General features: G+C 40.4%; 3 protein-coding genes across 3 annotated transcripts; 1 reads left to right on the top strand and 2 right to left on the bottom strand.

Annotated features, from left to right (window-relative positions):
- Window positions 1-30,070: 30,070 nt before the first annotated feature.
- On the bottom strand, window positions 30,071-32,246 carry vrtn (vertebrae development associated). The gene is made up of 2 exons (XM_070849930.1): window positions 31,935-32,246; window positions 30,071-31,840 (listed from the first exon to the last, which is right to left on the bottom strand). The coding sequence occupies exons 1-2, from the start codon at window positions 32,244-32,246 to the stop codon at window positions 30,071-30,073; spliced, it is 2,082 nt and encodes a 693-aa protein (XP_070706031.1).
- Window positions 32,247-41,339: 9,093 nt separating this feature from the next.
- LOC139217675 (mitochondrial basic amino acids transporter-like) lies at window positions 41,340-46,949 on the bottom strand. Its single transcript, XM_070849066.1, has 4 exons — window positions 46,536-46,949; window positions 44,250-44,293; window positions 43,955-44,038; window positions 41,340-42,582 (listed from the first exon to the last, which is right to left on the bottom strand). Exons 1-4 carry the CDS (start codon window positions 46,561-46,563, stop codon window positions 41,812-41,814), a joined length of 927 nt encoding a protein of 308 aa, XP_070705167.1. The 5' UTR covers window positions 46,564-46,949; the 3' UTR covers window positions 41,340-41,811.
- Window positions 46,950-47,307: 358 nt separating this feature from the next.
- slc25a47a (solute carrier family 25 member 47a) lies at window positions 47,308-52,186 on the top strand. Its single transcript, XM_070849067.1, has 6 exons — window positions 47,308-47,686; window positions 48,205-48,248; window positions 48,326-48,397; window positions 49,164-49,343; window positions 49,556-49,820; window positions 50,384-52,186. The coding sequence occupies exons 1-6, from the start codon at window positions 47,650-47,652 to the stop codon at window positions 50,686-50,688; spliced, it is 903 nt and encodes a 300-aa protein (XP_070705168.1). The 5' UTR covers window positions 47,308-47,649; the 3' UTR covers window positions 50,689-52,186.
- Window positions 52,187-72,089: the final 19,903 nt, after the last annotated feature.

The raw sequence follows: 72,089 nt of genomic DNA, 5'->3' as shown, positions 1-72,089 counted from the left end.
ATGTTAATTGAGAGCAATTGAATATCCACAAGGCAAAAGTGACTTTCAAATGTCAAGGTTGCAAGAATACGACTCTCAACTGAGTGAATACAATTCAATTATTTCGTTCTCGCGCGACTTTCGCAGACCTGCACACGTATGTGGTCATTAAATGCCACTGTGTCGTGTGAACCAATTAGATAAGAAATTATGTTTGATTGTCTCACCTGTGTAATAAAGTAGTCATAAAATATCACTAAATGATAAGAATGATGACATACAAAGCTCTCAAATGATAAATCCATCCACTGCCCTTAACTCGAACCACTCAATCGTCACATTAATGATTCCTAAAAGATAACAGTGTTTTAGATGATTGACGTCTGGACCTGCTTGTCTTCTCTGTGCTCATGCTTGATTGAGCTAACAGCATCTCGGTGGGAGTTCTACTACAGTTTCTCTCTGCAGACTAGATGAGGCCTACAGTAGCATGCAGCTATGGGCAACATGAAATGGAAACAATAACACTTTGAATAATGCATCAGCCACCCACACACATTTGCTACTGTCATTATCTTTAACAATAAACCCGGCTGTGCAGGAACATCCCCTGCAGCCGCCTCTCGTAACCTCTCCTGTTCCTCTCCACTCCAATCTTAGTTTATTCTTTCAAACATGAGTCTCCCTGTAGTGTTGGCAAGCTTCACATGGCCGGCTCCATTGTCTCAGCCTCTGCTGGTGAAACAGAGTTTCTGAAGATAAGTTTCAGGTGAGAATTCTCCCTTTTATTAATATGATGATACACCTGTCATTCTCCCAGCTTAATTCTCAAAAAAACAGAGATTGTTTCCAGGAGGCTGCATTTAACACAGACAGTTTTTCCAGCTGGAATCAACAGTCTGATTATGAGCCTGGGTAATTGTGCTACAGTTTTTTTTGATTAGCAGCAGTACTCAATTCTAGACAAATGGAGATTCAATCAACACACAAAACCAAAGAATCTGTTGCCTTGGGCGCAAAATCAACTTCATTTCTGGTTAAGCTTCATTTTGGGGAGACATGCTGTACAGTGGGTGTATTACAGCTGAAGAGTGTAAACAGGTGTATTTGAATAGCTCTTAAATTTATTGACAGTCTCACAGCACACTGTTTGCCCTTATAAGTACAGACAAAAGCCAGCAACTCAATAGAACTTACCAGGACAAATGTCGCTTCAGTGACACACTTGCCTCAAAATGATAAGATAAAAGGGTGTTAGCTACATACATGGGTCAATGTGTATAACCTGAGGAATGTTACTGAGATGATTTGGCCTTTAAGCAAAGCAAGACGTGAGTGGCAACAATCAGCTGCTGGCAGGGGGAGACCTTTAAAATGGAGACCACTCACTCAGTTGTTTTGACATGGTGAATGGAGCGATCGCTCCTTGTAAAGGTCGCAAGGAGAAACAAAACGGCGTTGTACATAATGTAAATATCATCAGGACGAGCAGCATGAGAGAATACAAGAGAAAGTGAAAGAGCTGGATACTTGTGAGTGAACCATAAAGGAGAAACCGAGACACAGAGAGACGGGAATAAAGACGAGACCGGGACAGCCAAGGCCGTCTGACAGACAGGTAGTGATTTACTGCCTTCCTGCTGACTCTCACGTTGTTGTCTCTGTCCCTAATTGACAGTCAATTATCTCCCGATGACAGCCCCATCCAATGGCGAGCCAGCCTGCGTGAAGGCTTTGTTGACATCCCCAGGGCACGGCCAAGTTTACGAGGCTCGTCTCCGGTGACAAATCAATCCTGCTTGTTGTCATTCTTGCTTTCCCCTCGACAATCAGGAAAAAGGCCCATTGTAGACGTGTGTGAGTGATGTGCAGGTAACACACACTGCACCTACACTGCAGGAAGGAAATAAAGTGTTTTTAGATGAATAAAAAGGCTGATTACAGGATGGGTGATTGCGCTTGATTATTATGTTTCACCAGAATGGGTAATGATGATAGAACAAAATAGAGAATGGATGTGTTCTTTTGAAAAATATTAGGTCATGTCGAGGTGGACCATGCAGCTGTGTTTAGCGAGACTCTAAGTTGGACATAATGGATGTTAACATCTGTAGTACTTCTAAATACAAATATATACACTCTTAGCCTCTGTGGGCTTTGGGAGTTCTGAAATGGATGAAAAAAAACCACACAGATGGAGATCTGCTGAAAGCTCCTGATCCTGTGGTTTTGAGGGTGACGCATTAACAGACCAGTCAGCTGCTGATCAATTCTTAATTATACTGTGGGCTGAGGAATCCAGCTGTTAGGGTTATTGTAGAAAAACTCTTCACCCAGGTCAAAGGGTGCCTGTGAAGCACGGTGGCAGCAGAATCAATGTATTGATGATGTTGCAGCAGCAGGATCACAGCACTATAAAGCACAAAAAGCACACTTACACAACTAGCTATTAGAGAGCCTCGGAAATGTTAGCCAACCTTACTTTGCTGTGTGTGTAGTTTTTTATGTGCTCTGCATCTCTTTGTGGTCCTTGAGATGCAGCTCAGGTCCCAAGGTTCCCTTCAATCACAGCTGCTGTTGTAGATGGCTTTTTTATGTGAGGTCTTATTTCCCATCATCGTTGAAAACAGCTTGATAAGGGTGTGTACTTGGTTTGGAAATGAAAAGATGTGCTGTGCGCTGGCAGGCAAAGGGAGGGTTGCAAACACCACCCTACACCTGTACAATCAGCCCACGAGCCTTAAATGTTTTCCATCAGTGCCGCTGGTGTTCAGGAGCTCTGAGCTCACAGGGAAACACTAGTAATTGGCTTCTGTTTGTTCCTGGCCTTATCAGTGTATTACTTTCATGGATAGCTTGGAACTAATTAATCAGACTATGGCGGGAGGGATGGGATTTGCCTTTCTCTCTTGCTCTCTCACTTTCTTTTAATTTTCTTTCAAACATCAACTCCTCTCACAGTGTTCTGCAAGCCCGTTTGGAACAGTTGGAATACAGATATGGACTTAAAGAAGTGGTAGAGGAAAAGGCTTTGAGTATTTCTCAATTTAATACATTTTGTTTTTATGCCTAATCCTATGTTTTTCTCTCAACCTGTCGCGCTGTTTCCTTTTAATATTTACAATATATGTCTGCCAGCTGCCCCGCAGCATCTCACACCCATTTGAATGCAAAATAACTCAATTTCATTTTTTAAAAACATCATACTGTGTTCAAATAATTGCTTTGATACAATCTAGGAACTTCATCTATTAATGCCCCAGGAAGTTCTTTAATGGAAATGGACTGAGTGTTGTGGAACAATGATGCAAGAATCGGCTCAGAATGCATATATCTAATAAAGAGCACAGGGGAGATATGATCAACCTTGATGCTTCATTATAATTCGACAAGTATCAACAAGCAGATGTGACTCTCATTACGCTAATTATTTATTTTTATTATTATTATTTCTTGTGATGATAACTCAAATCAAAGGTATGTTCTTTTCCCACAGCGCTGACCTTCACTCTGCCTCCAGAAACTGAGGGCCTGTGATCATACAAAGAGAGTCACAATGGATAATACATTAAATTCTATATCGTTCACGCTCTCTAATTATGCACGTCTTTAAATCAGTGTATCAAGGTGTGAAGATAATTTACTCTAACAATTTAATAATTTTGTCTTTTTACAACAATGAAATGGAAGTTGTAGCCCCTTCAGGTCATGTACATGTATACACTCAGGAAATAATTAAATGGTGCATTTATTGAAATTATGTCTGGATGAGTGTAAACAGCAGCCAACGGATGGTGGTGACAATGTGGTCCTCATCTTCATATTAGAAGCTTGACATCTGTCCATCAACTTTGACTGTGTTTAAGCACCAAGCATAATTGATACAAACACAGAGTCAAATCAGCTCGGAACAAGATCTGCCCACTGAGCTCAATCTGAGCCTCCAAGATAATGCCAGGTTACTGCAAAGATGTGGGCACAACAGTCTCTGGTTTCCTGCTGCTCCCATTTTATCTCCTGCACTTTCTCATGGCTGGACATTAGTCAGGAGCTGAGTTAGCTTGATCGTCTCCCTCAGCAAGACCAGCCGCATCATTTGGTCTCGCTGGTATTCGTAAGATGCTGTGGGCATCGATCATCTGCTGCGCGTAATCCATACCCCAGGCCTCATCTCCACCATCTAAGGGGTCATGGGCCAAACATTTGCAGTAGCTACCAGCCGCTGCATTTACATGTGCCATGATTGCCATGGACCAAAAGTGACCCCATGTCAGATTAGGAATAAACCACTATATTTTACTATCTATCCACCAGCTAATTTGAGTAAAGCAGGGGCAATCTGGAATCTTAGAAATATCTGTTACTGTAACGTCTCCAGCTTCACAGCCGATCCTGTAACCTCAGAAAGAGCCTTTCGAACCTTTCAACTGATAGTAACACATTGCAGAGTAAGACAAAGACTAAGATGTTTCCACACAGATGTCTATTATCTGCAATAAGTGATTTGAGGGGGGGATGGCATCCCCCTTGTTAACAAAGTGACCAAAATGCACCCCCCTTGTTAGGGGTCATTCAGCTGTTTTCAGCATTCATCTTTTGCGCACAAAAAATGATTTTTTTTCAATGGAGACATGCAACAAGCTTTGACACACCAGGAGGGTGGCCTCTCATTTGGGGTGGGGTGGGGGGGTGGTCATTTGGCCATCCCCTTGGTCACATTTAATCCCCAACTGACTATTGCCGCCTCACTGAACAGAGCGCCTAAAGTTGCCAAACTCTTGGCAGAAAGCCCTCATTCCTGGCTCTGTAAAGCCCTCACATAGCCAATGTACGAGCTGTTGTTTGTATAGTGTCATGGCCACAAACCCCTTCTCCATAAAAGATGAACAGCTGCTGTGAGCTTCCGAGGGATGCTGTATGTTCCATATAACATGCCAAAGTATACACGAGACAAAGTAATGAATTTCCTGCAGCATGGGTTGGATAGAAAAAGCCACTAAGGTGCACAAACCATCTCCAGACAAGAATGTTGATGATGAAAATTTTCCACAAGCCTTTTTCAGTGCCAAGGTTTTTTACATCCACTGTCAAAGATCAGTGTCAGAACAAGGTTAAGGCTGGAAAACATTGTGGTTACAGTTTATGAAAATGATTAAGTTAAGGTTTGTGACAGGATGAAAACACCACAGGATGCCATTTATCAGGAATCCAAGGGCTCTGGCCAAAAGGTCTTGATCAGCCTGATCCTTTCTCTAGTTAATGGTAATAAACAGTATAGAAAATACAAAGCACATACAAATTTACTGCTCTAGTGGTGAATGTGTTACTGCCCAGTAAGAAAGCTTGCGCACAATCCATTAACTGGAGGGAATAGAGGGAACTTGCATCATTAAGCATGAGAAACATGTGAGTGGACTTTCAACATTTCCATAAAGGTAAATTCAGCTTAATTCACATCTGGCTTCATCCTGGTATCTGTGATGCCATATTGTTGCACCATGTCATTCTGAAGGACAACATCATTTTTCAATTGAAGCTGCCTCTCCTCTTTATTTGGCGAGCCATTTTTGTCATACCCCTCCATGCTTGACAACTCTTTTGGGCATACCACACTGCAATGAAGAAAGGTGTTATAGAATTTGATTCAATACCCACTTGGTTTGCAGGCAGTGTGAGATGACTGATTCATTTTTACCTGCAAATTGTGTTGACAGGTGGTCATTTCAAGGATTAAATATGCACTGTAAAAACATATACTTTACATAAGGTTGTGTATGTCCCCCTAAACCCCTAAATGCAGTGGTGGTGAATACTATTGGCAAAAAAGATTTTATGTTTTAAATCATTATGAATCTAAAGCCATTTTCCAATAATTGCATTTGAGTATTCTTTCATGCTTCATTATCAAGAGGGAATTCAAGCCGAACAGTGGCTTTCCATTATTTAAAAAAAGAGCAGGGATCATATTTGGGGTATAAAGGACTTTGACACATTTCTTTGGTGATGAAATGTATCCTTATGCTTATAGCATGAAGAGCTTTCTCTACAAATCTATCATTTGAGTAGCAGCCCATGGGAGTTCCGCCTTGTCATTTATTCCCCTTCTCTCTCTTCAGCCTTAGAGTGTGGGAGGAGTGTAGAAGGGCCTTGCATTAATGCCTCCTGCTTTCAAATGGAAGCCCATCGACTGGGGATGTGTGTTCATTTCATTGCTTGATATCTAACTCGGAAGGAGGGATGGAAGTGTGAGGATTAGCAGGCAGACAGACACACAGCATGGAGGTCTGTCTGGCTCTGTTGACTCTGTGGGATCCCAATAGACTCTGTGCATACATATACAGGGGCCAGAGGCTAGCGGCGAGGCGGCTGTTGATGTTTGAAAAACACATAGGGCCTTTACACACTCACACACAGATATTAATACATACTTGTATATATTTGCACAAACATTGCATTTCATTTGGATATACTTCTATTATAATGGGCTCCCTGAATTTTAGAAGTGGCCCAATGTCACAATTACATGCCCTCCCTGACAATAAATGGATTAAAACAGAAGCTTCTGGAAAGCAGATTGACTCCCACATACATAAAGCTCAGTAAAAAGTCTCAGCACACGGTGTGTGTGTCAGAATTAAACACACATTATCACAGCATCTGTATGACAAGTAGGAAGTCTTAATATATTCTTTACATTTAATCTTTGATGTGCTCGCCTTTATTTGGCTTGAGCTGAAATTATTAGTTTATTAATCAGTTTATCTATAGAAAATCAACTACTATTAAGTGACTATGTTTGTAATTGCTAAGTCATGTTTCAAGCAAAAACATGTGACCAAATATTTTATGGTACAAACGTCTTGATTGTGAGGACTTTCTTCGTTTCTTGGTCATATGTAGAAAGAAACTATTTCTATGTTTTAGACAGTTTTATAGACAACACAAATGATTTGAAGATCATATCTTGTCCTTTAGAAAAGTGTCATTATGAAGAATTGTTTTCTCACATCAAGAAATTCATTAACTGCCTAATTGAGAAAATATTCATCAATCATATATTCATCATCATGAACTGATAATAAAAATAAATGTTATTTGAAGTCCTATTTGCGATTCAAATGAATTGACCTAATGCATGAAAACATCCAGATTGGTATTTAAAGTGGCACAAATATAAACTATATAACAATGAATCAAATGACTAATGTGTAATGTGAAAGGTGTCGCTCATAATGACAAACCCACAGAGAATTATCTCTGACTGATTCGGCAGTTCCTCTCAGCTTTACAGAGCATCTTTCAGCTCATTGTTTTAATTATCCCACTTAACTGTTTTAGTTCACTTTCACAGCTCTCATTGTCTTGTTTTTTTCCGGCCACAGCAGGCAACTGTACACTACCCAACACAAAACAGCAGACAGACAAAGTTAACAACAAGCTGTTGAACATAGTGAAACATTTAGCTGCTGAAGACCCAGATATTTCCCTCAGGGGTTGGTGGAGACCAAAACAGAGCAAAAGGAGAATGAATGAAATGAATGCTAAAGTTGTTCCACATCCTAAGGATGTGTAATTAGGCAACTCCTTGCTAACATGTTAGCTACATATGAGCTTTAAAGGTTCTTATTTTGTGTTTACAGTTTGTTTCTGCTGTGTCCTAGTGGCCAGAAATAAAAAAAATATTAATGCAGGTTTAAAATCCATGAGGTCAAACTAAATGTTCCATTTAGCTATTTTTTGAATGACAACATGTTTGTGTCTGTTTGTATAAGTGGGCTTTAAATGTCTGAGTCGAAGCTGTTATGCATTGGTTAGTGTATGTCCATAACATTTAAGTAACCAGCATATAATTGTCAGCAACAAGTGCAGAAAATGGAAAAACATGAATGCAGATACATGCCAATATTCTTTTTCATTAGGTTATGCAAAAAGATATACCATGTTTATACGCTTTTCAGCAATGCTGCGACTTAAATGCAGAGAAAGAAAAAAGCTGGAATGTAATTTGCCTACTGGCACAGCCTACCTCAATTTACATAAATGTGTGTATTTGTATATGAGTGCAGCCATGTGTGAGCACTGAATGTGTGGGCTTCTGGCTATAAAGAGTGCAGCTGTGATGCTGTGCGATCCATGTGGATGCAGGTGGCACATATTGGCCAGCTTTGCAGATGTGTATGTATGTGTGAGCCTGTGATCTTGGGCACAGCTGTGATATGGCAATATACTCAGCATCAAGTTCAGCTCAGGCTGTTCATGCTGTACATCATCCTCACAGCTGAAAGATGCTACAGTCATTTGTGAAGATTCGCTTTAGTAACCAGCTCGTCTTCAGTGCTACTTGTCATCTGTACACTCCGCAACACTGAAATGATGCCCCTGGGGCCCTTGGAATTATAAGTGCGACCATTTTTGGCAACACCTTAACAAAAATTCAATCTTCAATCTCTTCATGGACGTGTAATTAGGTTTTACTTGCCCACTCCTTCAGTATTCTTCAATTTATTAAAAGTTCAATCGATAGCGTTCTTTCGAGCTGTGTCTATATGTGTGCTGATAGGGGTGTCCGTATACATGTGTGACTATGGATTTTGATTCTGTGCATGCAAGTATCTGCGCGTGCCAGTGCAACTGTATGATTGTGTGGGTGGCTTTCAGGGCTAAGATGAAAAGCTTTGAGATGAGAGGAACAAGCCCTGTATTATTTTCTCACAGAGATTTATGTGCAATCTTCCACTGTGGCTCAGCAGAGCCTGATATCGGAAGCCAGTAATCTCAGCCATGGATTTAGTGCCAGAGTTAAAGGGTCAACAACCTTTCCGTCCACACAAAACTCCACATGTGATGAATAACCCAGGTCGCAGCAGGACACCACAAATCTCAGCCATATTGTTCCTGTCTGCCAGTGCTGACAGCCGCTATGTAAGCACCTTATATGTCCATTTTCACTGAGATTTAAAGTGTTACGTCACAGCAGCTGACGACTTGACACTTTCTCAGAGGAGCTTGCATGTATTCCTCTTTGCACTTTCCTTTTGTTGACCCAAATGGACTAACAAAACTTCACTGAAAGCTATTTAAAGGAGTTATTTCACAGCTTTGTTGAATACTTGATTCTGAGCAGCCACATACTGTTAGTTTCAGACAATTGGATATCACTGACACACAAATTTTCCACTATTTCAAACTTTGTGAGAGCTCCTCTCAAAATAATAAAGGCAAGAAAAGGAATTTTGTCGATGATATTATAAAGGAAGACTTCACTTTCTCTACTCACATATCCTAACTCTGATTATTCACCGCTGCTCTCTCTGAATGCTCTTTCAGCCATATACTTTGTAAGCCACTGGGACAATTACTGAGACACATTAACATGAAAAAGTAATTATAATGTCATTAAATGATAATCAAAAATGCGGCCACCATAATCCCAGTGGGGCTGCTACCTCCACATTTGCCATCAGCATAGCCAGCTCAGTGGTCTACAGGGACATTGTGAACTGTTGCCAGCACTGGCATCATTTCTAGGAAAGAGAATTCCTTCACAAGATACAAATACCAAAAACCCACACATTCAGCATGGCATTAAATCATTTATGTGGGATAAAGCTGTCACATCTCTGCTAGTATAATAGTCTTATGATAAATGTCTTTAGTTTTAGTCTTTGTCAATTTGGTCAAATTTAACAACACAATTAGCATGAGGAGGCATTGGTGCATGTGTTTATTGAGACTGGGATGTCTACATGACTAGGAGTCAATTGATTTCACAAAGTGTTGTGCCAATTGTGAACTTCTTAAGTCTTTACGAGAAATGCTTCCCATATTATAATAAAAACAAACCTAAAACTAATACTGAAAGTGATAAAAGCTGAGCTCAAACTGAAACTAAACTGAACAGGAATTGAATATGAAATAAAAGTAAAAACCAATGAAAGATATAGAACGGTAGTAACTTGGGTCAAGGGAAACCAGAGAAACAAAACCCAGATAATTCAATTTCTCAGTTAGTTTCTTACTGTGAGAAATGGCCTCCTGCATGAATACAAAGCAAGAGCAGTTTTGGTGATTTCACATGTGAGGTTTCTGTTTTTGTGTTTTTTGTCGCTGCTCACTGATTTGAAGCTGGCGGGTCTCAGTTAGAAAAAACATCATGTCAATACTTCCATACACCATTAGAAAAACATCGACATTTGAATCAGAATCTGATGATAGTGGTGTGGTTGTGTGCTACTGATGCCAGGATTGTGAATCAAATTCGATCAAATAGCAGCCACACTGTGATGAGGAGGTAGCTTCATTGTGTTTAAAGCCTTGCTAACAGTGTGGCGATATGGACAGCAGCTCTCCTCCTGCAGCTTTCCCCTCTCTGGCCATCAGACAACATCAGGCATATGCGTGTGCCTCACACACACAGGAAAATGCTTCCATCATCCTAACTGTGGCTGTGATTCCAATGTCATTACACTGTACAGCAGCAGTTCTGTGAGAATTACAGTCCTGTCTTCTTTGCAAATGTATGGAGCTGTAAAGCCCTTTGAGATGATATACTGTGATTCAAGGCTCTAATGTTAGTTAGCTATATAAACATAAGTTGGAATGACCCCCTGCACAAACATATAGAAGTGCAATATCATATATGGCTATGGACACAACCACCACAAACCACCGTGATACATTTAGATATTAAAGGAGAATTAAGTTAGCAGCTTCAATAATCCCAATCGTGATTGTGATTCTGATGTTGCTGTATAACATTACGTAAACATGAATTTGAATTCAAATTCATACACTTAGCAGGAGGCTAAACTTTTAGCAGCATTTAACATAGCCACTCATGACCTGCTTTCATGGTAAACCTACATACAAGCCCCATGGATTTATTATAAGAGCTCTTGTAAACATCACCTCCAAACAGACCACTGCATTTTTTGTCAGCCTCTCTTTTAGACTCTGTTGCTTTGTAGTGTAAACAGTTGTCTGACAGTGCTGGAACTTTTTCTGCAGGATTCCTGCCCTTGAATCAGGCTTCACTAACATCTGAAGGGACCACAAAACAAAGGGACGTGCATGTGCATCTGCATTTGTAGAACAGCCAATAGGAGCACTCTGAGAGGACCTGTGATTGGCCAAATGAGCTAGATTTTATAAGTTTGAGATGATACAGAGGTCTAGTGTTCTCTCAGACCACTTCAATTACTATATGCTGAAAGGTTTTTATGGATTTTTTCCCAATTACACCAAAAACAAACACCCTTTCTAACTTTTACAACTACTTGATTGATTGATTCCACTGTTTAATGGAGACCAGTGGTCCCATTGCCTTATGTGGTTCATGGCAGTTCAGTGATGTTTGATTGATAGCAAGCTAGCTCAATCTGGCAGTCAGATAATGAGAACTCACCACTTCCTGGTTGTCTGTTTAGCAGGGGGCGGAAGCAAAAGGCTGAGGTGTGTCCAAGCACCTGCTAAAGAGCTCAAGGAGCAAACCACTACAATGGGAGGGGGGGTAGAAGCAAAAAGGGCTTGTATGTATGTGGTTATGTGAGTGTATGTGTTATTGGTTATGGTAGGGATGTGTATTTGTGCAAATATTTAATGTTCATTCTTTATATTCTATTTTTATCTTATGTTATGTAAATATTTAATGTGGCATGTGGTCATAGTCCCACCAAGTGAGTGAAATAATACGCACATCCATAATGTTTTTTAAACTTTAGCTTATACCTTTGTGCATTTTGTCTTAACTAAATGTTGTCACAAAAACTTTCAGAGGCTTTAACATATATCTCATCCTCCAAAACAACTGACGAATTTCTGCAATGGAGCACAGCCAAATTCATGCTTGTTAGGGCTACATGTTGCTGTTTAGTACTAGCAATCCTGGAATCAGCCTGTACTGTACATATAATAACTCTATTTTTATCAAAGAAAAACATGTTCAAACTTTTCTGTCAAAGACCCAGATTAAAGCGGCAGAGCTACACTGGATATTGGTTACTGACCCACTCATTGCCTTCCAACAAGGGTTCATCCCGGGTTATATCAGTTTTAGAAAGTGCATTATTGTTTACATTACATTGTTTGAATTCTTTTTTTCGTCAGCTGAGGCAAAATTGGTTGAGTTCCTGTGATTTATAAATACTGCATCGAACAGCAGCTTTAGGCCTCATCTACATTGTTCTCTTCTGCAGATGGACTTTGAACCTTCAACCTTCCAGCCAACAGAAGTGTACCAGATTGCCCATTCAGTGCAGCAGACAGTCATCCTGCTGTTAAGACCAAACCCTTTCTCCAGACACTGTGCTAGCGGGCTTTTTTATGTGCACTGGGTCCACTTGGACTGTCATAGAAATCTAACCTTAGATGTCCTCCTTCTTTGATGAAGATGAGAGAAAAACCAATTCAGCTAGGGAGGAGGCAATTCTCTGTCAGTGAGTCTCTCACACTGGTTCTCCAGCAGCAATTTGAAAGCTTGCCTAACAACTGTGTTGACAAAGATATGGAAGCACAAAGCAGTGGAATGGATATGAAGTATATGAGACACCAAACAATTCTGAGGGTCAAGTTGTTCTTGGTTTGAGTAACTCATAGAACAGACAGATCATCCCAGACGTTAGCTGATGATACAGAATACAAAGTGTAAAAAGGCACTTATAAGTACAGTATTAAAATCATTCCTTCCATAGTTACCCACACTGCTTGATCTCTCCAAAGACAAGTAATTTTACCAAAGGAGTCCCACATGTGTGCTAGTTAGCCAAAAGCCACCAGCTACGCGTCTCATTACAGCATTAAGTTTTACAAAACAAATGTTGGGGACACGCCATTTTGTCTTCTTGGCTCAATCATGGACATTTGTTGGACTCTGTGGGATGATGTGTCGTTGGCCAAGCCTTGAGTCATTGTAGAAAGTAATCCTTTCAACTCAGTTGTGAGCACATTTTTATCTGGGTAATGGCCAAATGAGTGTGCCACACATATGGGCAGAAGCTCAGCGAGGAGAAAAGTGTGTAGAGGATATTGGCCGTGGCGTAGCTCAGCTGGGATCGTGCGTGGCTTGTGCCACAACATCAAGTCACTGCCACTTACCTGCTCTATTGACTGTTACACAACAGACTGCAGTAACAGTGGACTTTGGGGAGGGTAAAGGCTCCTGATCTGCCCATTTAGTAATAAACCGTATCTGGCTCATTTCACACTCTTGAGATTATTCTCCTGGCTTCAATTGCCACAAGAATGGGGAAAAAACATTTAGGCTAAAAAACTACAAACTGAAATTGTGGGATGATTTAAAACTAGGGCTGCAATAAATTGCTTCTTTATGAATTAGTCCATTTATTAGATTTTAAAATTAATCAGCAAATTGTTGTCCAAGAGAAGTCAGATAATGCAGAAAAATGCTCATCATAATTATTCAATGGGATGTCTATAAATTGCTTGTTTTATCCGACTGGCATTTCAAAACCCACAGATGTGCAATTTACAGTGACAAAAGCAAACAAAGGCAGTAAATCCTCAAATGTGAGAAGCAACAAGGACATGGCATTGTGCTTGATGAATGACTTAAATGATTAAAGTATCGTGAAAATTGTTCTTGATTATTTGAGTTAAAGATCTGATTTAGCCAGAGGTAACTCTAAATAAAAAAAACTTTACATTCTGGCTGTGCCCAAAATCAGTCATTCATGACAGTCTGCCATTTGCTGCTGAGCAGGTTGTGTATGGTGAGTTTGTAGACCTGAGAATATCTGCCTTGTAGACAAAAAAACAGCAAAACTGTGGAACAGAAAAACAACACTTATTATGATGCTCTGTGGAGCTGATTCTAACTATAAAGTCAGGTGAGAGTTCTATGTTGCTTCATCAGTATGTCCGACCCCTTTCACAAACAACTAATAATGTGAATAAGATATTAATAAAAACATACTGATTATAGCTGCTTTGACTATAACCTTCATGTATTTTGAAAGCCTGACCATAGAAATGCTCCAATCACATTGCTGAGACATCACAGTTTAGCCACTGTGGCCACTCACAACCTCTATGAAACGTTTTGTGAAAGTATTTCACAGATTTTCGCAGCCTGTAGCACACATTCCTATATGATGCCGGCTAAATTCTACCTGCACTGCATTCTGGATTTAAGACTACAATAACTTGAAATACAATACAAGTCTTTGAATGGTCAGGCATGCACACACTCATAGAAATGCATCATCATGTATGGATGGCTCTAGGTTTTTCTGTCTCTCTCTTTCTCCCTCATATAATACAATAACTTCCTCTATGGTGTCAGTAGCTGGAATTTCTAGACCCTACAAGTGGCTGCAGAGAGCATAATCTCACGTACATGACTGATATGTGGAAGAATAACTCAGGCAAATGGAAAAGTAAACAGCCAGGGGTGGTGAGAGTATTAGAGGAGATTATACAGGTGGCCGGCTGCGGGGCTGCCCCAGCCCCATTAGCATCAATGCTGTCCTTGCTTTAGAGCAGAGGTGGCATGCTGCTCCTAAGCCCTGCTTCTGGGCCCCCTCACTCTAGTCCAGGTGTTTGGCTCCGCTAAGCTCGCCTACATCCAGCAAGGGGTGATAGCGGCTTAGCACCCTACTTTGAATGCAGGAAATGTGGGTGTTGCGTGTGTGGCAGAAAGATCTTACAATTAAAGTTGCATGTTAATCTCATTTTTCATCACGTGTACCTGATGGGAAATACACATTCACTTTTGACACTTAAATTGTGTCTAAATTAAATTTGGGGCAATTTATCTTGCAGCAGCCTCTCCCAATCCTGGGCTTGATTTCTTGCATAACATTGTGGTATAAGATGAATACCAAATGACGCATGAGCAACGTGTGCCACTCTTCTGAGGTGACTGACATACTGCGTTGTTATAGCATGTTATACTGGCTTCATGTGACGCTAGTTGTTATAGCAAGAGTCAGATTTAATAGCACCTTCATTGCTTATGCAGCACTTCTTTTTTCCACTGCCACCCAAATACAATCACATGGAGAAGAGAGGAAAGAAGGATAGGAAGGTCTTCAATTTTCAGATTTCTGTGTGTAGATTGATTGCCAATTAGACAGGCAGACAGCACTCCCTTGGTTCAGGTTTTGGGACAGGTATTGATGCCCCAGGCCCTCTTGCTGTGCCTTTGTCTGGGATTTTTTGATAGGGTGCATTTGTGTTACCATGGGGGCATAGAAATGAACCATTCTCTTATTTGCACTCCTCTGTTCTCTCAGAGGGGGCTGCTTTTTGAATGCTAAACAGTGTTGCTATAGCTTCAAAAGGCGACATTGGATTGATCCCCTTGAGCAACAGAGGACTTTTCCATCAAATCTAGGATCAATTTACCTCCACGCCCCACCCAGCTTCCACCATCTGAAAGTGAAAACGCAGACCTAATTTCAGATCAGGATCCAGACTCGTGGGATGTTTTGTCCAGTTTTTAAGAGGCTACAGATTGTCTATTCAGAAGACATGAATACATGCATATCTCTTTCTTCAAAATTTCTCTTCTAAAGCATCATTAAAGCAGAACATAACACGCACACAAAAATGCCTCACAAAACACCTGGTCCTTGGTTATGTTGAATTCAGAGATATCTCAATTTTGTGATATAAATAACATAGGTCTAACTAACTAAAACATTGATCAGTCACATATCTAACTGGCAAGTGTATGTCTGTATGTATCTAATAATGAAATGCTAAATGTTATGTGAGCAGTTGAATAAAAACTTCCAAATTGTATTTTCTGTCTTTGCTCCTCTGCGGTAAAAGGCCAAACCAATATTATTGCTAATTCCTCCATATATAAGTGCTTCCAACTGTTGCCAATTTGCATTAAACAAATGTCTTTTGCATATGTTTAAGCGCTCCACAGATGGAGTTCTGACAGTGTAGAGAAACTGTGGTGTAGTTACCTAATGTCAGTTTCTACTGGACAAATTGAGGAGGGTTAAATATTCAAGTGTCTCTTGAATTTGGAGCCTCTTTCTTCTTCTCCAGGGGGTTGATGAACTATGTTTTCTAAACTTCTGTCGCAGGAGTGGGCTCAAGCAGGTTCTCCATGGGCCATTGTGCCAGATTGTTTTCATGTAGCACACCCAACTTTTGAAGAGCAATTTTTGAACAGCTGCATTTAGCTTGAGGTATCCTACTTATGAACTGTTGCACAATTACCATTTACCAATTACCAAATTGTACCATTGTACAATTTGCATGTGAGCTTTGTGTGCATGTTTACAAGTATCGAGCGGAATAGCCCAGTACCAAGTAGTATCAATTTTCTCCAGTCAAATCTTTGTACACAGATCAAGAAAAAAAAGACTATTTGTAGGGTTTTGCTCGCAACTAATCGCTGCAGGCCACTTCTGCAGCAGCTACAGCCATATAGTCTGTAGTGGTGAGGCAGATCAAAGATGCAACCAAAAAGTACAAAAGTAAGCCTGTAGTATCTAATAAAATTAAATACACCTCAGGAAAAACTGTGAATACGATGAAGCATGGAGAAAATGTATCAAATGAAGTACTCAGGTATCAGTATCACTTCAAGGGTACTGGTATTGGGGACTGGTATAGTCATTTTTTTAACAATACCCAGCCCTCATGTTTACACATTATTTACTGCATGCTTTCACTTTGGTTACATGCAACTAGATCAATCAACTGTAGCTAATTTGGAAGGAATTCAATCCTCAAATCAGCTCCCGAAATTCTCACAATTTACAGGAATGTTGATGTTTATGTTGTTGATTATTTGCATTGTACAGCCTACGTTATAGTCACATTTCAAAAGAACATCATGCATGATAGTAATTGCAGTTTTCAGTACATTCATACAACTTAAGCGCTCTGCAGCTTTGTATGTATATCTCCCCTCACTCTCCTCAGTGACACTTGGAAGATGCTATTCACTGTGACTTCGCATCTCATCGTACAGAGACAATGGAATCTGATAGTTCTTTGAAGTTCAGTCTTCCAGATGATAAAAAATATATATTTCAAGAGTCATTTGACAGCTGAAGTAATTACTGTTTTTCCCTTTTTTATTTGTATATGTTTCAAGCCAATTTTTTTTGTTCTTCCTTGCTGTGGCTGTTTGGAAGTCGATGATGCCTTGGTGGATATGCAGCACAAATAAATCATACTTTCTCAGTGTAAACAAAAGCAATAGATAGAAATAGTCATGAGACAGAAACAAACTGGATGAAAGAAAACTTTACCCTGTTTTTATGCCTGAAATTCCTCAGAGCACTTAGTGGCACACTTCCAAGACTTTATTTAGTTCAACAGGTAAAAGCCAAGACAAAACAAGTTAAATGCTCAATGATTTCTGTGGGGAAATCAGGTTATAAATACAGGCAACAGATGTAGTATATTCAATTAAGGATCAGATTCAAAATGTATCAAGTCTTTGTTAAAAGCTGAACAGAGGGATTTTATTAAAGACTTTTGAAAGGCAGAGAAAAGTTTACAATACAGTAGCCTAGTTTATTTAGAAAGTATTCTGACTTAGATGGCTGGGAGAAAGATTTTGCTAACTGCCAACAATGCCACATAAAAGAACATTGACATTTTGGCACATACACTCATTCACTTTCAAGCCAAGAATTAAGTGAGAAGGTCCATGCATTCACCCTCATATTTGTTCTGTGATATACAGTATATCATATATATATATATATATATAGTGGGGCAAAAAAGTATTTAGTTAGCCACCAATTGTGCAAGTTCTCCCACTTAAAAAGATGAGAGAGGCCTGTAATTTTCATCATAGGTACACTTGAACTATGAGAGACAGAATGAGAAAAAAAATCCAGAAAATCACATTGTCTGATTTTTAAAGAATTTATTTGCAAATTATGGTGGAAAATAAGTATTTGGTCAATAACAAAAGTTCATCTTTGTTATATACCCTTTGTTAGCAATGACAGAGGTCAAACGTTTTCTGTAAGTCTTCACAAGGTTTTCACACACTGTTGCTGGTATTTTGTCCCATTCCTCCATGCAGATCTCCTCTAGAGCAGTGATGTTTTGGGGCTGTCGCTGGGCAACACGGACTTTCAACTCCCTCCAAAGATTTTCTATGGGGTTGAGATCTGGAGACTGGCAAGGCCACTCCAGGACCTTGAAATGGTCTCCTTTCGTTTACTCCTTTGTTGCCCGGGCAGTGTGTTTGGGATCATTGTCATGCTGAAAGACCCAGCCACATTTCATCTTCAATGCCCTTGCTAATGGAAGGAGGTTTTCACTCAAAATCTCACGATACATGGCCCCATTCATTCTTTCCTTTACACGGATCAGTCGTCCTGGTCCCTTTGCAGATAAACAGCCCCAAAGCGTGATGTTTCCACCCCCATGCTTCACAGTAGGTATGGTGTTCTTTGGATGCAACTCAGCATTCTTTCTCCTCCAAACACGATAGGTTGAGTTTTTACCAAAAAGTTCTATTTTGGTTTCATCTGACCATATGACATTCTCCCAATCCTCTTCTGGATCATCCAAATGCTCTCTAGCAAACTTAAGACGGGCCTGGACATGTACTGGCTTAAGCAGGGGGACACGTCTGGCACTGCAGGATTTGAGTCCCTGGCGGCGTAGTGTGTTACTGATGGTAGCCTTTGTTACTTTGGTCCCAGCTCTCAGCAGGTCATTCACTAGGTCCCCCCGTGTGGTTCTGGGATTTTTGCTCACCGTTCTTATGATCATTTTGACCCCACGGGGTGAGATCTTGCGTGGAGCCCCAGATCGAGGGAGATTATCAGTGGTCTTGTATGTCTTCCATTTTCTAATAATTGCTCCCACAGTTGATTTCTTCACACCAAGCTGCTTACCTATTGCAGATTCAGTCTTCCCAGCCTGGTGCAGGTCTACAATTTTGTTTCTGGTGTCCTTTGACAGCTCTTTGGTCTTGACCATAGTGGAGTTTGGAGTGTGACTGTTTGAGGTTGTGGACAGGTGTCTTTTATACTTGCAATGTTTTCCATTTCCTGTCTTTATGCTAAGCTAAGCCAAGCTAACTGGCTGCGGGATGTAACGTTACAGTTAGCATACAGGTATAAGAGTGATATTGATCTTCTCATCTGACTCATCAAGAAAGTGAGCAAGCACATTTCCTAAAATGTCAAACTACTCCTTTAAAGTTGTCTCTTCTCAAAATACAGAGCTCAATCTATTACCTCCTGACCTGTCAATACTAACGCATTTCTTGCTGTGAAGGTATATTACATGTAGGTTTTAGACTTGTTTCAAGTGTTTATTATTTTTCTTCCTTAAAGTCAGATTTATTGGAATGGAGTGATAACTTGGTTTCTTGAGGCTCAGAAGTTGTCATCTAGTTTTCCCTCGAGTTTTGCCTCCAGAAAGGCAGTGAGCAGCCGTGGGAAGAGTTGATTAAAAAGCTATAAAGCTACAAAGAGAGCTACAGACAGAGACAGAGAGAGAGAGACAGATTATTTAAGACAGAGAAAGAGAGACAGAGAGAGATGTATGATTGCACTGGGATCATCTCCTTGTGGCCAGACGTCCTCTTGAGTATTGCTTTTGATAGCTGACTTCATTGACTGTGAGTTTACTAGCAGAGACACTCTCGGCTGATAATGAGTAATGCAGTCAATACTCTCCTGACAGATAAGGCCTGTGCGGATTGGACACATAGTAGCGCAGTCCCGCTATAGCCGCTTGCTTCAAATGAAGGACCTGGCCCAGGGGATTGGTTGGTCATCTGTTGCACGGCTCTGAGAGTTTGTTTCCAAAGCTAATAAATCAGGACAGATTGAAGTTCCAGCCTGCAGGGGAAATGCCATTTAATTTACTGTTAATGAAAACAAAGCGACGCTCTCTTCTCCAATGTTCTCTCCTCCTCACCTGGAGCTATAGTTACTGTATTTATATAGAAAATAAGTAATTGATTTTCAGCTTAAAGAAATGCCAACATGATTGCTTTGGATATAGCTGTAAATGCCGGTATGCTGTAGTTCAGTAAAATACAATTGTGGTGCAAATTTTAATAGTTTAAATATAACATTGTTTGAATTATTGGCCCCTCTTACAAAGAAAAAAGCAGGCTTCAAATGATAAAAAAGAAAATTATTGATTCTATGTTTTTCTACAAACTTTAATACAGTACATAAAATTCACATTTTCTTTTGGACTGAAATGTCAGGTGGTCATGTTCATGTACTTTCGGCAGAAAGGTAAACTGAAAAACTGAGAAATCCTCTGTAACTTCCTCAGTTGGTTCAGTTTGTTTCAGATCTCTTGCAAGATCAATTCAACAAGTTTATTTGCCCATCCTACCCTTTGATCTGTCTGTTATTATTCTGCATCCTGCATTAAATCCACCCCGCTGTCTATGTTTGTACATGGGCCCACAATCTATGCAGCAGTTGGGAGGCTAAGAAAATTATCATTTTCTTGTTTACGGTCTATAGGCCAGTACACTAGATGGTTACATACATGATGTTGTGCTGAAAGACTTAACTGTATAGGACTAAAACTGCATGTTCGAGGTAAAATGTCTGCATCTTTACCAGTTGGTCCACATAGAAGACATGGAAATGGTTACTACGATGTGATCCTGACTTGAACTGAGCTTTTTTTTTCTAACATAACTTGCAACTTAACCAAATAATGAAAGTATCGGTATGAAATGCTCCTTGGAAGTACGACTCATTACTGAGGGAAGAAGGCTAATTAGCCAGACATGCCATATCAGCTTACATCAGAATAGGCAAGCACATTGTCTCCCATCTTTATATGTTTGTTCTTTTATTTTTGGCTAAAAAGATACCACCTTCCAAACTCTTGATATGAGAAGTATTGGTCTTCCTATACTTCTATGCACACAGCTTTAACATGAGCAGGAATCATGAATCTGGGCCAAAATGGTTTGGTGAATCCAACACTGTGTGGAAAAGGAGAATGAAAAGTTTTTAGTTGGGCGACCACAAGTTCTTTTCCGATTTTAATCCCAGTGTGTTGTGCACAGAACAGGAAGTTAATGGAACTCTGCACTGATGCTGATGCAGCAAACCCAGAGCAGCCCCAGCGCCTTTATCGGCCTTTTTGCACACATTACAATATCATGATGAATTCGTGTTACCTTGATCTCTGTATAGCTGGGAACTTAATGTGCTCAGCTGGACTCCTCACCAACAGGAATCCTGACTTTTATCTTTTAATATTTTGAGTTGTCAGCCCACCCCCAACCTGCCCCTACATTTCCTGCCCCAGCCTGCTCGCAGTGCGCTCTACATCCCAAAGCCCATTTTTAATACATCAGAAGAAGACCATCCTAAGGGTGATATTATATCCATATCTACCTGTAGAAAAAGTTTTAGTCTTTTCTTCCTCCTTAGTGAATTTAAGAAACAATATGGTCCAATTCTCCAGATACAATCAAAGTGTTCTGCTCTCAGAGTGGGCAGATGAACAAATGCACTCAGACAGAGGGATTTGGGACTCCTCTGCCTTTGTGTGAAATATTACAGACCTGATTGGAAGTGACACAGCTATAATTCAGCATGTTGAGAGGGACCAGCCTTTGCTCCAGCACACTCTTACTCACACACAAACACACACAGACCATATGGGCATTACTTGTAATGGCTACTTTTCTCACAGTGTATCTTTATGTTTGTAAGACCTGCAAAATTATTTTGTCTAGAATTTTACAGCCTGCTGGTGTGGTGACAATACCCAGAAATAAGAACTGATATACAGCCAATGCTTTTTTGTGATCATTTCAATGCAGACACATTGTGTCTGCATACCCTTCCCATCCCCCACCCATATACACCCGCATACAGCTAATGTTTAAAACAAACAAAAGCACAAGACAATGTTTCCATTGGTGTTTAGACACAGCTCTGTGCTGATGTAAAAACACCTGAATTTTCTTGGTTTAGTCGGCACATACAGAGGATGAGTGTGTGTTTTACTCTTTCAGCTACTTGACCTTTTTTTTGTTGGTCCCCCAATGCTGTACATTACAGTAATGTCTGTGTTGTGGAGCTCAAACCCTATGAATGATATGTTTCTTAATCTCAAAGCTCATTTTTACTTGATTTAGTGGATGCACTTATTAATACAAAAAAAATTTACATTAAATGAGAATGTCTTAATTAAAAAGGACAACATTACATGCCCAGAAATGATGCATTGATTCTCTTTTCTCTCTGTTTAAAAGCAATTTTGTGCTGACCTCTTTGATGAGATCCATGCAATAAATAGTATTTTGTCTTCTGACACATTTCAGTATATTTTAATTACTGTATTAGCAATGCAGAAAAAGACTTTGCCTTAATGTTAATGTTCTTGTCACGTCTTTGGATGAATTAATAATTTTATAAAATGGACCGGTTGTCGGTCGATTATGGATTATGTTGCAAGGAATATGAAATAATCATTTCTTGTAATAAATAATCCATAATCTTGTCCACAGTAGAAGCCATCCATACACACATCCTCACACACATAACTTTAGGAATGAAGCTCTCACAAGGACAGCTGTGTAGAATGCTTAGCTTGAAGGTGAAATGTATTTCCCCAAGCACAGATCTAACATCTTCTTTGTTCATAAATTTCTTTAATTATCACAATCCCGAAGCGGTCTGACTGAAGCTTGAGACCTTGTATGACTAAAACAGCTGCAATAATTCAACTTAATATACTCAGCAAAGGACTTAAACCGACACAAGGGACAATTTGATTCATCCGACTCAAGTTGGATTTAGTAGAATATTTTGTTTCATCTAAAATGTTGCTGGATAATTTCAGTACAGTCAAGCTTTAAGCCCTTTAATTTTACTGCACTCTTTAGTATTTACTGAAATAGGCTGATCACAGAGCAGCACATGGCCACCTGAAAACAGCTGTAGAGGACTTCATCTTTGCTTTAAACTTTCTCTTTGAAGGTGAAAGTTTAAAATGTAGAGGTGGCAAAGGCGGATCATTTGGAACAAATCAGCAGTTCATCTAAATCAAATAATTATGCATCTGCCCCACCCTTTATTGGGGTCACATTTACTGTTTCTGTCTGGCTGTGAAGAGTAGGAAGTACAGCAAGGACAGTGCAGGACAATTAGGCTGTCACCTCACATGTCCTCTCCTCTCATAAAGAAAAGGAATCTGTGCTTTTCTGGATTATTTCACTGCCTCTACTTTCCATTAAAAGGACACAAGGGACGTAATATTAACAAGTATGAAGTTGTGTAGACACTGGCAATCAAAACTCTGCTGTCACGAACGCAAAAGCTTTAAAGTGTTTGCTGGGAGTTACTAATGCCGACAGTCAGTTATTACCCAAACCCTAATTTCCATTCCTGACTTTATAGTTATTCCCTTGTATATCGCTCTTCTTTTCTTTTGCTGAAACAAAATCTGGCAATTAGCTCTTATCTTCTCATTCTGCAGACAATAGCTTGAGCTGAAATGAGTTCATGGTTCATGGTCGCGGTGCTCTTAATCACAGCCCTGGACATTAGCCATTAGAGAAACCAACAGCTGTGCTTACACCCACCCGGCTCACAATAGAGCCTGCGTGGTCATTATGGGAGGTTCATTTGGAGAGGTTGAGGTTACTAATAAGGCTGTCTTATTAACAAGGGAGAATCAAAAGAGGGCATTAGCAGGGGATATGGTGGATAGTTTTCCCGTCATTTTGACAAGCAGGGTTATCAGGCCTTCAACCTTCATCGAGGAGGGCGCAGTGACACTGAGCCCTGTAGGAAGCTGGGGGCAAGTGCACGTCATATGACAGGCACATTTGTTCTTACTCTGCCTTTTTCACAGTGTTTAACTATGATATCTAGTTTTTAAAAAAGGCCTCATTAAATGCTGAAATTCAGTTAAAGTTAAAGCAATGCTTTGACATATTGAGAAATACACGTCTTCGCTTTTTTTTTTGCCAATGCTTAGATGAGAATATCCATACCTCTCTTAAATAGGAAATATGAAGCTTGAGCCAGCTCCCAGTTAGCTTAGCTTAGCATAAAGACTGGAAATTAACATGTTAAATCTTGTTTGTTTAATCTGCACAATAACCAATGAGATATTAACTGAATGATATCAAATGAGATTTAACTAGAGCTCATAGCTGGGTTTTACTACCTGGCCATATTCCCCCTTTTTCCAGTCTCTACCTTATGCTAAGCTAACAGGCAACTGGATGTATCTTCATATTGAAGGAGCTGATAGGAAAGGGTTTTTCTTATCCAACTCTGGACAGGAAAACAAATAAATGTGTATTTCCAAAATTGTCAAACTGTTCTCAAAGATCGAACATACTGTTCAGGGGTACAGTTGATGTGTAACCATGTGAGGTTTCAGTGAAAACACATATTGTAGAAATGAAAAGCAACCAAGTAAATAAAAGTGTAATGATGGAATGGGTTTTTTTCCACCAAAAACATTTTTGAAAACCAACTCCTTGCCTTTACTCCAGTCAAACTGGGTTTTCTCAAGAGCTCCTAGGGTAAGGCTTGAGATGGTCGGATGGACGAACAGGTGGATAATAGATGTTTTCGTCCGCGTTCTTATCTTTAGATCCTTTGCTTTATTGAACGTCTGGCTGTTCTGCTCTCTGACTCACAGTTTGGATGTTGCATTGAGGGATCAAGCTTGTGTTGAATCAAAATTGAACAGGTGGTAGAACTGTACAAGAGCACAAAACAAACATACACAGAGGATTATGTGTTGGCAAACATGGATTACCCATCAAGGCCTTTATTTACCTGACCTTTAGCCCTGATTATCATCTGTCGACATGTGGTATGGCGCTCTAGCAGCAACTGGGATCAGAGTTGCAATAACTCCTTTTGTTAATACACTGACAATCAATCATGTCTCTCTCTCTCTCTCTCTCTCTCTTATACTCACACACACACACCGACACACACACTTTCTCTGTCTCTCCATTCATCAGTGACAAAATATCACAGAATTATTGATTCAGAACAAACAAAGAGTGAAACAATTGATGCAGGAAAAATAGGGTTGTCACACATTGATTTACTTTTCAGTGCTGGTCTCTGATCAGCAGCTGTAGTGTGTGTGTGTGTGTGTGTGTGTGTACTGTATATGTGTGTATTTGATTTTGATGAAATGGGAGGTGCTGGGCACAACAACAAGAGCAAGCCTACGGTAAATCACTTCAGAATAAATGTGAGAGGAAATTGATCGGAGCAGTATTCGGCCGCATTAAGTAAATAATACTTTCTTATTGAATTAACTAATGCTTCCACTCTTCAGTTTTGCATAGACAAAATCCTTCTTGCCGTGCCCTCAAGGTCTGAGCATGCTCAGGGGCACAACATTATGTGTAATTGAGCATACAAATTGCACATTACTTATGAAAGATTCACAAAAAGCTTCTTGTCTCATTGGACATGAACAATTCAGAACCTAACTTCACAAGCGGACATGCACCTTGAGAGGAATGACTTCACATCAACCTCATTCTTAAGTCAAATACAGAGACTTATTGTCCCTGTGTACCTGCCCTGGTTTAGACTGAGCTAAACTTCTTTGTTTTGTTTTTTCACAATCTGTTCATGCCCACAAAACCCTAGATGCACTGTGTTCTGTTTTTGCCACCATGTGACAATGCTGTATCACATTAAGCAGTGCCAGCTGCTAATAACAAATTGGGATGACTGAAACTTGATCATTTCTCTAGAAATTGGACGTCTCAGGCAATGAGTAATCTGTTGAAGTTCAACAGGTGCTGATAAGAGTAACAAAGCTTAAGTGTATACATATTTATAAGCATATGAATCATCTTGCATGTTTGTTATTGGGTACATAAAACAATACTGTATTTAGTCCTAGCTGCTGTATTAGCTAAATGAATGTTGATAAAGGAATTAAGATTTTATTGAGTGTGAGTAAACATACTGTTTGGTTCTAGACTCTTTCAGAAAATAGAAATGTATTAAGATGATTCTGACCGGCATCTATTGGCTCAATAGCATAAAACAACAACTTAGGTGGGGTTCATGAGACAGGTGGATAGTGCTCCTGGTGGCTCGTTGTGCTGGTGCACATCATTTGCGCACAGATCCAACCCACAATAAGCTTTATATATATCCTCTTGCCTCTGGATCTCTGAGAAATCCTAGCATTTAATCTAAATATGTTATTCAAATTATTTTAGGTTGTAGTCATTTGCATTTAATAACCATAAAAATACAAGGGAACAGTTGGGAGGCACAAAATAATCATTAAATGGGGAGCACAGATGGTCTCATCTCTTTGTTTTCTGGCTGTACTGTTTAATCTGTCATTAACCAATTTTATTTCCCAGACATTATCTAGCTTATGCATTACTGGCTGCAATGTTGCATTATGTTTATTAATGGAGTTATCACTAGAGGAATCTGCACTACACACCCTGAGCCATACAGCAACATATTGATTTTGTGTCCAAACCAAAGTGTGCTTGCCTGGAGCTTTTTTATGAAGGCAACCAAAACCACAGAAACTGTCTTATGAAGAAAACCACTGCCACCTAGTGGACAAAATCTCTACATGCCTGCATATACAGAAGGGGTGTGTGTGCGTGTATGTGTGTGTGTGTGTGTGTGTGTGAGTGTGTGTGTGTGTGTGTGTGTGTGTGTGTGTGTGTGTGTGTGTGTGTGTGTGTGTGTGTGTGTGTGTGTGCGTGTGTATGTGTGTGTTTGAAACAACAAAAAACTGCTGGAGCCAGGTCTTATGTGAGATATACTTAAACCATCTCACACATATTCTGAATCATTTCTGCCAATCTATGATTGGAAAATGTTATTTGCAAATGTTCATTGGCAAATTGCTCTGCTTTTTCATTTCTCCACTTGCTCACTTAACCCACACTAAGATCATATTCCAGAGTTCTTCTGAGTTCACAGCAGCACTCCTATCAGAGGTTAATTGGCAGCAAACCACAAGCCTAAAGAGTCCCACAGGTCTGTTTTGTTTACTGAGTAAATGTGGCATCCTTGAGATGCTTCTCTGCTTTATCGCTCTGTCTTTCAGAACCAGCTTCAGTGTGCTAATCCTTGAAGACTTCCGCCTCCACCTGCCAGCCCTCATTATTTTCATGCTATTTTTGAGATAAACAATGTAGAGTAGCTCTGTGCCAGTGAGACTTCCTCCCATCATACAGTAATGAAGATGGAGATTGCAAACAGACCCACAGGTTAACACAAAGACTTTAAATATTTACTTTAACTTTAAGCCAAGGTCACTTACCTCAGTGAGTCTTAGACACTGATCACATGACAATTTACATTTAAAATATACTTTTTCAAGGTTAACATGTTGTTAATTGCCTGTCAAATGTTGGTGTTCATTCAAGGGGAATAACAGACCACTATTACCTTCAGCAAACATATGGCTATAAAATGATTCAGTTTTATGGCAAACAATGTGTACTTCATATCAAATCTTACTCCATATGTTGGCTCTAAATTTCACCACGTCATTTAAGGCTAGTTTCACATATTTTCAAGTCAGAAAATAGTTTTTCAAAGCTGTTATCATTGCTCCTGCCCATACTGTATTTATCTATAGTCAATGCCATAAGATACCATAAGCCTTCAGATGGATTTATATCTCTGTTTAGACTTCCTGAATAAAATGTTATTTTTTACAGTAACCTGAAGCACCACCCACTCACAGTGTGTTCTTCATTTATCCATTCTGATCACACAGATTCCTTTTTATTAATTTGGGTTTAGAATTCTTATAAAGAAAACTTGGAATCAGGCCATTAAATTTGACTGTAACTAGACCTGACATTGCTGATATGTAGGTGGGAAGATCACTGAGACTGTAGCCAAGCTGATAAAATACCCAAAGGGTTTAGTGCAGGCTGAACTGAACTTTTACATGATGTAAAAAAAAATACTCAGGTCTAAGAATGATTGCCATGATTTTACACATGCTCCACAACTCTCACCTTAAAACAACTCACCTTGCTTTTACTAACCCGTAGACTTGGTGGACTAATATCAGGTTTTTCCCATCATTTAGGTTTTTTGTTGTAAGACATACAGTCCCTACTAACGTAGATAGTTGGAATACAATAAATACAGGACAGGTATAAGCAATGGAGACTAAAATAAATATCATTGGAAAATTCTACTCAAACATAATGAGTAGTGTAGTCACTGGTATCATCTGATCAAAAGACTGATGTTTAAAACAATAATCTCAGGCCCCTCCCTCCCCTCTACACCTCTAGCCATCCCCCAATCTCTTGGATGTTCTTGGCCTTATCTCAAACACCCCATGCATACAATTAACCCCCTTCCCCCTCTCTCTGTATTCCATCCTGGCCACTCTTGACCATTACCTTCATTTGCACAAGCACAATAGCTAAATAGAAAAAAGGCAATGAGCAAAAACCACCAAAACAGCCTCAGAGCTCATTTCTATTCTTAAACCACTGGCTTAGTTGACCTGCTTGTTTGCACATTTGGATGTGGTCACAGAGAGTGATTTTGCTCCTTTTTCTTTGTCTTTTGTACAGCACACTGGTTGTTAACATGACTTAACTCGGCAAGACCTGGCATTTCTTTAAGGTCATAATACAGACCTTTGCCACTGATGTGGGATGTGTTAAGCTGTCCAATTTACCCCACCAGACAATTAAATCAAGATGCGGCTGATGGGGCATAGGATTAGGAGTGCTTACAAAGGGTTATTGGTATCACTTCAGAACAAGGGTTCACTGCCTTGGAAGGTAGATCAATGGATTTAGGTAAATTAAAGAGGTTTTACAGTTGCCTGACTTATTGCAACTGATGCTTTTAGATATTGTGGAGCAGAAAACTGAACTTTATCATGTCAAACGTGGCCTGTGTTACTGAGCTTGCATGATGATACCCCACTTTCCAAGGTACAATACCTAGAACCAAAAATGCAGCATTAAATCTCACATGATGAGAACTTTAAGCAAGAAAGAAGCATGAAACATTAAGTGTTGATGATAGTTTATTTATATACAGCCTAACAGCATAAATGTCCTTACCTACTGACTGAAAATAATACAAGCTGCCAGGATCAACAGAACCCATTTCAGTGTAATGAATAAGAAAAATAAATACACTACGTACAAATATAAGCTGAAAACTATTGTTTAGAGTTGTGACGGTAGCAGTGACGATAGCAGGCAAATGTAGCTTATTAAGGCACATGTTCCCCAGTATTACAAGGAAATAGGTAGTTTTGTCATGAAGGATCGTAAAAAAAAAATAAAATAAAATATCTTCATTTATATTCAGTTCAAGTAAAGAAATTTTGTAAACATTTTTCAAGAGAAGAATTGTTAGAAAATTCAAGCTTAACCAAAAGGGTACATGATGGTTAAGACAATACATTCAACAGTGTGATGGGAACTATTTTAGTGCAAATCAAGTGTGACAAAACTCATAGTCTATAAAAAAAAAAACAGGCATTTTAAAAATAGATCATTAAAATTGCAAAACCCTGAGACGACCACGTAAAACCTGGGTGCACAAAGTGAATCCCTGAGGTGTTCACATTCAGTAATCAAAATGAAAAATACTGGCTGCTCTTTACATACAAAAGAATAAAAAAACAACAACATTTAACTACCAGGAATCTCCAAGATCAATATTACAGGCACCAACAAAACATTAACAATCTTACTACAATGAAAAAATAAAGGACTCCAAGTACAATGCTTAGTGAGGATTAAAAGGGAATGGAGGAGAAACGGCTTCACAGAAAATACCACAAAACAGCTTTGAACTGCTTGTTGCCTGGAGGGCAACATGCAGAGTTTAAACTGACCTACGACGCAGTTTCTTTTCACACACGTGCAAATGTCCAGGAGGGAGGAATGAGCTGTAACGGTGGGGCAGAGGAAGGACACAGTATATTTAGATGGTAAGCCAATATACTGAAGTCTTTTAGTACATGAAAACATGAAGTCAACAAAGTGTAGGTAGTATGTTTACAAAGAAAAAAAAACATGCAGAAAGATGAATGTTTTGGGGGCCAAGAAGTTCCTTAACAGAGCTTTAATGTTGCTCCTGAAAGCCCATTTTCATGGGATAAAAGCTTTGTGCGTTTACCCGTGAACCAGTGACACGCCATGATGCAAAGCTCGCTTCCACATATAGTATGTGGAGCGCGGAGTGAAGGGGAAGTAAGACCTGAATTCTTTAAAAGTGGGGAAGGATTTCTCCTCAAAGCGTTGCTGCAGGAACAGCTTGGCCTTGGCCTTGAAGTTGGCCAGAGCCACAACATCCATCGCAAACATCTGCTCATCAATGGGTGCCTTGCTGTGAAGGATGTGCTTTGAATGTGGGGCATCAAAGGAGGGCATGGAGGCACTTTGTCGATATTTGGGACTTGCAACTAATGGGAGCACATGTTGACCATCCAGCTTCATCTCCATATTCTTGTTTTCTGAAGCAGTGTTCTCCAGACTCTGGAGAACTGGAGGGTTGATCTCTGCGCTCTGTGCGACCATCTTCTTCTTGCGTTTCTGACCGCTGCGCCACAACCAGTAGAAACAAGGGGACATGGATGGGAACTTGAGCTTGAACTTTGTCAGGGACCATTTGGACCTCTGGACTTGTAGCTTTGCAGCATCTCTGAGCTGTTTTTTACTCATGTAAGCCAGTCTGAAGCTTTTGTGCTTTTGCCTGAAGATCCTCATTCTGGGTGCAACAGTCTGGTTGGTGTTGGGCAGGACTGGTGACAGACTCTTAGGGCTTTGACTCTTGTCAGCATCTGAGCTGTCCTCGCTGCTGCCAACACTGCCTTTGTAACCTCTGTTGAACAGCATGGCTTCTCTCCTCCAGTTGTAGTAGGTCGATCTGGAGATCCCTGGGAAATTTCTTTTGAAGATCCTAAAGGGGAGGGAGGTGTTCACTGCGATGCAATTTTGGAGACAACGCTTGGCTTCCTGCATGTGAGCTACGTTCTGGGCACGCTCCATGTCCAGCTTGCCTAAGTTGAGGCCAAACATGCTGGCCACGCTGTCATGGTGGTCCGGCTCATCCTGCTTTGCTTCAGGTGAAGACCATGCCTCCTGTTCCGTGCTCTCTCCAGGACTAATCTCTCCAGTCGAAGACGAGGTGGAGAAGTTACCTCCAGTTTTCAGGAGCTCGTGCTTCCAGTTGTAGTAAGACGACCTTGAGATTTCAGGGAAAAACTCTTTAAACTGGTGCAGTGGGATGAGCTTACCCTCCAGGTAACAAGCCTGCAGGAAATACTTCGCCTCGTACCTGGCTGCTGACTTTTTGCAGTGCTCCTGCGTCTGCCTCTTCCAGCGGTAGAAGGTCCTCTTGGTGATGTTGTACTTGTCTTTCAGACTTGGGTAAGAAAGTTGCGCATCCTGATTCAGCAGCTCCTCACTCTTGATTGGCGACTCCCTCTGCTCGCTATCAGGGCTCCTAACTATGAGGTCACTCGTCTGGACAAGCGCCACAAAATGATTCGGCCTGAACAATGACCCAGACTGCAGCTCGCCAGACCACATGATGTGGAGGGTTTGTGGCTCAGAGTCTTTAGGCCAGGTCCTTGGACGTATGACACGGTTGAAATAGGGTCGGATCTTGAGGTTGAACATGGGGTAGACGGAGTAGATGTTAAACTGTAGGACTGACGACAGGGCATACACGTGCCACATGTTGGCGTATGAACCAGGGAAGCAAGATGCTTTGACGTCTGCATCAAAAATGGCCTCCAACACAGTTACAGGCAAGTTGAGCATGTCCTCAGACTCTTCAGCACAAAGACTGAAGCGAACAGCCTGGAGCATCATTTTTGAATCAATCATCCCAGACAGGTAGTATCTCTTCCACAGCACCATTTCCACTACGGTCCGCACCTGCAGGGGATGAAAGCCATGCAATTAATACTGTAAGACATAAACAGCTACATTTAGACCATAGAGATCGATATTAAGACCAATTAGTGCTCACCTGTAGCTCCAAGCTAAGTCCAGTGTTGCCCACTAACAGCATGCTAACTGCATCAAACAGCAGGTTTCCCTCTCCCTTGCAGTTTAGAGGCAAGAGGCCCGAAGGTGCGTCGGCTGGGTACAGGCCGTGAGCTATATCATCCACGCCATCCCATTCGAGGAAATCCTGACAGGGAATCTCTGGGAGCTGGAAGGGAGCAAGGACCTGGTCCACCTCCAGTGCCACTGTGGTCAGAGCATCCAGGCCAGAGCTCTCTGTGGCCTCCTGGAGCTCACCCAGTACAGACAGCACAACCTCCTTCCTCTGAATCATACCTGATGAGAGCTGTAGGAAAGAAAGAGGAGGAGTGGTGAAAAAAAAAGTTAATGGAGGAGGGAAGCGGATCATCAGGTAAAACAGAGCACTCAGAGACGTTTAGTGATATAAAACTCTCAAAACAACTGGGAATTATGAAATGTGTCCATGCCTTTGTCACCAGTAGACTAGATTATGTAGATTACTGTGGTGTTTCAGCAGCTGTAGCTTAATCAAAACGCTGCTGCTGCAGTTTTGACTAAAAACAAAAATTAACTCCTGCACAAATTAAAAACTGAGATGATCTATGAGGTCCTTTTATGCGTTTTCTGTCACTTACCTCCCTGTCTCACACAAATGCATCATCATGGCTGTGTTTAAGCTTGTGCCTCACACAAATTACATTTAAGAAACAGTCTGTAAAGTTCAAAGTAGATGTGTACTAAAAATAGAGCACAACTGACCGGTGTGGCTTATTGTTTGAATTAAAATCAAACTCATTCGGATCACATTCAAAGTCACTGCCAACAGAAGGCCTACTTTGTGCTGCGCTTTTTGTTTTTTGTTGTCCAAACGCTTAGTTGAACTTGCGGTGTTAAAATCAGTTCAAGTGAAGTTTGAATCCGCATGAATGTTATCCCCTTCCACTTAGACTCAGCACTAAAACGCGTTGCATTGATACAAAAGTAGATTTACTCCTCATTAATCGCAGCGCAAATTTGTAACAATTATTCTCCCACCTGAACGTCCCGGGACTGAAAAAGCAGAGACTCCAAACAAAAAAAGGTGACTTGTTTACAGCGGAGGGTTTCACAGCTGTTAATGTTGACCTCTCTCCGGGAGTTTCAGTCCATTGTGTGCGTGCAGCTCCAGAGTGAGCCGTCCTGCGCTCAGCAGTGGAGATTTGGGGAGTGATAAGCAGCACCTCCCTTCAGGAAATTGTTAATCGTCGATACGCTTTTTTGTCTCCGCGCCGAGAAACACCTCCTTCCCCTCTTCTCCCTCCTCCTCCTCCTCCTCCTCCTCAAGTAGACTGCAGCCAGGGTCAATTTCAATGTGAAGTGTTAACAAAAGCCAATGTGTCATGGGGCCAGTGGAACACAGAGGCAGCCTCATAGGTTCATAGGTATCTGCCTTTAGGTTTTATCAGCACGTTTCTTTTTTGTTTGTTTGTTTTTTTATTGTTGTTTTTCTTTTCCTTTTCTTTCTCCCAGATGTCAACAGTTCACTTTCAGGGTTATTTGCCAAGTGCTCTTGTCATTAAAGAACAATCAGAGTCTTCACTCTCATGTGGTTGTGCAGAAATATATTTTGTTTACTTGTAGTGGTTGTCAAACTTGATGAAAATTCTTCCCCACTTCCTCAAGTGATTTTTTTTAAATCCATTCTTCAGAAACTGTGTGAAGGCCAGGTTGTGGATTAGAGTGGGTATGTGCAGACAGGGTGTGGACATGAGGGCAGCTAAGCTTCAGGTCTGCTTGTTTCTCCACTGTATCACTTTTAACACCTCCTCTCCTGCCTTTTGCAGGATTTCAGTCATCAAGGCCTTTTGTTCCACACACGCACAACAATCCCAGCGACTGTCCCCCAACCCCCCACTGCCCCTACTGTAGCACTGACCCTATGGCTCTTTACACACACACAGACACACACCAGGGGACAGCAGCATTTGGCCCCCACTGATCTGTCCACTCCAAGCACTTGGCAGACAAGCTGGTGCCTGAGTTCACCGGGGTTCAAGACTTTGACCTGAAGCTTATCAGTTATTTGTGTGAGTGTGTGGTGACCTTTGGGGGTTTACAAAAGAATGTGCACAATTTCACTACTTTGGTTGGTATTTCTGACTTTGCAAGCTGAGATGATACTTGTAGACACCCACTCGTTAAAAGGTATGGGAATACATGTGTGCGTGGAAGGCATCCGTCGCTCTCCGTCTTTGAGCTGAGATGTTTCTGAGAAGTCACCGTGAGACTACTGTTAACTTCAGTTGACTGTATGTTTGGAAATGATGGCATGTATTGTGAGGAAAGGTCAAAGGAAGTGTCTGAAGATAGCATCAAAACACTTGAGTCAAAGAAAGATCGTACTGAAACCAGTTATGCACCGTTTTATTGTAAAGGGTACTTTATGTATAAAGTTATTCGACTGAAACATGAAGATGGCCCGATAGACACAGACCTTTGTACACTATATCATAAATGCAGAGATGATTGAATATAACACATTACACTGACTTTATGTGCAGTAGTCTCAGCATTGCACAAATATGGCACATTATCCACAGATCACAGCTCTGAGTTTGGCATCTTCAGGGACATTTTACGTTACGTTAATGTCCTTTCTAGTTTTTTTAATATTACTCACGGCTGTAACTCATAGCTTCATCTTCTATTCATTTCAGTGCCTTGAACAAATTGAGGAAAAAAGACCATGTGTCTACTTTCATCGTTTGCATCCCGTATTTAAAAAAATGTTCATATTCAGAATCTGATCACCAGTTCTGCTTCCATTTCATTTGATAAGCAATGTGGGCCTCTAACCTGTCATGGAATGCCTTCTGAACTTTATCCCTCCCCATCTCCCCCTTTCTGGTCAATGTTTGTGTCTTTACTATCCCTTCAACCCCCCCAAAGTCTTGGCTGTAGCCAATCACACACCTTAGGTGTGTAGATTAGCTGTGCTGCACTGCACTGTGAACACAGTAGTGGGCTGGCTGCAAGCATTTAAAATGCAAATAGGGCAACACTGGGACCGGCTCCGGCAGTCTCTCACCTGCTGTGGCTGGTGTGTGCAGGTGTGACTGGCAGGGGAAAGTGGGAAGAGCTGAAGACTGAGCTCCAACCATGATTTAATTCAGTGTGTTTGCACAAGTAAAAGAGCAGGCTCCCGTCCAGCATGAGCTGCTGCATTTGGCTGTGCAGCTTGGCCACCTGAAATGTTCAGAAAAATCATTCAGAAATAATTCTTTGTGTTGCCTGCCACCACATTTTGCAAGGTCCTTCATCTGGTTTGGACACCAGTTAATAAACAAACTTCTGCTTGTAGTCAGTTTGCTATTACTTGCCTGCAGTGGCGTCTTTGAAAGTAGTCTAACCGGCTATTTAAAAACCCATAAGTGGAGTTACAGCTGGTCTGAATGTACTGAAAGAGAAATGTTCAGATTGCCATTTCCCTGTGTTTTTGACCTTGACATCATACAGTCAAATGATGCAGGAAGTTAAGTTTATTGGGATATTTTTCTCCTTGAACTTATGTCAGATTTTGTATTATAAAATATAACTATATATATATATATATATATATATTTATATTTATAATCTTTTGATTTATAATAGACCTGAACACTCCATAAATGAGTTAAGTAAATACACCCACTGTATAATTCCTCATCTCATAGAGAACCACGACCTACAAGCAATCAAATTGCTGAATTAACCACCAAATCTAAAAAGAGAAGTATTGAGGTAGACTTTACAAAATCCTTGAAATAGTTTTAAGGTTTCTGGTTGATTCAAAATGCAAAATGGCCCAAGTCAAAGGACAAAACAGCTCCTACGTTGACTAAGTGCCCATATGGAGATTTGGTGTGGAGCAAATCAAAGTGTAGGAGTACGTGGCAGTAGCACAGTTTGAGCTCATGAACAAAGAGAGGATACGCTGCAATTTACATTATAGAGAGCAGACTACTTGTATCGAACACAGGCGTTTTCAGTGGACTCATGGACCCACACTCTGTCAGAGCCGACTAGTAGAATAATATCAGCGCAGATCACGTCGTCTGCATTCATAATCTGGAGACACACACACAGACACACACTCTCGTTAACGTTTAAAGTGATTAAAAGCACAAAAGATTTTTATTTATGCATGTCTTTGAAAAAGAATTGGCTTACATTGTTGGTAATGGTCGTGTAACAAGGCTCATTAGGCAGCTGGTTGTCTGAAATAAAGATAAAAATGATATTATGCTACATTGTGTTTACAAAATCACTAAATATGATGAAATGTTCAGTGATGTATAGACTGCAGATTTCTCTAGCTTTTTCTTAAAGTTATGACATCAAATCAGCAGCATGTATCCAAGAGACTGATTATAATAACTGGTAACTACGCAGGTTACATACCGTAAGAAAGCCTGTGATACATGATTCTACATTTGCAAAATAATTACCGTTATTAAGAGAACAATGAAAACAGAACTTGTAGGATATTTACACATTTGGCGTAAAGTGATTGCCTTAAAGACCACAAAGTACAGTTGTGCAAGGTGACATGTGTGCATGTGGACACATGTTTGGAAGTGACTGTATACATGTAAAGGCTAGTCTGTGCTCAGGTATTTGATAATCTTCCACTGTAGCGATTTCATCAGGCCCTCTCTATAGATTCAGGAAGTTTAGCAGAGCTTACTTGTTTGTCTTCTGTTCGCAATAAACCCTGCAACCAGCGCAGTCAAGACCACACATCCCACCACCACCACCACGGCGCCAAACGTGTCCTGGTTGTCGCCTGAAAATGCGAATTACAGTAATTTGACATGAGAAATAATGTGTTGTATGACTGAAACCGGTCCTCCAAATCCATATTTAACCCTAAAGGAACAGTTTGGGAGTGTAAGTGGCAAGATTGGTACTACTCCCAGATAAGAACAATACTGTACATTTAATTTCAGGTTCTATCTCTATGATAAGTCCTCTTCCCTTTCCACCAGGAGCTACATAGACAAAGAGGTTTTTTCCATTTGTATTAAACAGCCAGGAGTCCACTAGTTAGAATCAATCACACAGATCTGGACCTGTTTTAGTGTGGACCTGTTCATCCACAGTCACCTGGCACCCAAACTTCCTGCTTCCAGGATGTTAAAAGGTGACCGCCAGTGTTATGTCGCAAGAAGACTCCTGTTTTATCTGCTGTTGTGAATCCTGTTGTATTTCAGCGCCGAATTCATCCACATCCACCCACGTCAGGCTGACCTGTTGTAGCTGTGTATCACAATGTCCCAGCCCTACGTAGGTGAGGAGAACGCACTGCAGTGACACAGTTTTACCAGGCATGAGGGTTAACTCGGGGCTGGCTGAGCAGGCTCAAAGAAAGAAAAAAAAGACTAATGTATTCATTTGATTTGGGCACAGATTTCTTTTTTTTCCCCACAGCTTTCTCTTGATCAGGTGAAATAAATTCAGCATCAGCCCACACAGCAATAAGACTTTAATCCTTACAGTACTCACCATTGTGAGGAGAGAAGACATCTGGCCTTCGTTGGCAGTGATGACGCCCAACATCCTCCTCAGTGAGATCTTTAATTTTCAGTATGCATTTTGAGTCCTCATTCTCTGCTTCTGCTGTCTGGATCTCTCCATCACTGACTATGGCAATGTAATCACTTTTCACACATTTCGCTTGTGCTGAGCTGCCATATATGAAAGCAGACTCGTCTCAGAATCTTCTTCGCATGGGAATGTGATATGATAACCCTATTCAGATATCAGACCACCTTCTCAATTTATACCTGCAGAAAGAAGATAAAGAGGGTCTGATAATCTCCAATGGGTTTACGATAAGATCATAAAACTGAGCTCATGAGATAAGATTTTGTCGATGTTTCACTTAGATGGTGATAGAAGAAAACAGCAGCAGCAGGTTAATCACGATGTGGACGATTCCAGCCATTGTGTGTGCAAACATCTGTACTGAAGGTACACTTGAGGTTCAATGTTAACATAACATAACACAATAATAATAAACTTTCATTTTTCTCTTTGTAAATCAATTCAAAAAGCCATTCAGATGTTTTAAATATTCATTTCAGTCATCCATTTGATGTTTCTATTTCTCTGAGCTCTCACAAACTACAGTGACTGTCCTTGTGTCAGTATTTTCCAGTGTTCTCATTTAAACTAGAACCTTCACTGAAGGTTGCTTTAAACATCTCAACGACATTCCAATGCTCTAAGCAGGTCGTGTATTTGATACAAACTCAATCTTCATTTCACAGGACCGACCAAATTTACAAGGAGTGATGCAGTGATGTCTCAGCAATGCATCCCACAAATTGTTAATGGTTTACTGTGACATTTTGGTTTTGGTCCCGTTGAACAGAGATTACAGCGTCTCCACTCATCCCAACAAGACATATAGTCTGGCCTGAAGTCCAATCTTCTTCACTTATTTTCAATTTACATTATTTTTGTTCACATGCTCAGTCAGGATCCAGAGAACGTGACTTTGATCTTAAGAAGATCGTCCCTAAAGGAGTTTATAGTCTATACTAGTTCATGTAAAGACTAAAAAGCGACCAATTCTAGACGTTTTATTCTAGTGTCTGCCTGCTGATTGGTCAGTCACACAGATATTCAGTTTATGATACCATGATTTGATCTGTGTGTGTGGTTCATTCAACAGATACGAAGCTTGACCCAGATCAGTGAGAGCTCTGCTGGCTGCCTTCACCTTATCAGACAGTAAGGAGCGTCACACGCTAATAAATCAGGTTTCCGCATGAATCTGTGTGGGAAGAAAAACTCTGAGTAAACCTCACACACCCAGATACCACAAAAGATGCCGTCACCCAACAGTGTGACTGTGACAACAGAATGATCATTTGTAAGATTATAAACGGGTTTAGTGACTCATTTGACCTTTAATTCCCTTTTTGTGACACTGACTTGCTATCTAATGTTCTATTTGTATGTCTATGTACGGCCCAAGTGCATAACTGGTCTCATGTGTAGCAGTAAATAATAAAACCTGACTATGAGTCGATGCAGTTCACCACAGAGATGAGATTAGACTCTTTTTCACAGGGAGGAGCCCATGAATGTCATCATTTGTTAATTTTGGCAACGACTGCCATGACCCACAAGAACAACAACATATTCTGTGTGTGTGAAAACTGTGTGTGTGAAGTTGATGAGGTGTAGAGAGAGGTTCGAAACAAACAGAGCAAGCAGCTGCTGATTTTTCTTTTATTGGCCCATTTGTACAGATCGTCGTTGGCAAATCAAGACAAATAGGTTATGTATGACTATATGTTACAAAAATATCATGTCGCAGCTGTTCAGTTCAAATCTCTTCAGTTTAACATTTAACTCAAACTGATCAAATAGACTTTAAAACCTGCTCAAACTCAGACAATCAGGGAACCACACAACTACTTTAGACTGAAAAATATATCTTATATATGTATTTATATATGTATATGTATATATTTACATTACCACTTCAAAACAATCTCACATGAATACAGTTACACCCTGTACATATTGCATCTTTCACATCAACTGGACTAAATATTTGCTGTCAAATGGCGATCACCAAGTTTCAGACAGACTGCAATCTACATTATAGTCAGAGATAACAGTCACTGTTGGAGAGAGAGGTGGAGTCATTGATAAAACACAAGCGACTTCTACAGACATACCAAATATCCCTTTGCACTTTTTCCACTTTCATTTGTCATTGTCACCCACCATCAAAGTAGAAAACAACCATGGAGATGTTTAGGCAACTCAGCAGTATTCAAACTAGCGACATTTAAAATTTCAACAACGGGATTCCAAGACATCATTTTGTCCTTCAACTCTTTCACTCAGAACACCTGTGGGTGCCTACAGGTGTGATACATTCAACATACTGAAGGTTTTAGTGCATCGGTGACTTCCTGCTCATAGTCTTCATACGCAAATGACTACAGTAGTTTGATTTGCTGCTAGTGTTATAACTTCAGATAGAGCTCAGAAAAGCATTCAGAGGAACAGATGCTCAGTCATACTGACGATTTACTGCTTTGCTGGGAACTGATACATTGGCCTGTTAGTACAGGAGAAACTTTGATTGCTTTACAGCAAGAAATTCAACATTCAGGCATAAAATAACGTACAAAATCAGACGATTCTGACCACACACATGCAGACAATTCCCAACACCTGTACATTACTAAGCTAATACAGTAACAGCAAAAATAAATAAGTCCAATTAAAGCCCCAATCCAGAAGCATATCAGCATATCAACGATGGGTACAAACCAATACATATTTGTCAAGTTTAGGAAAAAGAACCTTCCACTTTTTGCTCAATAAATAGTAACCCAAAATAAGAAATTAATTTTATTCAGAGGGCATTCTTAGATGCTTCTGGGAAGGGTCTGTCCCCAATCACTAACTCTTTTACCCTTCACATTGTTTTTTTTGCTTGTTATTTGTTGAAGCAGTTGCTCACATTTTCTCACACTGCAGGTTGTATAATACCAAAAAGTCCCAGTGCCTCTGGATACAATTGTGGTTGTTTTTGGATAAATTTTATTCAAATTTCCCCAACCACTGGGGGACATTGTGGATTACACAACCCATAAATTTGACAATAAGGTAAATATGAACAGTGTGAAATGAACGAGGTCCATCCTAAATAATAGGACATTTGTTGGCCCCTTGATTTTAAAATTGTCCAAAACTTTGAGGGGAGCCCCAAGCATTGATCTCTGCCCCTGGAATAACAACACAATTTACAGCTTTAAAAAGAATAAAAACAAAAATAAACTAAAATAGTGGGATAAGTACAGTGCCACATGTAGCGCCACATTCCACTTCTGGATCAGGCCTTTAATACAGTAGTAAAGTTACAATGATAAAACTTCACATTATTTGGTAAAACACAACATGCCAAACAGACAACCAAACAAGACATAAAACATAGTAGTGCCATCCACAATCCTGCTTCACATACAAACACTTTGCATTTGGCCCCTGAAGAGCCCTTCAGACTAGTGGAGTTTTGTTGACAGTGAGTACCGACGTGTGCTGTGTGGGCTAATAAATAGTGCTTTAGCGATGATCAGATTATAGCTGCAGTGTGTCGTTTTAGTTTGGAGGCAGACACAAGTGATAAGTTCAGCACACTTATCAAATGCTACATTCCATCTGTCTTGCTTGGCTCTCCAGAGGATACAGTTCAGGTACAGACAGGCGCTTCAGCGTCCTTACACAAAATAAAAAGGTATTCATATCATAAGGCAGGAAACATGTTTCCAACATACATTAAAAAAAGAAATGAACCAAATCAATTATGTGTGTGTATATACACACTGTACAGTATATATATACACACACACACACACACACGCAGGTGTTCACAGGTGCAATTAAAAACTGCACATTTCAAGGTATATGTGATAAAGATATCAACTTTCAGTGTCTACACTGTTCACACTTCCCAGCCACACCATCAGTATAGTGGCTCTGTAACAAGTCTAGATCTGTGTCACTTCTCACAGACAAAAGCTGCTATTAAAAACTTTCATGAATCTCATAGTTCCAATTTCCCATCTTATTAGAGGTAAGTCTGCATCTTAAGAGGCAAACCTAAAACTTAAATTATAGCTAAAAATAAATATTTTTCCTTTGTTTCCTTTTTAACATTAAAGTAAAAACAAGTGGTTATATAAACCAGGTATCTTCTGGCTCACAATGGGGAATGACTAGCCAGATGTGAAACAGAGTCGGACAAGAATAAAGGGTTTGTATGTAGGTTTTGTCTTCCCATGCTCTTGTAAAGTGCCCAGGTTGAGGAGGGTGAGACCTCAGTGCTGTCACAGGCTGGAAGGTTGGGCCTGCTGCTGTATCTGTGCGTGGTGGCTTGGCTGAGGCGGCTCACAGTCTTTGGGTGCTTCCTCCACCCCCCGAGCGTACAAGAGGATGAGGGTGACGGTAGCAAAGGTAGCTGCATTCACAGGGAAGGCTCGTAGCAGCGTGGAGGTGAGGCCTCGTGTGAACACCATGTAGCCCTCTCTCCTGACACTCTGCCGCACACAGTCAGCGATGCTGCTGTACTGGTTCACTCCGCCCACCCCATCTGCCTGCAGCCGCGATTTGATCACATCCACCGGATAGGTGGAAAGCCAGGAGGCGATGCCAGCCATGCCCCCAGCAAACAGCAGTTTGGGGATCATGTAGCGGTCATCTGGCTCACAACCGAGGCTGCGCGTCAACACGTCGTAGGCCAGGAAATACACTCCAAAGCCAGGTGTCTCCCGGATAAGCGTGGTCGCCATGCCTCTGTTTACGCCCCACAGACCCTCCCGATTGTAGATGCGTGCCAAGCAGTCCAGAGAGTTCTTGTACAGCTTCCTAGAGGACTTTTTCTCCCCGGTACCTTGCATTTGCATGCGGGTTTTAGCCAGCTCCATGGGACAGCAGATGACACACTGGATGGCACCTGCTGCTGCACCAGCAAGGAACTGGTTCAAGGGAGTGTCCTGTCCCAGCAGCCGCATAGTGTTCCCCTGAACACCAAATACTATAGCATTGATGAATGTAAGGCCCATCATGGGAGATCCAATGCCTTTATACAAGCCCAATAGCTATGGAGAAGGTCAAAGACATCATATTAGACAAGGAATGTTATTACATCACTATAAATAAAATCACCAGCATCAGGGCCTGATTTTTCTTTTAAATACACAAAAAACGTTCAAGGGCTCGCAAGAGTCATCATTAATAATTTATTGTCCAACGAGGGTCATGTTCACACCGTTAGTCTCACTCTTAACATGGATAAAAAATACGTCTAACATTTTCTGCCAATAATTTGAAAAAGCAGGTTACCCAGCATGCAGTCTTTTCAGAACAACCAGCTACAGAGCTCCCACTATCAGACGAACAAGGATTTAAGTACCTCTCTTGCATGTGTGAAACTCTCAATTAGAAACCGTGAGAAACTTATTTACAATTTTCTTATAATGCCCTCCATTTTATTTTTGTTCCTCTATACAGTACGAGACCGGCCTCTTCTTTGTGAAAACTATCAAGCCAAAAAGCTACATGCACATAACCGATCCAGCTAAATAGATGCTATCTATCAAGTTTGCTCCTCCTAAATGCGTAATATGTTACAAGTGTTACAGCGTAGAAGACACCAATTACTTCATCTTCTCAGGACAGCCCTTTTTGTCTTCTTGACACTCACTGTAATATTTCCTGTAATTAAAAGGCGCCTGCAGTATAGGTGAAAAATGTGACACGTCCTGAGGCTACTGAAATAATGATCCTAGAAAAAGGTGATCCTTCAGTTCAAATTTGCGCAAAAGTTAATTGACTGACCTGCTTGAGGGTTTTTTACGCCGAAGCTTTGAATAACAATTAGCAAATAGTAAGTTAGTTTTTTGTCCGAGCAGCTGGGGAGGACATTGATAATAAAAGCAAAAATGAATCACACTGATCATACCAAACGTTAAAAAAACAAGATACTATTTAAGTCAGCACGAGCAAACTAAACTGAGGTCGAAGTGAAGTGTAACCCATTCAGCAAACTACACCCCACTCAAAGTATCCCCAACTTTAGCCTCACAGTTTATGGTGCCGCATTCAGTCATAAGACCGAGTGACATAACTCTACTATCAGGTCGCTCTGACCTCACTGACTTTAAACTACAGAACATAGCAGCTATCTAGGTTCAGCCACGATGACCTGGCTAAAGATAGGTCCTGTTAAACAGAACTGTTGCATGTTTATCATCATGAGCTGCAAGTTCACAGCCCACAAAGGTGGATGACACAGCAACAAACCAACTAAAGAAAGAAACACCAAGTTCAATCTGCTCCTAAGACCGGAAAACCTTCACACGCGTCAGAGCCAGGCAAACCAAAGCACGCATACAGACCACCGCATAACCATAGGCAGTTATCAGAAATATACATTAGCAATATATTTGTATGGAAGCTAAAAGCACGTACCGACTCCTGGCGTATGATGGACTGGAAACAGTGATAGGTCCCACGGTACAGAGGCTTATCGACACTCTGGACCTGCAGTCTAACCTGGAAGGAAGGAGAGTCATCAGAAAAGTTCAAGTCAGGCAGCTGTGTACAGTGATGACATGGCAATTTCTTGAAAAACATTTAGCACAGAGCATTAAATACATATGCTGGAAACATACTGAGATAAATGATGAAAAAGTGAATTGCCTAAAAAATAAAAAAGTCTACAAAACTCTGATTAATTTACACCTTAAGGAAAACCTTTGCCCACCTTAACTGTGTCAAATGGGTGTCCAACCAAGACTCCAGCAGCCCCTGGAGACAAGAGAAACAACAGTGAGAATCATTGAAAATGACACTCTCTTCTTTCTTGATTAAAAGTATTTCATTTAGTAATTGTGCTGTCGTTTTTGTGCCTCCATGTGAACATGTATGGCAAATAAAGTCAGAACTGTGAGACAGCCCAAACCCCTACTGAGTCTTCATTGCACAGTCACTGCATCCATGCCTCCTTTTCTGACTATTTTAAGAAATCTGGACCCAACAACACACCAGGCATACTTCATTGGTTTTTAGCCTGTTTGACCAGTCTTCAAAAGGCCAGAACTCTTGCTGCTGGCACCGTTGTGTGATTTTAGAGCACGCTGCCATCTTCCCCAGGGCATGAATGCCTTATCGAGCCACAGCCAGCTCACCAGGCATCATCACCCTTTAAAACTTTCTTTAGCACGCCTTTGAAAGTTACATAACCAAGGCTTGTGCAGCACATGACGATGTTCTGATGCCAGTTTGGGCTTCTCACCTGAGTCTATGTTGAATCCTGGTAGGCTAACAGTTCCTGGACTGACCATAAACAACAAGGCATTTGATTTACTGCTTTACTGAAAAACAGACATTCCTGCCTGGTTATATTATCAATAATCTGTGTATGAGGGGATTTTCCTGCTAAATGTACTATATCATGAAATATATCAATATTCGGATATGAAACTAATTAATAACTTTAATCAGTACATCCCACTCGAAAAGGTTAATATTATCTAAATGTTCATAATGTAATTTCCATTACTGCCTGATCGAATAAAACAGATGCAAATACCTATTACAAGTTGGCAAGTTGTTTATCATTTTTGTGTCATTTGTGTCCATTTATTTAAATTACTTCAGATATCAAATTAATAGTTACGGTTCTATGGTTGAAAACATAGTGATAACTGTCCTAATAATAATAATTTAAACTAGACGTGAACTTACTCTCCCACCTGTGTCACCACAGTAAACAAACCACAGCGAGCTAATCCTACATAAGCACTTCGTCACCTGACCCATTTGTAAAAACAGCCAATCAGAAATGAGTCCTCGCTGTAAGCCAGGAAAAGAACACAAGCAGGCATGTGTTTGATGAGCGGCCATTGACCTCAATGCACTGGCATGATCTGAGCGCAGTAAAAACAAGCAGAGGACGATGTGCATCATGGTGGTAGCAACAATTCTCTTCAGTGTCTCACCCTACCCCCCACCATGGCTGAGGATACAGGCTTCAACGTCAGCTTCTCTGGTTTCAAAAATGATGCCGATTAGCTGACCTCATTTTGACAGTAGATGTTTCCCCTTATTCTACTACACTGTAAGAGGGTGGGAGACGGCATGGACTGCCATGTCAGTCCCTGCTAAGTAAAGATAGCGTGGGATTGGTCTGCGAAGGGGTGTGTACCGATTTATGTCATCTGCATATGGCGTGTGTGGAAACTTTAAACAGCCAAGCCATCCTAGCTTGGAAGCTCGGGTTGCACTTGTGTTGTGTGTGCATGCTTTCCATTCTCAACGGGGTGTGCAAGTGACAGCAGGGAGAAACGCAGAAGGTTGGAGCAACCTTTGTGGGCAAGACACGCATTTAGTTCCCATGTAAACCTTCTCATATGCTGGACATACTTAAGCCGTAGTAGACTCTATTCAGTCTCTGAAGGTCAACGTATTTAACCTAAGCTTCTGTAGGATCTTTTACAAATTCTAAAAAACTACTGTAGAGAAAAGAACTGATAAATTGCCTAAGAGTAGTGAGTTTCACTTTCTAATTTCTTACAATAATTGAGAGAACAGATAACGCAGAATAGATCCACCCACAACTTTCCACTCACTCAAAGTCAAAGCCTGCAACCAGGTCAAATGCAATCAGTGGCTTTTAGAGAATTTACAGGACTGGCCTTAGTGTGCCGACCTGCGGTGGAATTTCGAAAATGCACTTGTAATCTTGGGATAGAGTTGCATCACATTGGTAAGGATGGTAGTTCAATTCAATTCAATGGTTTTATTGTCATGTGTACAGAGAAGAACCGAGTTTCACCGCACGATGAAATGCTTTTGCCTTCAATGTTAAATCACGATTAGAAAAAAAAAGGGGATAAATAAGTAAGTAGCTATACAGTACACAGATATGTGGGCAGGTTTGTGGTTTTCACAGCTAGGTCAAGCTGCAATGCCTCAGATCAAAGTGGCTCCTTCCAAACTGTGTTCATCTCACAAATGACAGGATAAAGTACAGTTGCCACTGACTTACCTCCGATGCATCCAGCAACGAAGTCCATCACCGCTCCTGCAGTCACCTAACTGAAGAACTAAATATTACTAAACGCTAACGAAACAGTCTTTCGACGCTACTTTGAAACGTTTTTTTTTTTTTTTTCGAAGACCGTTTGTTTCGTTGCACTTCCCCAAACTGTTTAATTTAACCAGTAATCTAAGCTAGTTGACACTTTCAGTTAGCGTCTATGTTAGCTAGCACTGGCTAGCTAGTGACTGGTCCCCCCTCTAAGACCAGACAAACCGCAAATACTAACAATTTTATTTTCTCTGGCCGGTTATTTAGCTGGTCCTCTATGTATTCTAACTAAACTCCCCTGTTGACCTACACAATCTCCATGAGCCGGCGTGGCGGTTACAGTCAATGCGGACACCCTCTCCGCTGTCAGAATCAAGGAGGTTTATTTCTGTAGCAGGTAAGCTAGTGCAGCAGGAAGTCACTAGTAGGGAGGGGGCGGGATTTACCGGCCCCGGGCAGCGCTTCTGTCCAATCAGAGAGAAGAGATGACGCCGACACCCCGCTTCCAGATAAAATCCTCGTCATTCATTGGCTGCCGACCGCAAGGGCTCCGAATGTTGGATTGCGTCATAAGTGCCGTGTGATGTTTTGCTTTTGAGTGGACCGTCCACGAAGGCAGGTGTCACGGGATGGAGGCAGTTTGAGCGTGAACAAATGTTATGTTTGAGACTTCTTTTTTGTTCTCGTGCATCGTCAAGAAATTTTATTATATTATATGTGGAATTACGCTTAAAATTGGTTTAAACGTGACGTTTTTTTTATCCCTATATCATGACACATTTATAAAAATCTAAGTTTTAGTCTTCCATGTGGTTTTCGATGCATATAAACAATTTTGCACACGCTAAACTCATCACTTGGACGTGGTGAACCGTTCGGCTATTTCCGGGTAAATCCGGCACCAGTGCTGTCAGTGGACGCTGTTTGGCTGGTAGGTATGAGTGGCACGCCTTCCGCTGCACATGATGTAACAGCAACACACTCAAGGTTAACGTCATGCGGCCCATGCTAGCTGGAGGAAGAATGGGGCCGCATTTGACAAACATCCGCCGGTCAGTCACCGTCTGACAGGATGCATATCGCTGATTTTGTGTCTGGATCATTTGCAGGTAAATAGCTTGTTCAGCCAGTTTGTAGTTTAACGCCACCATGAGTTGACTGGGGTTTGCTAAATCGTTAGCTGCTGTGTGTGCATGTTCTGATCACACTGTGTCAGCATATGAGAATAGTAGATAAACACTCATGTTTGGTGGGATCATGTTTTTGCTTGTACTTTTAAAAAAAAAACAGATTTAATCTGTAATCTCAAGCTAAATTGTCCAGCAGAATTAAGTGGTAGTGGAAGTAGTGAACTGTGTTGACATACTAGTACTGTCAGCTGCACACTAACAAAGTTTTTTACATACTTGTACATGTTTCTCAGCTCAAAAACATGTCTTTAAGTTGCTTATTTTACTTGACTACCAGTCAAGGCATTCATTTTTTTTTGAAAGATGTGAAACAGATAATTAACAAATCATCACATTTGTCCTCCCTGTCAGCTGTTTGTTATTCAAAAGGTTGCAATTGAAGCCCATAACCTTGGACATTGTGTCCTTGATGCTCTCTTTTCTCTGGAAACACACAGGGGCATGTGGAGTTGCAGTGGGCTACCCTCTGGACACAGTCAAGGTGCAGTGAACGGCATGTATCTGAATGGCTGTATAAAAGTTTACATCATTTTTACATCATGCTCTTTATCCTTCTAGGTCCGGATCCAAACCCAGAGACAGTTCACAGGAATATGGCACTGTGTAGTGGCGACATTTTCAAAGGAAGGGGTAGGTGGAAATGGCCCAGGTTTTTTTTTAGGATGCCTACTGCAAAATATTCTCAAGTTGTAGACGGGTCTGAACAAATAATTGAAATATCCATATCAAAGAAGCTGCAAATGTTTTTAGCGTGAGATGTCACTACAACTGTGTCATTACATTATAAATGAAGCATTGTATATATATATATATATACATAATTTGGCCCACAAATCATATCCTCCAGATGTAAGGAAACTTGCTTGCTTACTTGCTCGGTACAGACTCCCCCTGCAAAAATCATAATTTTAATATTTTTTGAGTGAAAAGGAAATACAACAATTCTCGCTAAAATCAAGTATTATTTTGCAATCGTAACATCTATCAAAATAATCACAACAAGATTTTATTTAAAATATCATTTGGCCCGAGTTGTTAGGAAGCAGTTGAGTTTGTAGAAAGCATCCTGAGAGCTTGGCTGCCAACAAAAAGAGCAAATGTAAAAAGAGCAGGTGTGGTCAGCAGAATGGTCTGAAAATGTTGGAAATGGAGAACACGTTGGTTTGGTAACAATGTCAAAGTGTAACAACATGTACACATTTTCAACAACAGTCGCAAACAATCACATCATCTTCATGGATTTGGACATTAGATCCTTTATATTGTGACCTAAAGATCAGAATATGAAGTGAATTTAGTTAAGTGAAAAAAACTGGAGTGACACATGACAGGTAGGGTACTTTGTTGGCTGCTTCTCTGTGGTTTATCATTGGGCCTCTCTCACATGTGTCATCAGATGCATGGCTTCTTCAAAGGCATGTCCTTACCCGTCACCACAATCTCTATGACTTCCTCGGTGGTGTTTGGCACATACAGGAACTGCCTGCAATGTCTCAGCCAGGCGCGAGGAGCGGGCGGTGGTCCGAACACCAAACTGGAAGTCTTCCTGTCTGGGATGGCAGGAGGTGTTGCTCAGGTAACGGATGCAATTTTACAAAGCCCCCGGAAAATCGTTGAATCACGCTTCTCAATAAGTTGCTCCATTTCACCTGTGATTTGTGAGAGTAAGAGAAAGAGAAATGCAATGCATAGTTTACATTCATGTGTATATTTGAATAAAATGTCCCTCTCCTCTCCAGATGGGTATGGCTTCATAGATAGTTATAGTTGTTTATCTGCTGTCAACAGATATCCGTGATGGCTCCAGGTGACATAGTGAAAGTACGTCTGCAATGTCAGACCGAGTCCAAGCGAGGAGGAGCCAACGTGCCCAGACCCAAGTACCACGGTCCAGTTCACTGTCTGCTGAGCATTATTAAAGAGGAGGGGTTCATGGGGCTGTACAGAGGATCGCTGCCGCTTATGCTTAGAGACGGACCATCGTACGCCACATACTTCTTGACTTATACAACCATCTGCGAGTGGCTGACAGACAGTGGCAAGAAGAGACCAGGTGTGTGAAGTCAAGAAAAGACTGATGTTTTTTTCTGGTTATGTGTGTGTGTGTCTTGCTTGAGCAGTTGACATGACTTTTGTGTGTGTCGGCGCTGTAAATTCACCAGAATGCACGTTTTCATGTTTTAAGTCCTAGCCCAAATCACATGATGAATTTTAGATTGGAGGTCAACAAGGTTGCAGCTAAATACAATAAAAAAAGTCATGTTCATGATTCTAAAATGTCTGATAAATGTGTGACAGTATACCTGACTGTTCAATCATTTAATTACTGCTTCGTGGTGTTTATCAACCCCAGTTTGCATGTTGATTAACAGTCTAACTTTAAAGTGTTACATAATCTGTGAACTAGCTCACATCCTTGAGGTTAGCTTAGCCATTGCTTTAATTGAAAAACACTACCAAGGCCAATAAGCACTTCATAGAGTAACTCAAGGGCAGTGCTAAAACTTTCCCCTTTTATGCTTTTCCTCTTTTAATTCTATGAGGATTAAAAAGACAAGTTAAAATGTAAATGTCAGTGCGTTCCTTTTAACGTCCGTCTCTTTTTGTTTCTCCCAGATTGGAGTGGTGTGATGCTGGCCGGAGGAATAGCAGGAATGGCAGGCTGGACTGTAGGAACACCCATGGACGTGATCAAAGCCCGTCTGCAGATGGATGGGGCGCGGGAGATGAAGCGATACAAGGGTTTTTATCACTGCGTCACTGAGACGGTGAGGATGGAGGGAGTGGGGGTGTTCTTCAGCAGCTTGGGCATCAACTGTCTGCGTGCGTTCCCCGTCAACATGGTGGTGTTTGTTACATATGAAGTTCTCACCAGTTTCCTCCGAGCTGGACCTGACAGTGTTGACCAGTTTAGGCTTTGAATAGTATTTACTACCTTCAGTCTCCATGCATCATATTATGTTGTCTGTGTTTAATTATTTCTGCCAGGCGTAAGCCAGAAGGTCATTTGTTGTGTGTGTGTGTGTGTGTGTGTGTGTGCGCGTCCATCTGTCTGTCTGCAGCCTAACATTGGACATCTATGCCCATTTATGCCTATATGCTGAATGCTGTGGTTGAGGTGATTCACTGGCTTCATTGGCTGCTGACTCCTCACTCCTCTTAACTGAGCGGTCGGGGGGCCACAAGTGATCAAAAACCGCTTCAGTTTGAAATCACAAAGCAAAAGGCGTTCAGCTACGCTAAAAACAAGCCTTACCTCGAAAGTTGCAGGCCACATGCTGGCCTTTGTTGTTGCTCAAAAACTGACATCCATAGATCCTTTTGATCCAGAGCATCTGCAGGTTGATGCAATACCCGATATGTTATGATCCGCTAAAGTCACACGCAGTATGACATGAATTTGCCACCATCTTGACTGTAAATGGGGCTGTATTAACAGCCGTGGCATTGAAGTCTGTTCCCCCATCAGTTAGTGTTTCCAGTTGTGGCGTCCACTGCAGTGCGGTTTAGCTTAGGTTATGGGTTTAGGTTATTGTGGGGATTTTTGTTTTTACGTTCATAATGGCAAAGAAAATGTCTGTTGCACTGCAGTATTTTTAGGGAATGATTGTTTCCACCACCATCATTTGAGCTGTCTGTTTCATGTATAATATTCATTTAGGAAGGGCAATGAGTCCTAATATGCTCAGGAGTAGTTTGTCAGTTTGGGCTCTGTTGGTACCATAGATTGAACCAGCAACCCTCTGACCACTAGATGGCCTCCCTGGCCAGCTTGATACCCTTTTTTCACTCTTGTGTTGTACGTTTATGACAAGAAATCTCATCAGTTTTACATTAGACTAGACTTTTAAGGCTTTGAATGTAGAATTTATGAATAAGCTGCAGCAAGCACAGTTTACAGGATCATGCACGATACCCGTCCAGGCCGCATGTACGCATATTATAACATCCATGGCAGCTCATGTCCAGCTCAGTAGCAAAATGGCAAATCTGGACAATCTAAATGAAACATAATTTATTGATATTTCAAACTCTGATGAACTAGAATTATTATATCAGTAGAATAATAAGAAACAGTGGCCTCAGGATCATCAGGCTCTGCCTGATGTTTATATATCAGTGGAATAAACTGTCCAATGCTGAAATCCTCTAAGCAAACTGTCTGTAATTACAAAATGGAGCACATCGATAAACTAATTTTGTTTTATTCCATCCTCCTCTTAAATTTGTATCGAACGGCTCTTTCCCATGTGGTGGGATTTTCAGAGCAGGGGTTTGGATTCAAAGTGGAAGAGAGAGTGAAATCAGGGTTCTTTGACCCGAGTTTAAAAATGTGAATGATATTTGTGTCATTTATTTGTATAATTATCATGAACATGCTTAGTGTGCCTTCCATAATAAAGATTGTTCAGCAAAGTTATTAAATTCTGTTTTAATCTGTGTTTTACTATCACATAAACTCTACTAAGCTACACAGTAGTTTCAAAGAAAGAGACCTAACTCTTAACAAAAGTGAGTTTTGGAAAATATAATCACGGGAAATTAATTATTATAACAAGCACATACTTTTCGTGTATATATAAATATGAAATGTGTAACCTGACATGTGCCAGTTGACAGTACATGGGATACATAGATGTACACACATGCATAATTCTGAAGTATTCAAGTAGATGTACTGTACTAGAGAAGTACCGGGGCCTTAGCTGCACGTATAAAATTTTGATAAATGTGAGTGAGGATCTGAATGAATGATTTGCCTGTATTCAAGAATGCTGGTGAGTTGCTCCAGATGTAGTGAAAAATGTACATGCGATCCATATTCAGGAAATAGTCGTATATCTGCAAATTATATCCTAGTTTATCATAACTCCGAAGGGACTGGCACTTTCACAGTAAAATAATGAGACGTGCATAAATTACAAACAGCATAAATACTTCAATATCCACAAAACTTCTTCACAACAAGGCTCCCTAACACCCTGTTTCTAGGCGAAGCAGGCACTTAAGAAATGTGTTATGATTGTGCACATTAAATGTTGCTGTGTGATCGGTGGGGTTGTACCACCATCTAGTGTAAGAGTGCGACACTTTCCGAATGTCATCCACATCTGTGTCAGCAAACCCGCACAGCCAAAATAATTACATGACCTGCACACACTTGACCATGCCGCATCAAAACGGTCTTGATAGTTCAAGATACAGGAAATGATATCGGTGCATTTATTTCAGGTAAGGGGGTGTGGAGCACAAGACTGGCTTAGAAAATAGAATTCACATCCTCTGTCACCCATATCTAGAAAATCTGTTCAATCATAGCTAATTTTGGGGGACCTTAACCACAAATGTTGTATGATGTACAGACTTCAAATTAAATTGTGTAAAAATAAGCATTTTCTGTCAAACATTATTTTGAAGATGAGGAAAAAAATGACATTGTAAATCCCTAGAATGTTTAGGAACGGAGTAGTTCACTAACAGTTTGGATGCATTTTAATCTCTGTGAGTTTGAAGGCAGGTGTGTATTACGGTAATGAATCGATTATAGTCACAGTTGTGATCAGATAACTGCAAGGTGAGATTTAGTGGAACCTGTTGCTTCCTCAAACCTGGACATATTGTATCTCCAATGTATTAAATAAAACACAAATAATCCTTCAACTGGTCCAATAAGCAAGAACTTTGTTTTGATTTGAGCAAGTTTTTGCTTAAATTTACACAATTGCAAACTAAGTTCAGAAACATTCAGATTGTTATATCTGATTTAAGGTGGATCTTTCCCAGGTAGCCTAAAGCCTAACTAGCTCCAGCTAAACGCAGAACTACAGATGAAGCTTTGATTATTAGGGCCCGAGCACCAAGCGAGCACCACCTCAAGAGGTGTGAGGACCCCATGGGGGTCAAGCACCAAGGGGTCGAAAACGTAATTGAAATGCAAGGAATTATTATTATTATTCTTTTTCTTCCCTGAAATGAAGTGCTAATTTGGGGGCCTGAACATGCAGGAAAACTCACGAAACTTTGCACACACGTGGCAAAATGGCTCCATAGCGCCCCCTAACTTCAAGCCCCAGAACTGCGTTTTATGTATGTGTACGAAATTTGGTGGGTTCATGTATCTCTTCAAGACGTACAAAAAAGTATCTTGGAGCGATGACCTAAACCCAACAGGAAGTCGGCCATATTGGATTTTTCATGCATTTTTGGCGATTTACAGGGGACGTAAATGAACAAACTTGTCCGAGTTGTTGGTCTGTAGTGAAAACTGTGAGTCTCCATCAAAAGCTGTTGCTGTGACGATGCGGCGAATCAGTTCGATCAAAAATTTTCCTTCGCCATGAGCATTAAAAGTGCTATAACTCCACTGTACACCATCTTCACCAAATTTATACCGTTTGATGACTGTCCGGCTCTGAAGACATGTATATGCCAATTTTGAATCATAGTCATAGCGCCACCTAGTGGCGGGAGGAAGTGCATGTTTTATTCTTGGACGTCTCTCTCTCAGCAGGTTAATCACAGCCACCTCAAACTTGACCAGTGGAGAGAAGAGGGTCTGTTGAACACGTACATGTAGTTTGAGGTCTCTAACTTGTGAAATGAGAAAACTGGAGCAGGTTAAAAAAGTTTTAGTTTCTGCTTCCCTCCTCCACTTTGAGCTCTCAGTTAACATGGCAGTCAATGAGGCAGTCGGTCGGCACTCCCGTCGCTCCGAGGCTCGTAGCGGGAGCTGCATACGTTTCTGTATGTTTTGACTCGAATCACTGCGTCCCCAAGAATTTTTCCTACGTTTTGACGTAGAAATTGTGTGGAACACAGTCCCAGTGTGAAGACGTCTACAGACTCATTTTGAACTACACTCATTGCGCCACCTGGTGGCAACAGGAAGTAAGACCTCCGTGCCAATAATCATTTGATTTGCATGACCTTTTCACAGTGTAGTCAACACTTCATATACTGGAATATAGGACGTGATTAGTGGCTGTTCTCTAGCGCCACATAGGGGACACAGGAAGTGACATGTAACTCCTTCATGCACTGTCCAAAATACATGAAAATTCTCAGCCGCATGGAAGGATCAGAGTCCGGCAACAGGACGAAGCCGCCGCACACCATGACGTGCACGTGGGTGCGAGGGCCCTCCAACGCTGCTTGCGGCTTTAATTATAATTGATTCTATGCTTAAAGATAGCCTCTGATCCCATTATGTGAATTAAAGATTGGTATAGCAACTGCAAAGGAAATTCATGTAGATATGAGGCATTTATTTGGAAATGGTGTGTGGAGAATAATAAAGCTGAAACCATCTACTCAAAAAAAAAAAATAAAAAATCCTCCAAATGTCTCATGGATGCATCCTCTGCAAAAGCTTCCTGAATGTAGCAGCCTCCTCTTATATTCCCAACCAAACTCCAAGTAAGAGGGACAAACAAGCCTATTGTTTAATGAAATAATTAACTGAATCAGATTATCCCACAAGCAATAACAAGTGGAATCCAGGAAACATTTTACGAGCTGATTGAGTGAGAGTCGGACCAGTACACAGATATTATTATTGCAATAACTCCATGTGTGTGTGTGTCTCTCTCTCTCTCTTTGGAAGTTTGTTATGTGAACTGACGTCTACATGAGATATGTGTTAATTTAATGTTCTACATGTGTAATTGGCTCATGCGTATCCCACCATGGGTGCAATAAAGACCCATTATAAAGAACTCAACTGTAATGATTTAATTGCTCCACGAATAACAGATTTACTCAGTGGATGGAGAAGGGTCATGTTGGGTGAGAGCCCCAAGGAGATCTGTTTTCAGTCAGTTCTGTGGCAGACCGTTGGATTACAAGCTATAAACAAGAACAAACTAAACATAAGATGGGTGTCTTTTAGCGTATTTATGGTTTGCTGTTGAGCATCTGTAAATCTACTTTTACGGATCCCGGACTCACCCTCAGACACATTTTATACTAACTAAACAAGTTTTTCTATCTGGATGTTAATTAGTTTATAATGACTTTCTGTGTAGATCGCAGCCTTTGATCCACGAGGGTTAATGATTTGGCCATACATAAAACGATGCAACGTTTGTTGTAACTGCACACCAGTGCTGGACGTCATAAACCAGGCTTTTCCACAATGGGATTTTTGCTGAAATTCTAGGAATCACAGTCAGTACTGTGAAACAAGAAACCCCCTGAATGTTGCCTTTGTTAGCTGCTTTTAATTAAACTCTGCACGTCTTTTCCCTTTATGCAACAACAGTTCACAATTATGCAAGCATCTAAAGATCTCATTGAATGCCGTTACAGGCTGGATGGTTGTAAATTTACTAGCGCTGAGTGACACCTTTCCTGTTTCAATTAATTTGCCTTTCCAACATATTTGCGATGTGTCAATGTTGCCGTATTTTCTCAGGTAACATGTTCCAGAAAATAAACAGATATACAAGACACGTGACTTGTTTATAGTAATTGGCAGTGATCGAGGAAGATTCTGACCTAGATTATTACATTTTTGGACGATCTACAGACAATTTATCAAATAAGTTTGGCAACAAGATAGTATCACTTCTCCTACACAAAGCAGATCATGCAACAGATTGTTATCCCAGACGTGAATATATTGCGTTGGTGGCTTTTTAATAAGAAAATCAGTGGGATGAGTTCTAGCACATGACTCACATCAGAAGAGCATTTCATGTCTTTCAGCTGTGTCATCACATTATATGTTTCTGTGTTGTTCTAAGTTGCATATTCAGGGACTACACAGCAGCCTGGGTTACCCTCATCAACAACCTTAATAATTAAGAGACACATCCTGTGGACAGTTGAATAAAGGAAAAAAAATAATCAGAGTAACTGTTTCAAAACAACATCTTAGGAACTTTGGATTGCTGTCATAAGAAGTGCTGAAACAGATGATAAATCAACTAGCAGGGTTTGCGTGGGTGGCTCATTAAACGATGGGTGTTCACATGATGTTCAGAAAGCTTCATTTTGTTGTCAGAATCAGTCCTCAGTAACTACCACTTGGGCCCCCTTTCACCAATTGCTGTTTGGGCTATTTTGGGAGCTCTGCGTTCCCCTGTTAGTGACGTGTGCTGCTGGGTAAATTTGCAGCTCCGGCGGCCTGGGCCTGCAACCTCAGATGGCATCAACTGGGAGAACGTGGAGGGGTGGGAGGGAGGAGAAAGAAGGGTAACAGCGAAAAAGCTCAAAGTAGAGGAACCGGAGGCAGAGTGGGCTGGACAGACAACATTAAAAATACAACTATTGCAAGATGACATAAGGACATGAGTGAGGTTTTAATAAGGAGAGATGGTGTTCAAAATGGCAAATATAGAAACTACCCAAAATGAACTCATTTGGCAGGAATAGTCGAGAAAACAAAGGTCTTTTCAGGTGAAGCTGAATCTGAACAAGAGTCATGAGAGAGACACAAAGCATGTATTAATGATGAAAAATGAACTCATTTTGTTACTGATGACTAACAAGTGTAGAGAAATGATGATGATTGTGATGATGGTGATGATGGAGCTGGAGGAGTGGGGGCGCTATTGTACTTCATACTCAATCTGGACTAACTGTGGCAAAGGAAAGGAGGAAAGGGCATATTGAATTCATCTTTTTGATGCTTAATGCAAAGTCTGCCTTAAATGTCGGTAATGTTTTTATGCAGCACTTGTTTTGCTTCTTACATGGAAGAGTGCCTAATGGCAAGCAAAAGTATCTGAATCTGATATATGAGATGTAAGCAGCATTTTCCTTTTCAATATTCTGAATGAGGTCTTATTCCAACTGGCATTTTCTGACTAAGACATGGGAAATGCTGATATTATTCAGGTTTTAGGAGCATCTTGTCTGGTTACAATCAGCTGTGTGCATTGTAAACAAACCAACAAGACAACAGTTTGCAGCACTGGGGTAGAAAGACATGCCCAAAAGTAAAAGCCCGCATTTCTGGTAAGAAGCAGAAACATACCTATAAAAATAGGTGTGTGTGTTTTTTTTTTCTTTTATAGGCGTAGGCAGGTCTTTGGAAGTACACAAATAACGCCGACCTTTTCAGGAAAGTGGTTGAAGGCATGAAAGAAGGAGGCTAAGTTCACACGGTCGAACAAGTCTGCCACCGGTGAAAAACTTTGAAAAACCAAGCCTGCATGAACACATGAATATTAGTGAAATACTAATTTTCATTAGCCACGAGGACAGCTTAGTAGGAATTAAATAAGATAAATTGTCTTGTCTTTTTTGGAATGAAGGCAAAAACCATTTTGTGCACATAGAGGTAATCACTGCTACATACATAGAAAGTACAATCACAGATGTTATTTAAAACTTTCCTCAGGAATGAGTTAAATATCCATCACTGGAAACCAGTTCAGTGTTAGTATGCTGTCTGTCATAGTTTTCGGCCACTAGTAATTAATTAAATCTATCTAATTATGTATGTCTAATTATGTTATATGTGTCCCAGGTGTCTCTAGAGACCAGCAAACTGTCAGTAAAGACCATCCTCCTCTCCTGTTCCATCTTTTAGTAAATGTTTAGCTAGCTAGCTCTAGTAATAAGATGTCGCACGTGATTTTACTGGGGACTACTTTCTTAACGAGAGCTGTTGATGGCACAAGCTCAAGGATGGATCGATGCCAGCTGTCCAGGACCAGACTTCAGACTATAAGCTGTAAATTCTGCTTGTTTTATGTTGTTTTGCTGTTTATTTGGCAGGTTAGTCTGTTGACTTTGGTTTAGCTGTTAATCAGCTAATATGGCTCCCCTTTGGAGCAAAATTTAAAGAATGCAGGTTTAAGGCACTTACATTCCTACATTCATGTCTTTATACAGTCTATGGGTGGGCAGTGCCTGCTCAGGCTTGTGGGAGGTGACCAATCACAGAGGATTGAGCTTTTCCAGGAGGGGGGCTTTAAAGAGACAGGAGCTAAAATGGATCGTTCGGAAAGAGGCAGAAAAGAGCAGTATAAGGTATGCACAATATGAGAAATGTGTTTTGAGATTAATGTGTTTTTTTGGACATTACAACATGTAAACATATTCTAGTAGGACCGTTAAATACAACAATGAACCTGTAAATGAGCATGATATGTCGTCTTTAAGTCTGAAAACTAATGCAGGGTTAGTAACTGCAAAGCATCATCCAGCTAGTCGAGGAGGTCAAAAGTGGTAATGCTAATGGTGTAACCCAGACTCGTTTTAAAAGAGTAAAACATTCACATCTTTTCTACCTTCATCGGTCACATGGGGTAATTGCAGACCAGGATAAATCGAACCATCTAAACTGTCATTGTCAGTGAAAACTGGATTCATTTTGATTTAGCCACAACAGTAAGCACCAGCACTAGCGATTGCAACAAGCCGGCAGATTACTATGTAGAGTAAATGGCAGGAGGCCCAATATGGATCCTTGTGGAAAGCCTTTCTCAGAGGATATTAGCCCCCAAAAATGACCATGTTTGTTGTGTTGAATAGTGATTCTAGGATTTTAGACAAACTGCACAATATTTACCAACAGTTATTTAGGTCACAGCTTTCTTTATGCAATGAAACAACCTGAGCAGATTTCCATTTTGAGGGAATTCTTCCAAAAAGAGTGGTTGAAGTTCAAATTAGTTTTCTTCATCTGTCTTATCTGTTCTTCTCATTATCTGAGAATATAACAAGTCTAAGTGAATATTTGGTAATGTGGTAAAAATAACCTGTATAGGTAAATCAAAGTCTTGATGAGGAGATGTTAGCTTTGTTGCTATGTACAGGTATGTTATCAAACAGCTTATATGATAAGATGAAATGGTTATAAAGGCTTCAACAACACTACTGTCATTGACGAATGTGGCTTTTCATTTCTCAGGCATTTCTGACATAAACTGATGGGCGGTTACATACGGAATAAAAGCACTGCAAGCAGCGGTTGTTTGTTTCTCAGAATGAGATCTGAAGACTGATTTAGCAAAATTCTTGGTCTGCTTGGTTGGGATATCAGCTGAGACAGATTTAATTCAGAACAGAGTTTTTTCATCTTATCTGAGTTGCTGGAAAACCAGTTGAGGTTAAGGTCACCCATAATAAACAGCCCAGAGGTTCAATAAATTGACCATAATTTCCTAAACTTCTCCAGAGCTTCACTAATTGCAGAGGTGGGGTCGTAAACAACCACAACAGTGATGTGAGCATTCCCTCCACCACAAATGTCCTCAGTAACCTATTCAAATTTCTCAGGCACTAAAGAAGGGTTTGAAGAAGTGTGTATGAATCAATACACCAGTGCACCTCCTTTATGTTTCCTATCACACCTCAACACAGTAAGAGTTATGTGTTTAGTTGAATGTCTTGTACTGAACAGGTGACAGTGGTGATGAAAACATCCTGTGTCATTTCACTTAACTTATTACTAAATAATATGTTTAGGTGCCCAAGCTAATGGTATATCTTAAACTGATGTGAGAGGAAGAGCCCAACTCTGTCTACTAGAAATTATGTTTATATACTATTCATTTTTCAACAGCAAACACAATTTTAGAGAAATTGAATACCTCCTGATCTATGTTTTAGCTACATAATGAAGAAGCACCTTTGATGAACATATCTACAAATTCACAAAATGTTCATACAGAATGTATCTGCAAAATGTTCACTGGCTTCAAATTGAATGTGTTTTCCTATAATATCTCCTCATAAAGCTTCTGAAACATGATACTGAAACGTTTTTAATATGGTTTTGTTTAAGCATGTAGGTTAAATATTGCAAAATTCAACATGGATTTAAAGCCTGAGACAGGACATGCTGCCATGTGCAGTCACATCTTATATGCATAAACAAGCGTAACACCATGATTACTTTTGAGGACTGCCCACAACTATGAGCTTAATTGATTGATTTATTATAGTCAATAGAGTCTTGCTGCCGACTCAGTCAATATAAAAATAATTTTTTTCAATAGTGCTGCTGCTGACTATGATTACAGGCTTTATTGCCCTACATTTGATTTTGGGTGTTAGGAACAGGATATAAACATTTTTGCTCTCAGATGTGGTCAGACAACAAGCTGTATGAACCACTTCCCTACAAATTGCATGCAGTACAAGAGCATGTCACTACACTTTCAGGGAAAACTGAACTGCACATGAGACGGAAACAATTTCCCTGAAAAAGTATGTGGCAAATCAAATTAGTTGTATAAAAACATGCCAGGACAGCTGCACAATGGAGTAAGCAGTAGGAATTGGAGCTGATCCCCCCCAACTGTTACTTGGAAGCAGCCTTAATAGACAAGGCAGTAAGTTGCAAGTTAGCTTGGCTCCAGTTTGATGAGGGTCAAGTCAGTCTCTGCCATATGGGTGTACTCAGCCAAGATGTCGCAAAGTTATCCAGCAGATGCAGAATACAATAAGCTAAACATTGATTAGGACTGCCCACAAAAACATGCAAAATATGATGTTTATTAGTAGCAGTGGGACAGGCAGTTTACCAAACTGGCCATGAGTGTGTGGCAGATCAAGGCTGAAAAAGAAATCTATCATTACTGTAAGTTTAGCTAAAGTAATGAGCATGTTAAACAGGGTTGAATTAGGTGAGCAGATGCCTGGAAGGAACTGAAGAGAGTAAATCCACTTAAATTGGCCTAAGGCCCACATTTCTCTGTTCTGTCACTTTCCCTGCATATTGTATTAGCTTGTGAATCAGGGTGCCAGGCTGCCCGTAACAGCATGCACAGAGCAAGGGAGTCCACATTACTTCTCATCTCAAATATTGATCAGTACTACTGATTGACAAGTGTCTTAATAGCAGCTGCTACACGATCAACCACCAGTCTATGTTCAAAGGAGCAATAACAGACCGCTGGAAGTGCTTGAGAGAGTGAACTGAAATGAACCAAGCAAGGGTCTGCAGAGCGCATGAAGAAACACGGAGAAAATTAATGAGGAAGAAGAGCGCTTCGCGAGAAAAGATAATGAGCAGGCATAGGGAGAACAGGGAAAGCACGAACAGAGAGATGCAGCAGCAACCAATGCAGATGCATGACTGTGAGAGAAGGGGAAAGAAAGGAGGAAAAGAGAAAGAAGACGTAAAAGAATAGGAGAGAGGTGAATGGAGGGAGCTGTCATGCAGCACTTGGAGCGAGCCTTTCAGCAGCCTTGATGTTGGCATCTCTGATCGCCTACTCACTCTGACAGCCTGGTGCAGCGGCAGAGGGTTCACACCAGGTCAGTCTCACACAGACACGCAGGAGATTCTTGACTCTGACGACACTTTGGCAGAGGAAACCAAGGGGGAAGGAAACCCAAAATATTCAAACCATGTGTTGAGCCAGATATTTGCTGTAGATAAATTCCACATTTCCTCCATTAGTGAGGACATTCTTTGCAACATAACAGTTTAAAATGTGCTCAAACTTCATAAGATGATGAAATTGTTACATCCTATCTGCAGCGAAAACTCAGTGACACCAGACTGTAGATTTACTCCTTAAACCAAGCTTGGTAAAGTTGCAGAATAACAGAAACATTATACGTAATTGGCAATATAAAAAACAAGAATAAAGAGGTTTTGTGTTCTTTTTTTTCCATTTCCAACTAATTAATAGAACGAAAAGATCATTAGCTGCAAGCTTCATTGGATTTTACCATGATTGTGCAGATCAGAGAGAAAACAGCTGGGGCAAGAGTAGGATGGGGCACTCAGAGGTAACCAGGGATGGACTAACTGTAAGCCTAACTATCTTTAGCCTAACTTTAAGTCTAAATAAACCGAAATGTATAATTTTTGTAGGTTTTGTTCCCTCATTAAATCCTTGTGCAAGAAAAATGGTCTATGTCGGTGGTTACTCTCTAGTACAAACTTTCAACATTTCAAACTTTTTCTGTAGAACATCAACTTTTTTGCTTTTTCTGCTATTGGTCAGTTTACAAAAAGTGACATTAACGAGCACATCGATTTTTCTTCTCAGCTTGTAAGCACCATTTTTATGTTTTGTCTCTCTTTGTTTGTCCATCTCCACTCCACTGTTTATCCAAAGGATGGCGAACCCAGGTACCATTAGAATGGACTGGGAAAAAAATTGGCTTGAAGAGAGAGGCTGGTGGATGTAATACTCAATGTAGTGGGCCAGCAGCCCACTCCTATCAGCTACACAGCACTTGGGTGTTTTTTTAAGTGAGGGCTTCTGTTGTTTTAAAAAAAATTTATATATGTATCCAACTGTCAAGTTGAAGTAACTGTCAGAGGGATGATACTCATTGACCCTCTCAGGAACAAACCTTAAATACCTAAAATGGGCAATTTATCTGACTTGGACCTCTGGCAGCTGTGTAAAATATGACTCTTGTTTGTCAAGAACAAAGATGGAAGTAGCATGACATTGTTATTAGTAATGTAAATCCTCTTGGGAAGAAGGTCAGGATGGTTAACAAAGCATGTGACATTGATACAGGGGTTTGTTTCCAGTGTCCTACAAAAACTGGAGAAGATCTGCTGGGAGCCCTGGAGGTGTGTGGAGATAGGGTGGTAGTTTCAATAGAGCTCAATAGGGCATTGGGCCTCTTACATTTTGTGGATGCAGTCAAAGCTTGTGTTCCATGACCACAATTGTTTCTTGACCTCAACAGACCTATTTTTAAAACATCTACCACAATCTATGTCATATAATTGTTTTGCCTAAAGTCACTTTAACCGAAGCTGTGGAAGATTAGAAAACAGTTATGTGAATCATTTTTGAAATGGTCATTTGTAAAAGCTTTGTAAGATAAACAATGTTGTCCTTCCAACTGGATCATTTGATCATAAATTCACATTGCTTGATTTGGAAGGCTACTATTTATGTTGGAGTTTTGTTGGAATGTTACATTCCTATACATACACACATATGCTGGAACAGCGCTGTTAAATTTGATGCTATTGGACTTCAGACACATTGAATCGTAGATCTTGCAAGATCATTAAAAGGAAAAGGAACATAGGCTTATCTTTTGCACCACAGACTGGGTTTCGAGAAAATGTCTTCATACTTTTGTCTTGTATGTAGTTCTTACTGAGCTTTGAGCATTTTGCTTTTAAACTGAAATACAGAGACGGTTAACGTTAACCACATGTTTACTATTGCTGTCACTGGTGCTCTCCAACAGTCATTCATTCTGTTTTGAGCGTGTTGATGATAATAGATGATATGCGCCTTCTGACCTACTGTTAGGTGCAGTAGGCCTTGTCTGAAGTATTCAAATTGTGGTGATAATGATAAAGAGACAGTTAATGCCCTGATAACAAGGGGATCAGGCGTGTTGATGGGCATGCATAAGATAATATAAAGCAGGGCTGTTCAATTCCAGTCATGGAGGCATGCAGTCCTGGAGCTCTTTTGCTGCCCTCAAATGGAACTCGTTAGCTGATTATATATTGGTTATGATCTTGGTTCGTGTTCAAATAAAAAAAATAGCCTGCATTGCTGGGCAACATGAATGCCAAAAGACTCCCTGCTGTCAGCGACTAAAAGCCACCAAGGCTAACAATTTAGCTTCCCAAAGTGTGACTACCATAATGGGGGCATTCCTATGGATTCTCATCATGACCATTGTAAACATGACGCCATGTGAAGTCACCATTTGTACCTCCAGTCCAGTATATACCTAAGACCAGGTGTAGCTTATTAACTACTCAGAAGGAACAGAAGGCTGCAGGGCTCTGGCCCTCTAGGACTAGTCTTGGTCTGAAGGAAAGAGATCACGCTAGAGTAGCTACAAAGATTTCCCTGTAAAAAATTTGGAAAATCAGGAGATATCTTGAGACAGGACTATTTTTCATTCAGAAATCTAATTTTCCTTGCATGAATTGCCCTTCCCAGGACTGGCTGTAAGAGTATTGCTCTTTTTCATTTGTGCTCTTTTTAAGGGGATTTAAATATGAAATCACATCCATTTTAAAGAGACTTAGTAATGAAAAGAAACAATTCTTATACATATATTTGTGTCCTTCTTACTGTGTTGTTGTGCCAGGAATCTGAACCTACTGTAGATGGATGTTAGCAGTCTTAAAGCCTCAGGTTTAACAAACAAATTGTGGGTTGGGAGTTCTCCAAAAGCATGGTCCTTTGAGGACAAAGCAAGAAGATATGACTCATGTCTGACACATTTATATAATCAAGTGCCACAGACACCTTGATTGATTATGTAATCTATTAAAGGTAGAAAAAAACAGCAAAAAATGAGTCCATTTTGACGTCTTAAAATGGCTTGTTTCAAAAAAAGAAGCAACACCAACAATGGCAAAATATGATGCATTTCTTTAAAAGCAAGGAGACATTAGATAGTTCATGATTCAGTCACTGAGCCAGAATAATGTCCTGTCAAACAACATTAGCTGCCATGATGTGAGCTAGGTTATCTATTAACTAGTTTGGCATTGTCACTGTTGCTTTGATTATAAATTTGCTGGTAAATAATTAGAATGGCTGGTAGGATTTGGGAACCAGCCACTGTGGCCACAGTCTCAAAAAGTTCATGTCGTACCCTGTTCTCAAATATGGCTCTGGTGGCAGACAGAAAGTAGAATCCAACCATGTAAATCCAAAGCTCATTGTAGAGCAGAAGCTCACACACAAAACACTGTAATTCCAAGAAAAGTGGTATCATAACTTTACTCCAGGAGTTAATGGAATCTTGTGCTTTTTCTGTATGAATGTATTTGGTAATGAAAGGTCAGTATGGTACAGATCCAACTTCTGCAAAAACTGGTTTCTGAAACTGGAAAATTGCAACTCAAAAATGTAGCCGGGTTAGCTGCAAATATAATAAAAGTGTTTATAAATGCAAAAAGCTGTATCAATGGATCAGCATTCTGAAAGGCAGTCAGAGCCCCCATGCAGTAGCGTAAGCTTGTCTGTTGTCTGTTGTTATAAGTGTGGTGCATGCTGTGCTGAGACACTGTGTCCGCATCAGTGTGGACACAGAGGGCTGTGGGGTTGCTGAGTGGTTAGCACCGTTGCCTCACATGTTAGGTGAAATGGAGACTAAATTGCCTGTGAGAATTAATGATACCCTGCCTCTTGCAGAGTGTATTCTGGGAAAGGCTTCTGCCCCCACCCTTGCCACTCTGCACTGGATGAGCAGTTGTACATAATGTACTTTCCTGTACAACTTGCCAAATCATTGTATGTGCATAAAACCAGAATCCCAGTACTGCATTTACTCGAATAGCATATCTGCAAATCACTAGTTTGCATATTGTTTTGAACAAAATAGTAACTGCAGCTAATAGTGTTTTGCTGTGTAGCATTCTACCTTAAGGGTATATATCATATATTTAAGTAATGCTTAACTAATGCATGACTGCGCCCTGTTTGAAAGCAGATAAGAGAAGATGGGCAAATGCATAAACTTTGATGTAAGAGGAATCCAGCTCATGTGGTCGCATATTAAGTAACTACCATGAATTACCATTTCTAAACTGACGATCTATTGAGTGTGAACTTATCACATACTGACTTGATCATTTGTTAATGGTGAACCCCATGAATACATCCTGCATTAATTCATGCATTAAACAATCATGAGTCATGTGTTGGTTAAGCATTACTCAAGTATATGATTTGTAGCATTATTGCAAAGTGTTAGATTGCTGTCACTGCTATTACATTAAGTCTGTGCAGCTGATTTGAGTTGAATCCAGATCGCATTCATTCATTGCTGTCCACATCTGTGTACTAACTTAACTGTTACTGCTGTGGGAAACGTGACTGTGCAACGCGTGTCCCACAGTTCAGCCAACATTGATATAGGGAAACTACTGTACACATTGTTATACTCACGGTGGAAAAAGTACTCGATCTGGTGGGAGCCCTGGAAGTGTGGGGGTATGAAGGGGGGAGCTCCAACAGAGCTCAGGAGGACATTGGGCTTCTTGAAAAAATAGTCAATGTTGGTTTCTTTCAACTATGACCTCGTTCTTTCCCTGACTGCTTGCTGTACTCAGATGAACCCCATATTTCCATCAGAGCTCAGGAGGACATTGGGCTTCTTGACAAAGAAGCCTTGTATCCTTTTGGAAGACCGCATGAGGCCACAACCTTTTGTTTCCCTCGGCGCAGCTTCAAACTTCTGTTTGAAGCAGACCTCCACTCAACATCAAAATAAAAGTCTGGACCCAATTAATTACAGAATATATCAGATCTCCTGCAAATGCTTCCATTTTGTTGTGATGCTCAATTATACATTGTTGGAACAGGCAGCATTAATTTAACTTCCTGTGAGGTTAAAATGTGGTACTGTACATTTCCATGCCTGTTTTGTTGCAGAGCCACTTCAAGTGGCTTCTTTTTAGGCTGAGCTTTGTCAGGATTCATGTTGTTATAAAGCCTTTATTATGTAGTAGCATTGTAGCATGTAGTTTCATTTGGAAAAAAAAGTCATTTATTTTAGTAAAATTACGTACTGTCCTGAAACAACGTCACAAAATGATCTTCATACGCATACTACGAAGAGATCCCAAAATTAAAATGACTTTAATTAAAATTTTCACGAGAGGGCAGTCATCCTTAAAGCCCCCACATCATTTCTCACAACGTGTTCTAATTGATTGACAAAAAGCCAAATTTTGATTTGAACAAAAATGCACAATGGCGTTCTCATGGCTCATGAAGCACTGAATCGGACATATGGAGGATGTAAATTGGCAAGGTTAATGGGTGACATTCCTGCAGAGATGGCTTTCATTATCAGATAATGGTCCCCTGATTATAAATCCGACCTTTTCAATCTTTTGTGTTTTGTGGTACAATTGACCTACTTTATTCGTTCTTATGCTATTTCATTCAGATGATGGCATTATTTATGTATCCATGGAGCTTTTGATTAAGCTTTTTAGAGTGCTAAATTGTACAACTTGTTGACCAACCGGCATTCCCATAAATTTAATAATTCTGGGAAAATCAGATGTTGTAATTGTATTGCAGTGTTGTGCTTTAGTCTGCAAAATATTGATGCTCCACACTAATTTGTTTTCTTTTGTGACCTTCTGTGACACACTTGTGTGGGTGTGTAGAGGGTTAAGGCTCATTTTCAAGGACTGTGGGAGCAGCTGCATGAGTTTCCCTTTCTTGAAGTTTCTTGGGGAAGGACACGACATTATCACTGCACATTGGTGGTCCAGCATCAGCGCTCAGCTTGATTAGCTGCATTTAGAGACCCTGGTGCAGGGACAGACTGCACCAGTTTGCACCTTTTGCTGTATTTAGAAATAAAAAATTGCAAACTAAAACAAAATTTTCAATCCAGGCTTTTCAAGGACGAGTAGGCCCTGTCAAGTCAGTCCCACGTTTCCCCCTCTATGGCACCTTTTATTCAAAAAAGTCTGATTGTATTCAATTCTATGAGAAAATTATCTTAATTGTCCATGATTTGTTGTCTGAGTGAACATTTTCTTTATGAATTAATGGTTTTAATCACTAGTTTTAAGCCTTCTTACATACAGCATGATGTTCATTTAAAAGCGTCAATAAAGCACGGTATGCTTTAGAGTGGGACTACCTTGTGTTAGTGACTGACTTGGAGACAAGATGCCGTATGTGTGTGTTATATTGTTTTCCTGCAAAGAGAGCAATAAATGGTGAAAACAGTCCTCTGAGAAAGTCTCTTCTATGCCCAACATAGACAAGAAAACACAAAACATATTACAAGGTACTGCAAAATTATTCCCTCCAAAATTCTCCCCATTACCCCGAGGGGACTCCGTAATTACAGAGCAGACATAAAAAACAGAATAAATATATGGAAAGTATTTTTCAAAACAAAGTGTTAAAGGAACAATGCATGGAATGTAAAACTAATTGTGGTTGCATGTCCATGGTGAATGCTGTGAATTTGTCACTGACAACAATATTTTCTGTCTGCAGTTTCATGAAGCCATCAGCAACATAAAGCATGAGGATTGGATGCCAAGTCTAACATAAGTACCCTACATTTTTCTGTGGAGCATTGTAACAGCAGCTGTGGGGAAAAAAGCATCTAAATGCAGCTGCTTTCCCATCCCTGGAGTAGGGAAGAGCAGCAAGATAAGTGACATTGTTGACAGTACTACATAACGCAGGAGACAAATTAAAGTTTCAGTACCAGATAAGATTGAGTTTGTTGTGACTGAAGCAATGCATCATAATGGTACAACTGCAGTACTTGATATGAATAATTACTGGTACAAGATACGGTACTGCATTTGTCACCCCACAACAATCACAACAAACATCACAAGAACATAAAAACATCATGGATGGAAGAGAAACAAAAGGAAAAGACAAAAGTATCGGACAAACGGTGTTTATTTTCAGTAATTTTACAATTGTATTTTGTGCCTACATGCATGCATGAATGTTTTGACCTTGTTTTGCCACATCCTGACACTGTCCAGTCCGTTACAACAACAGATAGTGTAGAAAGATTCTTTTCTTCTTTTAGTCAGATAGAAACCGTGACATGCAGACCTTTGAACTCTTTGTCCGTTCTCTCTGTTATCTTTTAAAAGAGAAGTGACAATGATTATATAATTTAAAATGTAATAATTATTCCAACACCAAGCCCGGGTCAGTTCTTGCAGACAATAGATTGCCTGATGCTTCTGTGTGTGTGTGTGTGTGTGTGGCTGTTGTGTCTGGCACACTGTGCACCAGGTGTCATGTACATTTCTTGTTTGTTTTAGTGCCTGTACCATTACACATCAGCTATTATTATCAACCCTCCCAAAGTTAAATTGTGGTATATGTGCATGTATTAGCGTTTGGCCTAACTTTAGTAAGAGTATTTTTAAAGCTAATTGTGTTGGAGGGAAACATCCTGCTAATATCCTCTGTTCTCACCCCCATTATTATGTCTGGCCACACTAGAGGATCTGATGTGAAACAGAGAAGACAACAAAGGACATTGGTAAGCATAAGTCGGTATGTTTTTGTCATCAAAAGAGGAATATATTAATGTGAGGGTGTGCTCTATTCTGTTATTTTGTGTTTGTATTTAAATGGAAACACAGTGGCCACTTTTTTTAAGCACTAAAACTACTTAGGTATCTAATGCAATCCAATACAACTGTTCTGCCATAAAGTCTATTTTCATGATGCTTATAATGGCCAGGCTGTCTTTTTTCACCACTGTGACAGAGGTGTTAATTCATTAATATGTTTTAGCATGGAGGTTGTGGTTGGTGGTGTATTATACTGCATTATTTTCAGAGGCATCTCCTTGTATATGTAAACAAAAACTAGACACCTCAATATAATGTCGTCCAGTACAAAGCCACAGTTAACTACAGTAACAAACATATTATTGAATTTATACATGTCTGACAGTGGCAACAAAACCTGAACATTTAAGTTCTCAAAGGTAACATTTATGGCAGAGCTGTTGTATTGGAATTCAATAGACTTTAATGGCAAAGTACAAGTGCACCAAAGTCTACACTAGATTACATGTTTAGGTTGCTATTGTGGCAAGCTAACTCTATTCAGTGATATTAGATCATTTAATTGAACTAAGAATTAAATGATGGCAACTGCCTGGCAGGAATACAAAGACAGGATTACAGCTGTATTTGAGAACAACTTGAAAGAGGTCAAGGCACCATGACAGAAGAAAGTGAGCCAGCTGAAAGAATAACTAAAGGAAAAGGGCGACGTGACAAAGGAAAGGAAATAAGGCATGAAACAGAGGAGCGTGTGGAGACCTTGTTTGAGCTCGGCTACAAACAAACAGGCTGAACTGAAGTGAAGTGTGATGTGATGCTGTGGAAGAGAAGCTCAGAAAGGAGCGACTGAGAAAGGGCGCAGCTGAGAAAAGGAGAGAAAAGAAGAAAAATCCATCAAATGGCAAAGTCCATCAAAAGTGTACAGGTCATGTAAACATTTACATAAGGGTTGTTACTGTGACCCCTTTACATTATAATCACTGTCACAAGTTTACATATTGACCAATAATGACCACCACTAATAATGTACACCATGTTCTCTCTGTTTCTGTATGACAGAGTTGCTGTAACGTCACAGCTGCCTGGGACCAGAGGCCCATGGTGTTAACATACCAAAGAGGAAAGAGGTCACACAACCAGACATTTCACCAATACAAAGGCTTGACACAGCAGGCTTGCATCATAAAACTGATGCCGGTGTTATTTGCATGTCAGCAAACGGGCCGTAAATGCTTCAAAACCTTCTCTGCTCCACTTAACGCTTTCAACTCTTAAGTCCGTGAAACCAGGCCCAACTGTCAGCTCAGTTTGAGAGACTCAGCCAGAAGTTTTATCCCTTATAGGGACGTGAGAACAAATGGAGGGGCCTTATTATTCCTAATTGTCACCGTCATTCTGTTTTGGCACAGCCAAATACAAATAGCAACGTTGATTGACTTTGACTAAATTAATTTGTTTTGGTGGATAGTCCCACTTGCATTAGACTCGCTCAATGAACCTTCCTCTCACTGACCTGATTCAACCTCTGCTGCATTGCTCAATTTGCCTGTTTATCTAACTGCTGTATTTGAACGTACAGGGCCTTATTTTGTAAATAGTTCTCCGCCAGCAACAGGCCTTCTAAATGTTTTCATTAGGAGACCACCAACCCTAGCCTCATTAGGGAAGAAACACACAGAACCCATAAATTGCAGAGAATTGGAGCTCCAGTGAATTACCACGTACACCCATGTGGAAAAAAGCAGGATTCACAGGAGGACAGATGACGGAGCATCATTCAGTGGAGCTTTTCTACAACAAAATCCAGTCCGGTCCTTTACCAGGGCTCAATAGCTTCAGCCACTCAGTGCCACTGAAAAATGACACGCATATGCTTGGCTAATATGGATTAAACAGAACTAATTCAATCCTATAGGTACCGTCGCTGTAAAAAGGCAGTTGTCATCTCAGTCCCAAAGTCCTCAGAGACAAGTAAAATCGCAAAATGACTTGTCACAAGGATAATGTTCGTTGTGTTAGAGCGCATTACCTTTCCTCTATTTTGCACAGCCTTCACATGGTAATGTTGCCCTTAACTGGTGAGTCAGAGAGCGCTGCAGCGGGCAAAACGCTCTAATCACCACACAAAAAGAAATTATGCTCAAAATCAAACCTCTATGTACATGCATTCTCACTTGCTCTGTGGTTTAATAACTTTATTATCAAGAATATTTCAATATTGTGTATCAATACTTCAAACATGTCTGCCGAGCATAGAGCTAGAGAGGTTGTCATTGTCTCTTGTTATCAGTATGGTAGGACCCTATCAATAATGAACGAGCCTCTGAGTCTGAGGTTAAACCAGGATATGAGCGGACCTTCAGCTTGCAAAACCAA

The sequence above is a fragment of the Pempheris klunzingeri genome, chromosome 18 (assembly GCF_042242105.1).
Source record: "Pempheris klunzingeri isolate RE-2024b chromosome 18, fPemKlu1.hap1, whole genome shotgun sequence".
Classification (NCBI taxonomy): Eukaryota; Metazoa; Chordata; class Actinopteri; order Acropomatiformes; family Pempheridae; genus Pempheris; species Pempheris klunzingeri.
This window is presented reverse-complemented; position numbering and strand designations above follow the sequence as displayed.

Coding starts and splice junctions, on each gene's coding strand:
- vrtn (XM_070849930.1), bottom strand. CDS start 32,246: ATGATTCAGAGGAAGGAGGTTGTGCTGTCTGTACTGGGTGAGCTCCAG. Junction 31,841..31,934: donor GACTTAGCTTGGAGCTACAG/GTGAGCACTAAT, acceptor CATCCCCTGCAG/GTGCGGACCGTAGTGGAAAT.
- LOC139217675 (XM_070849066.1), bottom strand. CDS start 46,563: ATGGACTTCGTTGCTGGATGCATCGGAG. Junction 44,294..46,535: donor CGTTGCTGGATGCATCGGAG/GTAAGTCAGTGG, acceptor TCTTGTCTCCAG/GGGCTGCTGGAGTCTTGGTT. Junction 42,583..43,954: donor CCATCATACGCCAGGAGTCG/GTACGTGCTTTT, acceptor CCTTCTCCATAG/CTATTGGGCTTGTATAAAGG.
- slc25a47a (XM_070849067.1), top strand. CDS start 47,650: ATGCATATCGCTGATTTTGTGTCTGGATCATTTGCAG. Junction 47,687..48,204: donor TGTGTCTGGATCATTTGCAG/GTAAATAGCTTG, acceptor GGAAACACACAG/GGGCATGTGGAGTTGCAGTG. Junction 49,344..49,555: donor TGGCAGGAGGTGTTGCTCAG/GTAACGGATGCA, acceptor TGCTGTCAACAG/ATATCCGTGATGGCTCCAGG.